At 36.6% G+C, this 72,089-nt stretch overlaps 1 protein-coding gene and 1 long non-coding RNA gene across 5 annotated transcripts; one reads left to right on the plus strand and one right to left on the minus strand.

Moving 5' to 3' along the window:
* Positions 1 to 4,973: 4,973 nt before the first annotated feature.
* PEX2 (peroxisomal biogenesis factor 2) lies at positions 4,974 to 21,971 on the minus strand. Of its 2 annotated transcripts, XM_015145602.3 has the most exons (4): positions 21,883 to 21,971; positions 10,015 to 10,046; positions 7,846 to 7,989; positions 4,974 to 6,239 (listed from the first exon to the last, which is right to left on the minus strand). In XM_015145602.3, exons 3-4 carry the CDS (start codon positions 7,880 to 7,882, stop codon positions 5,305 to 5,307), a joined length of 972 nt encoding a protein of 323 aa, XP_015001088.1. In that variant the 5' UTR covers positions 7,883 to 7,989; positions 10,015 to 10,046; positions 21,883 to 21,971; the 3' UTR covers positions 4,974 to 5,304. The 2 variants fall into 2 exon arrangements, with proteins under 2 accessions (XP_015001088.1, XP_015001087.1); XM_015145601.3 differs by lacking the exon at positions 10,015 to 10,046.
* LOC106999821 (uncharacterized) lies at positions 21,870 to 29,315 on the plus strand. 3 transcript variants are annotated; one of them, XR_013396914.1, is made up of 2 exons: positions 21,870 to 23,591; positions 29,021 to 29,315. It is a non-coding gene; the product is annotated as an uncharacterized LOC106999821 (long non-coding RNA). The 3 variants fall into 3 exon arrangements; XR_013396915.1 differs by having other exon boundaries at positions 21,870 to 22,729; XR_013396916.1 differs by having other exon boundaries at positions 21,870 to 22,591.
* The last annotated feature ends 42,774 nt before the right edge of the window (positions 29,316 to 72,089 follow it).

Below are 72,089 nucleotides of genomic sequence, written 5' to 3' on the forward strand. Positions count from 1 at the left end.
CTTGTTATGGTAAACCATGCTTGCTTTTACCAGTTTTCCTCTTCTCTTTTGTCTGTTATTTTTAATCTGTTGGTGAAAATTGTTTAGAATTATACTCAAAATAAAGCAGCCTCTAACTGGGGACTTGAGAAACTCCCACAAGTATAGTTTTGGTGATAGAATCTATTAAAATGTACTTAGGTTTCTTCAAGCTTTATTTCAGATTGCAGACCATTTCAGTGATACTGTTAATGGGAGTAACAATCATGGCTCATGTTGACTATCAGCTATAGCCTTTGACCTGTTTTCTTGCTTTGACTCATACCTCTGCACAAATTATCCAGAGTGATCCCTTAAAAATGTAAATCTGATCATGTCACATCTCTGCTTAAAATCTTCCTCTGGCCTCCTCAGACCTGGAATAAATTCAGGTATTGTCCCCTTGGCTTGCATGACCTCACCTCGCCTACCTCATTTCCAGTCTCTTTCTGGTTCACTGGGATTTTTTGCGGTTCCTCAAAGAGGTAACAGACTCTCATCTCAGAGATCGGGCGCCAGCCATTTCCTTATCCTAGCACCCCTTTTCTGCTTGGCTTTCTCCCTGTTTCCTTCAGATTTCTTTTTAAATTTCACCTCAGAGAGGCATTCCACAAGCACACAATTCAATACAGCAACCCCTTTCACTCCCCATTTCTCAGCCTATTTTCTTCAGAGTACTGCTAACATTTGAAATTACCTTTATCATCCCTCTAAGAATGTAAACCCCACGACAGCAGGGGTTTTGTGGTATTCATGAAGGCATTCCCTGAGTACAGAAAAAGAATGTTTGCAAGGGCTCAACAGATATTTTTTGAGAGAATGCTTTATTTAATTCCCATTAGAATTCTAAGAGGTAGATATCACTGAATGTCCATTTCATAGGTGAACAAATTGAATCTTAAAGAAGTTAAATAAACTTGTCCCAAATCCAGTCACTAAATACTGAAAGCAGGGGAGCTGAGAGCAAAGTAGTAGGACATACCTTATGTGAGCTCTGATGGATATCTGAGTAATTTAGATATGATCACTGAAGTCGCTTGGGTACTTTAAATACAAAAGTAGCAAGCTTGATTTGAGAGCAAGTGCATGGGAGAGAAAACAAAAATGTTAAGCGTAAATGTTTTTATTTTCCCAAGGAAGAACATTTGTAACCGATGGTTACCTACTTGAGGCTAACATGGAAACATATCATGTTGCTAAATCCCACCCAGTTTTCCTAAAGCTTGAGCCTGGAGGCTGCTGGGGAGTAGAAACAGTTGCACCAGAGGTAGAGCAACTCTTCTGGCAGTGTCCAAAGAGGCAGAGACTGAATAGAGTTCCTGGGGGCTGACATAGCAACTTGGCCAGGAAGTCTGGTATCTGCAGTGGGGCAGAGATACTCAAGAGACACCTGGGTGTGTCAGCCAGTCATAAATCTATTGTTTATAAACTGAACACTACCTGGCATTAGTGTGTTGTTTGTTAAGCGTACTATATGCAAGAAAAAAAAAAAAAAAGGAAACTATAAAGGAAAAAATGGACAGTATTAGATGTGGTACACACCAAGATATGCCACCCAGCTCCTTCTGCAAGGATGGACATAGTGCCCAGCTATGGAGTGTGGTCAGTGGACTGCCTCCAGCTGCTGGATATGCTTCCGCGACAGAGCTGCCATGCTTGAGATCACAACCTTCCCAGAGCTGCCCACACCCAGTGACTGATAGAAGTGTAGGTAAAAAGGCCTATTTACTTTGGCCTAATTTAAACATTCTGACAGATGACACTAGCTCAGAGCTCCCCTCTGGGTTGGCCAACTCTTTTCAGGCCTGCTTTAGAGCACTCCCATTTCTTCTGCCTATTCCTGCTTCTTTGCTCTTTCCCTTCACAGGCATGCATCCCTGAGAGTTATACATAAAAATCTCTTGTACTTCAAACCGCTTTCAGTGCCAGCTTCTGCAGAACCCTATCTGTGACCTTAGGTTTATTCAGCTAATAAAACGTTTCTATTGCTACACTAGAACTAAAAGGCTCTGGCTATCTAGTGATGAACAAAACAGTCATGGTCTCTGAACTCACGGGGATTATCACCTACTAGAGGTAGCAGATGTTAAATAAAAATGAAAAATAATAAAAATCTATTTTCACTAAGTGTCATTAGGGTCTATGGAAAAAAATACCGCCCCCCTAATACTCACAAGTCTATCAGCTAGCATATATGTGAAGTACTGTTTTCATGTTAAGATTTTGACAATATGGATAACAACCACTTAGAAGTTACTCTATCAAAATAATATAACAAAATTGTTGATATAACAAAATTTTGTTGACTTTATTTAATCCTTTCAAATCTGCAATGTTGAGGAATCATCCAGTTACTTATGAATGTCCTTATCAAACTAGATCACTGGTAAAATGAGACTGCATGTGGACTTTTGAAATGAGTAAGGCAAATGTAGACTCTAACTAGTAGAGATCTATCCGCCAGCATCCACTCTTCTAAGAACACCTCAGTTTCCTGTGGTGAACAGCCTCCTCCAGGACTCCTTTAGGTTCATGTGGTATATGGGAGGAGTGTCACCTACATTTAAGTAACCAGGAACAGTATTTTCCATCCCCTAGCTATGGTGGTTGGTTCAGGAATGTGCACATAATCCAAGGCAGACCAGTAACAGTGAGCTCCTGGACTTTAGCGGGAACTATTAGGCAAGAGTATCTCATGCCAGTGGGATCAGAAAACTAGCAGAATATAAGCCTTGAGTTTCTAGCGGCCATCATTCTGTGTGAGAATGAAACTGACTCAGAATAATACTGACAACAGCAAAGGAAAGCACTACTATTATATCCTATTTAGTATGTGTCAGATATTGTTTTAAGAGTTTTATTTACACTAAACATGTAATCCTTACAATGTACAGATGTGCAGAGATGTGGCACATTGCCCTAGGTTATACACAAGTGGGATTTGAATCCTAGCAGGATCTGTGTCCCTCATGCCATGTAGACGCATCATAAAAATGAGAGCCAAGGGCTAAAGCCTGTCTCAAAGAGAACCATCTGAGCACCTACATCCAGACTGGGCCTGCAGTGTGCAGATGGACTCTTCACTTAATGAACTCAGATTCATCATTGCATTATTCACAACAGAAAGTGAAAAGAACCTAAATACTCTATGACGGTGGTTAAATAATAATAGGAATAGGAATACGATGGCATATGCATAGCCTTTTGAAAATATATTATGGCCGGGTGCAGTGGCTCATGCCTATAATCCCACAACTTTGGGAGGCCAGGGTAGCAGGACTGCTTGAGCCCAGAAGTTCAAGACCAGCCTGGGCAACAAAGTGAGACCTCATCTCTAAAAAAAATTAGCCAGGCATGGTGGCATGGGCCTGTGGTCCCAGCAACTTGGGAGGCTTAGATGGGAGGATCACTTGAGGCCCAGGAGGGAAAGGCTGCAGTCAGCCATGATCGCACCACTGCACTCCAACCTGGGTGACTGGGTGAGGCCCTTTCTCACCAAAGAAAAAAAAAAAAAGACGTTTGTATATATTTTTATTTTTTTAGAAACGACCTCAAACTCCTGGGCTCTGCCTCCCTAAATAGGGAGCCTGAGATTACAGGCATGAGCCATTGTGTTCAGCCCTAAAATATTTTTGAAGAATATTTATGCATACGAAAAAATGCTATTTTTCAAAAATAACAAAATTGCATATTCATTGTAATAATTTTGTAGATAAGAAATGTATGTGCAACAAATCTACAAATATAGCAAAATATAGTGATGATCTCTCTCAAAAAATTGTGGGAGAGTTGATTTTATATTTTTTCCTGAATTGTTGATGTTTTCTACAATAATGTTTTAAAATTACAGGAGGCAAAAGAAGGAAAACTCTTAAGATGTAAAATACTCAACTCAAACTACAAAACTTCTTCGGTATCTTACACTAAATTGAATCTAAATCAAACTTACAGTTCATTCAATCACAGAATGTAAACTCCACGAAGGTAACTTTCTTTTTCCTGCTTAATGTAGTGTTGTGCCTCCAATGGCTACGTCAGTACCTGGCACCTGAGTGCTTTTCAATGAAAGATGAAGAGAAAAATGAACTGGCAGTGTATTTCCACCATACTAGCAAGACATTTATTTAAAAACATTTAAAACCTGTTTTTTAAAAAAATTCTAGTTAAGACTTGAAATAATTCAATGTTCAACCTAATAATTCTATACAATTTTAAGAGTCTAAATTTAAGTTAAAAAATGCAGAGAAAAGGAGTGAATGATACAGAATTATCTTGATATGCGCTGCTGTATTATTACCATGCTAAAGGCCTCTTTTGTTTCAATAAAACTATCAATATTTACTGAGAATGAGAGCTCTGAATCAAAGGCAAGAGAAAGAGACCTGTAAATAGTGCTGTTCGTACTAGTTGCCCCCAGTTGTTCCCAGGCCTCACTTCCAAGTTGCCTTAAGTAATTTTTGCTTTCTGAATATAAAGCCAACTGTGGAGGGGTCAGACAGCTGAGGACTGAACTTCTTAAAAACTGGCTTCGGAGAACAGCGTAACATTACAACTGAGGTGGCCGGGCACTGGCTCACGCCTGTAATCCCAACACTTTGGGAGGCCGAGGTGGATAGACCATAAAGTCAGGAGTCGAGACCATCCTGGCTAACACGGTGAAACTAAAAACACAAAAATTAGCTGGGCATCGTGACACGCACCTGTAGTCCCAGCTACTCGGGAGGCTGAGGCAGAAGAATTGCTTGAACCTGGGAGGCGGAGGTTGCAGTGAGCAGAGATTGCGCCACTGCACTCCAGCCTGGGTGATAGAGCGCGACACCGTCTCAAAAAAAAAAAAAAAAAAAAAAAAATTACAACTGAGAACTGAGGCATCAGGTCTTAAGGTTTAAAACAACAGTCTTATAGTTGTCACATTATCATATTATGTCATCTCTGAAAATAAATGCACACTCATCCCAGAGTCTCCAAAATCTTTATCTTTAGAATCCAACCTCGTTTTAAGAAGTAGTAAAATGAAGGAGCATTGTTAGTAGTCACCTGACAAAAGTTGTCCACTATTCTTGACATTAAAAATTGAATGCAATGATTTAAATAACATTTCCATAATATATTTAGAATCACATGGTTTCTAGTGATTAGAATTTAGTCATGACTGGAAAGGAGCAGAAGACAATGGCTAGGCAGCACATTCCTTATAAAGGATACATAAATCGTTTACTTAGGATGACTAACATTCAGAATTTAAACACGGTGCATTTTTTTCCTCAGAGGAAGCAATTTTAGTTTCTAAAGAGCATTTACTTCTGACATCTCAATTCCTGATTTCAGTGGCTGCAGACTGTGCACTTCTGTGCCACACTTAGGACAAGTAAAGTACATGTCAAATAAGAAACTACTCTTAGCACAGAAATAACAGAAAATATGCTCACATCCTATGGTGTGAGGCATGGTGGGCCACTCTCCACAAAGAGAGCATTCTTTGCCACTAGTGGCTAATGTATTGTCACTATTAGGTGCACCAGTAAGAGGGATACACCATGAAGACAGCTTGGCTTTCAACTTCTGGACACTGATAAGTGGTAAGAGAAAAATCAGAAATTCAGCAAAACCATGCCAGAGAAGTTCCCTATTCATGTATTCAAAGCCAACTTCACGTATGTTTTGAGGCTTGCAAAATACAGAATGAATGCCTAGGAGACGTTCTGTCAAAGTTGCAAACTTTCCCCTCTGAAGGAAAATCAAAAAATTAATCAGTCCACCTAATTTCAAAAGTCCAACCACAAAATTCACACACTGCTTGACTTTCCCAAATGATGCTAAATGATGGTTTCGAAACAAATCATAGCATCGTTCTTCTAACCACCTCCCACCAATTGTACAAACAGCATACCAGATTTTTTGATTTTTACTGGGTGGCTGATATCTCAGGTTAGGGGAAAAATCATTTTTGTACTGAATATTCAAAACTGACTGTCCCACTGTGGCATTTTTGGAGTAGATGGTGAATCTCCACAAGAAAAGCCATAAGCACGCTTTCACCTCTGGCTCAAAGCGAGCTAATAGCCCAGGTTTAAATCCATGAAAGCACTGAGTAAACTGGGACCAAACTAGCTGCTCCAGGGCCTTGTTTAGTTCAAGCGCATCCAACTGGCTTATTCTTAGCACTCTGTTTGCACTCTTTGCATTCTCTTTTCTGGAAGCCATGTCTTCTCTGAAGGTCTCTAGGAAAAAATACAATTGAAGAACATTAACAAAGAGTTGCAATCTTGTACAACCCCCTCAACTTATGCCCGGAAACTGTCATACACAAATTACACAGGATACATAAGAGATGAGCCTTTCAGTAGTCTAAAACAGTACAGCGGATAATCACTTCTTACTTGAAACTTCTGTCTCGTCTCTCAGAGCCTTTCTTTCTCCCCCTGCCTTTTTTTATTAATTTCTTTTTCTTTTTTCTTGGCCCTCCTCATCAAAGAAATAACAAAACAAAACAAAACCTGTACCCTCTTTCCACAAATATACTTCTAAGCAATACTCTTTGGTCAGATATTCTAGCAGGGAGATACTAAAATCCTGAAGTTAACAGAAAGGAGGCTGAATAACATGACTAATGAAGAGACATTTGAAGGTAATAAATACAACTACTATATAGAACATTGCAATAGATGGTTAAGACAAGACCTCCGTTTATTTTCCAGCACTTCTACTGACTCCAAAGGTGTTATTTTTCAGCAAGTCATTTAATCTTTCTCAAATACATTTTCTATGTGTAAAGGAAGTTAAAAAGAAAAATAAAAGAACAATACATGGTTACTATTCTATCACACTATTGCAGAAAATAAATAGTACTAAATCTTAGTATGAGGGAACAAGAATGCAGAAATATCATTATTAACGTACTAAAAACGTATACATCATACAGTACTCTAAGAAAGCTATGATATAAAAATATATACCACAATAATGTCATAAATACACTAAGGAAACAAATTGGTGCTAAAGGCAAAAAAACTTAAATGAAATGTAAGAGCTGATTAATGGTTAGCTAGGTACAGCTTACTGATTCGATACACATATATTACTGATTCAATACACATATACGTATTATGTGCAAGCTGATATAATTAAAACACCAAGTCACTGCTATAATCCAGTATACAGACCAGTTCAGATACTTTAAATATTATTAACTGGCAAATCCACCCATGACCAAAAAAAAAATACATCATTACATTGCACACTTTGAATATATACCATTTTTACTTGCCAATTATACTCCAATAAAGCTAGAAAAAAAAAAAAAAAACACAAAAAAATTAAAATGGGCTATCACCACACTGGGCTTGGTTATCATGTCTAGGCCTTTAAAAGGCCAATACACTAACAGAAAGAACAGTTATTGAAGGAGGCATGGATCCTGCCAGAGCTCACTGCCACGCTCTGGTCATGTATTCTTCAACAAGTCATTTCCCCGACCCTGACCTATGCCTTGGTTTCTTCACTGATAAAACAAAGGGCTGGAGATAAAACAACCTTCAAAGTCTTTTCACATTCTATTCTGTTACGATTTTTAGTAAAAAAATGATAAACACAATTTATTAGAAGGTAAAATAAACGTGTACTTCTTGAAATTGGGAGTATCTTTGACAACCGAAGATGTTTTCAAGAGGGAAGTTCTAAATTTACCCATGCATCCTAGAAGACTTAGTGGCAGAAGACTACATGTTTAATAAGTTCAAGTCCAGGAAATAAAAGTGATCATTGAATAACAGGTTGTTTGGTGCTATTTTTCTCTCAAACCAGATACACAACAGGAATGCTTCTCACCATAAATGCCAATGATCTTCTGGGCAGATCTCACCATTTTCCCGTTCCTGCAGCTCCCTCAAGACTGGACAGCCTATAGCTATGGCAGTGGGAATTTTTGCTCCAAGTTCTTCTGTGAAACCCTTGCCTCATACTTGCCAGAAGCTACACACAAAAAAGAATAAAGTTAGAAAGGTAGTTCCCTTTCCTCACTCTACAAATCAAATCCATTGCCAAGGACTGTTGATACGTGGTCCAAAATTTTTCCTAATCCATCTGTCACTCCCTATCCCCCGCAAACCTTTTCCTGAATTCTGGCTGCTCTCCTCTCTCATGGATTCCAACAAACTGGTCTACCTTACCTTCTGCCTCCTTCAGTGCATTCCCCACAATGCCAATGCTCTAAAACACAAACCTCCCCAAATCCACTCCCAGCTTGCTTTCCTTCTTTATGCATCATATCCAGTCAAAAAGTACCCCCTTCTTTTGTTCACCAGTAGACTTCACTGTCCTTTCCCTTTGTTTGGAACAGTCTGTTTCCAATCTTTAACTGAAAACTCATACTAAGTTTTTAAGTACTGGCTCAGACATCACTTCCTTCTGACTCCAAATTTGGGTAGCTGCCCATCGAGTTGTTCCCTTGGCATGCTATTCTTTCTCTTTCTTGGCCTCTATCTACTGTACATAAACTACTTATAAATTGTTTATTTCCTCCACTAGAGGATAAGCACTGTTGTAAAGATTATTTGAGCCTTATTACAGTTGAATCAGAACAACTATCTCAGTTCCTGGTACACAGAAGGCACTCTACAAGCACTAGATAAATGAATAAATGAACAGGATGAAAGTCTGTGATGTGTGAAGGATAGAAAATATAAATTCCCATCCATTACACTTTAAAATTATTTCAAATTACCATATCCAGAAAGATGATTATTACTAATTTCACTAATTTCAACATGTTTATTGTGCATCTGTTATTTACCTGTTAATGTGAGAGCTAGTGATATAATGGTACAACAGACACTGTCTCAACCCTTGTGGAGCCTATAGTCTACTGTGGAAAGAGAGGGAAAAGTAAAGGTGTGCTATATAAAATAAACAGGTGATTACAATAAGGTGCGATCAGTGATCTGCAAGGGAAAATTCAGGGCACTATGGTTACAACTATACTTCAGAAGGTCAGATAAGGCTTCCTGGGAGAGGAAATACCTAAGCAGCCACCTGAAGTATTAGCATGTCAGCCTGGTAAAGGAGGGTAAGATTATTATTGCCAATGGTGGGAAGAGTAGGTACTAAGGACTAGAGGTGCACAGATGAGATAAGGCTGGAAAGAAGCAGGAGACAGGTCCTAAAGGCCCTAGAAGCCAAGCTGAGAAGGCTGTATTTTATGAAGAAGGTAATGGGAAGCCCTCAATAGTTGTACGCAAAGAACTAATAAGATTTACATTTTAGACTGTTTGTTCTAACCAACCTGAGGAAAGAATGGATTCAAGGCTGAGAGAAAAGACTGGAAACATAGAGACTAGTTAACAGGTTGTTAAAATGATCTGGTGAGAAACTAATGATGGCCTAAATTAGAAAAGTATCAGTGGGGACAGAGAGAAAAGGGTATCTTTGAAAGCGATGAGGTGGTAGAAGTGACACTATCTGGAGAGAAATAAGCCAAGACAAACTGACTTAAGTAGTTGAGTGATAGAGATCCAAGTCCCTGAAACAAGAAATCCATGAGGCAATACATGTTTGAACAGAAAGATAATAAATACATGCAATGTTAAAGATCTGAGGCTCCTATGAGACATCTAAGTGGAAAAGTTCAGTAGGCAGTTATACAAATATGACAGAAAAAATCTAGGTAGAATTTTAGAAGTCTGATGCCCCTCTGGTAAAACTAATCTATTTTAAATCTACTTGATCTATGTAAGTGCTAAAATCAAGAAGGCAGTGATTCAAAACAAGATAGATCTTGTCTATTTGTAACACATTCAACTTTCTTTGTAACAACATAATCTTATTCTGTTAGTTTTTAACTGCTAACATATATTTGTCTATGATAAAGATACATATATCTCTGGACTTTTAATCCGTCTAAACTGTGGTCTTCACCATCACAGTCCTGTGGTCTCTGTTCCTCTAGTCTAGTGGTTTTCAAACTTGTGAGTTCATCAGAATCACATAAAGCAAACATACCTCAGAGACACTCTAGGTTAGGTTCCAGACCACTGCAATAAAGTAAATATCACAATAAAGTAAGTTACACAACTTTTTTGGTTTTCCAATGCATATAAAACTTACACTTTCACTATACTGCAATCAATTAAGTGTGCAATAGCACTGTGCCTTAAAAACAATGTACATACCTTAATTAAAAATTACTTGATTGCTAAAAAATGCTAACAACCACCTGAGCCCTCAGTGAGTTATAATCTTTTTGATAGTGGAGGGTCCTGCCTTGATGTTAATGCCTGCTGACTGATCAGGGTGATGACTGCTGAAGGCTGGGGTGGTTGTGGCAATATCTTATGACAACAACAAAGTTTGCTGCATGGATTGACTCATTTCATGAAAGATTTCTCTGTAGCATGCGAAGCTTTCTAAAGGATAGCATTTTACCAAGAGTAAACCTTCTTTCAAAATTGCAGTAAATAGTCTCAAACCCTGTCACTGCTTTATCAATTAAGTTTATGGGATATTCTAAATCCTTTGCTATCTTTTCAACAATGTTTACAGCATTTCCCCAAGTGTAGACTCCATCTTAAGAAACCACTTTCTTTGTTTATCCAGAACAAAGGCCTATAACTCCAGACCTTTGGGAGGCCAAGGGAGGATTGCTGGGCAACATAGGGAGACACTGTCTCTACAAAAATTAAAAAAAAAAAAAAAAAAAAAAAAGCCAGGCATGCTGGCATGCATCTGTAGTCCTAGCTACTAAGGGGAGGCTGAGGCAGGAGAGCTGCTTGAGCCCAGATTGAGAGGCTGCAGTGAGCTGACTGCTATTGTACACCAGCCTGAGTGACAGAGCATGATCTTCGTTTCAAAAAAAAAAAAAAAAAAGAGGGGAAGCAACTCATCGATTCAAGTTCTATTATGAGATTGTAGCAAATCAGTCACATCTTTAGGCTCCACTCTAATTCTAATTCTCTTGCTGTTTCTACCACATCTGTAGTTATTTCCTCCACTGAAGTCTTGAACTCCTCAAAGTCATCCACAATGGTTAGAATCAACTTCTTACAAACTCCTGTTCATGTCGATATGTTGACCTCTCATGAATCATGTTCTTAATGGTACACAGAATGGCGAATCTTTTCCAGAAGGTTTTCAATTTACTTTGCCTAGATCCATCAGAGAAACTGCTATTGGCAACTACAGCCTTATGAAATGTAGTTCTTAAAAAATAATATATAAAAGTCAAAATTACTCCTTGATCCACAGGGTGCAGAATGAATGCTGTAATAGCAGGCATGAAAACATTAATCTCCTTGTACATCTTCGTCAGAGCTCCTGGGTGACTAAGGTGCACATCGATGAGCAGTAATATTTTGAAATACTTTTTTTGAGCAGGTCTCACCTGTGTGCTTAAAATATTCAGTAAACCATGCTGCAAACAGATGTGCTGTCATCCAGGCTTTGGTTTTTTTATTTATAAAGTACAGGCAGAGCAGTTCTAGCGTAATTCTTAAGGGTCTTCGAATTTTTAGAATGGTAAATAAGCACTGGCTTCAACTTAAAAGCCACCAGCTACATTAGCCCCCAACAGGTGAGTCAGTCTGTCCTTTGAAGCTCTGAAGCCACATATTGGCTTCTCCTCTCTAGCTATCAAAGTGTTACATGGCATTTTCTTCCAACATAAGGCCTTTGTCTACCTTGAAAATATATTGTCTAGCCTAGCTACCTTCAGCAATTATTTAGCTAGAGCTTCTGGGTAACTTGCTGCAGCTCTGATGTCAGCATTTGCTGCTTCAGCTTGCATGTTTATATTATAAAAGATGGTTATTTCCTTAAATCTCATGAACCAACCTCTGCTAGCTTCCATCTCTTCTTCTGCAGATTTCTTACCTCTCTGTCTTAAAGAATTGAAGAGAGTTAGGAACTTGCTCTGGATTAGGCTTCGGCTTAAGGGAATTTTGTGGCTGGTTTGATCTTCTATCTAGACCACTAAAACTTTTTCCACATCATCATCAACAAGGCTGTTTACTTTCTTTAATTCATATGTTCCCTAGAGGAGCACTTTTAATTTCCTTCAAGAACTTTTCCTTTGCATTCACAACTTGGCTGTTTGGTATAAGAGGTCTATCTTTTGGCCCCTGTTGGCTTCTGACATGGCTTCCTCACTAAGCTTAATCACTGCTAGATTTTGATTTAAAGTGAGAGATGTACAACCCTTCCTTTCACTTGAACACTTGTTCGAGTGAAAGGGCCATTGTAGGCTTTTGTAGGCTTATTTTAATTGGCCTAATTTCAACACTGTTGTGTCTCAGGGAATAGGCAAGTCGGTCGAACAGTCAGAACACACAATATTTATTAAGTTCACCATCTTATATGGATACCAGTTCTTAGTGTTTAATGAAGGATTCTACCATGTGCCCCAGAATATAAGTTCATCATCTTATATGGAAACAGTTCTTGGTGCCCCAGAATATTTATTAAGTTCACCATCTTATATGGATACCAGTTCTTAGTGTTTAATGAAGGATTCTACCATGTGCCCCAGAATATAAGTTCACCATCTTATATGGAAACAGTTCTTGGTGCCCCAGAACATTTATTAAGTTCACCATCTTATATGGATACAGTTCCTGGTGCCCCAGAACAGTTATAATAGTAATAACAAAGATCACTGATCACAGGTCAACATTACAAATATCATAATAAAAAAAAGTCTGAAATATTGCAAGAATTACAAAAATGTTACACAGAGACACAAAGTTGAGTACATGCTGTTGGAAAAAAATTGTGCAGATAGACTTGATTGACTCAGGTTTGCTACAAAACCTTTAATTTGTAAAAGCAGTATCTGCAAACCAGAAGAAAGCACAGTAAAATATAATGAGGTATGAACTAGGCTATACCAACTAGGCTTGTGTAAGTACACTCTATGATGTTCGCACAATGATGAAATCATCAAACTATGTGTTTCTCAGAATGTACCCTCTTGATAAGTACAGCATAACTGCATCTCTTCCTCAGGTTCCTTAGTGATATTTAGTGAGCAACTGGTCAGAGGGAGTGGTTTCTCAGAAGAATCATATATTTCAAGTCTCTTGTTTTTGGAGGAATCACACTTAAAAACATTCAGTAAAAATAGGAATTTTTAATGACTGCCAGAAAAGGAGACCTAAACAGTCTTTAACCAATACAATATTTAACAATACTTATTATCAAAAAATTCTTTCTTATCCCTTCTGTGACAGTTTAACATTTTTTTCTTTCTTCTTTTTCTCCCCAGGCCTGGCCTCAGTGTAGATTAGGAACAGCTGGGCTTGCTCTCCTCCCTACATAAGACTCTTTAATAGACCAAAAGACTATTATTAAACTGTTCTTCAGCCTTTGCTCCTCCAGATGAATAATTTCTCTATTTTTTGTTTTAGGTTTTATTTTCCAACATTTTAGTCATTTTTGTGACTTCTTTTAGTTGTAAACATAGAACAGACACTGTCTATTACACATCATAGTTCATTAAAGTGGAATACTTCTCCCAGGCTCTACATTCTTCTTTAGGCATCTGTCATAGAGTGGAAAAAGCAGATTTAAAATCAAACAGGCCTGGGCTCAAGTTCTAGCTCTGCCACTTACTTGCTATGTGATCTTAAAAAAATTCATTAGCCTCGGATTCTTCTCCTAAAAGTTGGAAATAACAGCTACCTCACAAAGTTGTTGAGATTAAACCAGATAATGTTATGAAAGTGGTTTGGAAGCCACAAAGCAGTATTATTTATTACATTATTGTTGCTTTGGCTAGGGATGGGCATGAAAAGTAACAGGCCCCAAACTAATTTTGGCAAATCTCATTTCAAAAAACTGAAACCTTCACTATTAGTCATAGTAATGCCTCAAACAACCTGTATCAAAATATTTTTCCAGGAAATATTGACATCGTTAAGACATAAATTGTGGCAGTTAAACCACGAACATGATGTCACCCTTCTGTGTGCATGTGGGAGGGGCCAGGCAGGAGTGGGCAGAGATATGGTTCAGTGAAACTCATTGTCCACTTAACTTCCACCTTGTCTGAAAGGATATGACACACTGTGGATTGAGAAAAGAGATGGGTTCCCACATGACCTGCTCCCGTGATTATTTAGCCCCATCAACACAGTTGTGCCTGTTATCTTAAAATAAAGAAACCTCATGAATGCACACTTATAATACTTGACGCTAGGGTGCTTTGCTGCACAGAACATGGTACAGGCAGTCCAACACAAGCACACAAACTTGTGTTCATCACCAGCATATTACATTCAGTTCTTCCTCATCGCATGAACTCCCACCCCAACCTCTCTTTCTGGTAGGTACAGCTATTCTAGAATACTCTCTAGAAAAGGGCAGCCAAGGAGTAGAAGAAAATGATGAAATCAAAATAACTAGAAATTCAACTAACCCAATTATGGAATCTTCTTCCCTCTACAGCGGTACAACATTTGTTATAATAGGTATGAAGCACAAATGCCGCAAACGACTTTATATCACATAAAATTACTCCCAATATAGTGTAAGCTGTTTGTGTTTTAGTGAATTCTAATTCTCTGACAAATGGTTACTCAATGTAACCAATATATACTGGACACCTACCAAATACAAGGCATTCTCCTAGGTACCAGAGATTCAATCTAAATATTTAACTGTCAGCTAACTTCTTTTTATTCAAGCATTTTAAAAGACACAGAAAATCAGGACTGGCCATTGATCTCTGAAGTGAAGAATGGATCCCAAAACATAAAAACATTATAAAGAATCACAAAACTTCCCAGGCAGAAAAGAGGAAAATGGTATGTAAGGTAAGGGAACAGGTTGTGTGAAAGCCCAGAAATGTGCAAGCTCCTGACCATAGCCTAGCTGGGACATATGGAGACAGGTTGCAGCATGAGCTTCATCCTTGGTTATTTAAGTCCCGTCAGTGTGGCTACATCTGTTATCTGGAAGCAGACAAGTCATCTGCCATGACCAAGCAGGCCAGCAGGAGAGACTGAAGTGTCAACCTAGCCACATTGTAAAAAGAACCGGTGTTAAGGAAATTGTATTGATTCTGTGGGCACGAATAATCATTGAAGAGAAGAGACACAATGGGATATAAATTTCAAAAGATTAATCTGATGGCAGAGTTCAATAAAACTGAAGAAAAGAAAAACTGCCATTCTGGGAGACCTGATTTATAGGATTCCTGCAACAATTCAGGGGCCTACCTATGATGCTAACAACTTCCTGGAAAAGTCAAAGTAATTTAACTTACTTAAGAACCATGGAAATCAAGAGGAAGACTATACTATCCCTTCACATTTTTGGGTCAAAAATTCCCAATGCTTTTGGTAAATTAGTACTTTCCTGACTTCTGTTACAAGGATTGCCAATACCCATGCCCAACTATTGGTAAGTCTATTTTGACTTTACTTTCAAGAATTTAAGTAAGTTTAACAATTTCTATATTATTGGTTATTGCAAATTAGTATTTAGTTTTATAAATGTAAGCTCAAACTTGAATATTTTTAAAAATTACAAGCTAACTCCTTTTTTAAAAAAGTAGGAATTGCTTTCAATTGAAACCACCACCATTAAATTTAATTCTAATTGATTTTTCCAAAATGCCAAAACAAACAATGCTTTTTTCTATTCTATCTTTTCATACACAATCCTACCAGCCACCCACTCCTGCAACTCTCGAACTATACTAACTTTAAGATTCCAAAATGCTAACCCAGGGAAGGGGAGAGATACATTTATTCATTATGCAAAGAGATATATAAAAATATGTAACTATAATTATAATTGGCACTAAATAATTTTAGTGTTTAGGGAAGGATTCTACCATGTTGAGGATATGTGAAAAAGATGTGTAAGGCAAAATCAAGACCAGATAAAAAGTATAGCATCTACTAGAGTTAGTGTGATTAACTTGTCACATAAATATGTTTAAGACAAAATGATCTAGTACTAAAAACTATTAAAAGGGTCTCCTGCTGACATTTTATCACTAAACATGTCACACTGCTTTTCTTTCACAGAAAAAGACAACTAAAAATTATTTACTAAGAGCAGCAATATATAACCTTATCCCTTAAATAACTCATGCTTTCCTTTTATGTTTTTCATACCCCAAAATAAAAACTTTGCCATCTGTATCACATTCCAAAAACTAAACAAATGACTGTATCTCACTGAGGATGAAGGAATTTTTCAGGATGTATTTTATAGTTTTATTGAGTATAGTACAAATTATGAATGAATATATTTTCTTTAAAAACATGTTATCGACAGAAATCTATCAATAATAATGTGGGTATTGTCAAGGGCCTGTCAATATTAACGTAATTATGATTAAGGGGATAACATGGATTTTAGCTATAATACCATGTAGCATCTCCTACATCGCTGCTATCAATACACACATTATTATTGACCTGTTCCAAGACTCTCAGTATTAGATGCATTACCATTAGGCATATTTGTCAATGCATACTGCCTACAAAAATTCTGCATTTAAATTTACAGTCCTGTAAACTTTGTCAGCAGAAACATGTGATTCTCAAGTAATCTCTATGGTGTCATACCCACTCATGCACCCCCTGCCAGGCTACTCTTTTCCATCTCCACAATAATAAACTAAGTTTTAGAATGAAAATGTCACTGCCACACTATCTTAAATGTTCTAGCAATCAAAGTGGATGAGATCACGTTCATTGTTTTCTCTTTCTGAAAATGTTAAACTTAGCATTTCGTATTATGAGGTTATATGAATAAAATTCTATGACTAGACATCTTAAGTTTTGAACCTATAACCTACCATTTTATTTCCTTTGTATAGTCAGATAGATTTACTGTCCACTGTATTGAAATCAATACTAATAAATGGGACATGCATCAAAGAGGGATTTAACTGGACACCGATTCCCAGAACACATTTCAAATATGGGCAAAAGAAAAAAGGCTATGGTTGAAGCCCATTAGAACACTGTGACCTCTGGCACTGTGAACAGGCCTAACAACTCTAAGTTCAAATCCCACTTCTGCCACAGACTTGCTAAGTGCCTTGTCACTACTTTCTTGTTCTTCTCTTTCATCATACATAATCTAAGTTTTAATAGTTTATAGACATCTGATGTTGTAAATCCCAGTTGTGCTCATTTGGGTATAGCCAAGATATGTGAAATTTTAAAACTGTGTTATGTCCAGTAGACCTCTAAATTACTTTTAACTTCAACGAACACTGCCTCATCAAAATCCAAATAGGATTTTTCTTTTTGAAGTGGTAGTGGGTACATGACAAAACACTTCTAAAATGTATCTGAAAGATAAACTTCAAAGTTGCACATATTTCTCAAAAATATGGACAATGGTTAAGTAACCTGCCCCAGAAGAGGGGAAAATACTTTTGTTTTCCCCATTTGGGGAGAAGAGAAAACTCAACACAACTCAAGACTATACTGCGTCTTATACAATCAACTGAGTGCCTTACTTATCTCATATACAATATAGTTATTCAAGTATCTAAAACTAGCACAAAATACTTTTTTAAAACCTTAGAAAAGAATTTCCAATACTTGGGCCTAGCTTTATAAGTATATTTTTAAGATAACAGCATGGCACTCATATTTTTTTTTCCTTTCAGAAACCTGATACTTCTGAGTCTGAGAATGCTTATTGTGAAAATAAAGAACAGATGCTGAAGCGAATATCAGGGAAAGCAGAGTTAAACTGCCTCTGATTAGGTATGTATTCTAGCCCAGGTTCACTAACACATTGTGTGACTCTAGACAAGTCATTTTATTACACTACACTCTTCACTGGTTAAAAAAAAAAAAAAAAAAAGCAACTGTAAATTTACCTACCTATCTAGAATCCTTATATAAACTGTTTTAGGAAATCTTGGAAGGGAAAGGGAAAAAAATAAAAGAATAGCTATTTCTAATTGCAAAAGAGCAATATAGGACATGAGGAATAGAGAAATCAGAGCAGGACACAGGAGACAGAGACAGTATTCATAAAGAGTAACAGTGAACCACTAAGGAAGACAATCCCAATGAACTTGTTTACAACCAGAGAAAACACATAACACTTAGCAGTTACTGAATGCTAACAAGTGACTACTATAACTAATTACTAGGTACAAGTTTAAATATTAAATCATTTAATCCTTATAATACTAACAAAGATGTTCTATTATTAATTCTGTTCTAAAACAAGAAAATTAAGGCACAAAGAGATTAGATGACTTGTGTAAAATCCCATGACCAGAGGGGGCAGAACCAGCTCTAAACCAGTGTCCTATACTGACAACGTGGTGATGGACCCAAAAGTTTAGGATGGTAACACAGGTCACACAGATGGGGCTACCTTAAAGAGGCCAAGTACTAAGAGTATAGGCATAAACTATGGGAAAAATACTAGTGCGAGTATGAACAAACAAGACACACATGAAATGTATGAGCAGCTAGATCTTTAAATACTCTATAAATTTAAAAAACAGGCTTTAGAATCTAATTGCTTAAGAATTCTAAATGACTTGAAAATAACTGAAACAAACATTTAATTGCACATTTTATGGTACAAGAGAATGTGGAAATATCCCCAAAGGAATAAACAGCCATTAGCAATGGAATAGGAGGAACTACCATGTGATATATATCACGTACAAGGCACTATAACTTTTCTTTACATTCTTTATTTCATTTAATCTTACAACACAGTAAGTACATTATCATCATCTCCATTTTAAGAAGACAAAAATTAAGGCTTGAGAAGATTAACAACACTTCTAAAGTCAAGCTGGTAATTAGTAAATTTATGGTAAACATTAGAAAAACTGTAGCACATACAAAATACACTTAGTGGAATGGATATTTGCTAAGCTTGGATCAAATTTAATCCCACAGAACTCAAAAGAAATCTTTTTCCCTTTCAAGATCACATTCAAAAGACCAGACTGCCAGTCAAGTTGTCAGGATTGTAGATGGGGAAAGAAATTAAAGGAATGAGGTACAGTTTTCCTTGCTGCTTGGGATGTATCTTGTCTACATTCCCTCTCCCTGCCTCTCTATACATGTGGTCAAACGACCATTCTAAGGACCATGTCAAATCTGAACAAAGGGAATAGATTAGTGAAAAACCCAAGGTGTGAACATTAACTATTATGAACACATACATGCAAGGTAGAGGCAATGCCAACTCACTCATTTAACACTAAAAGACAAGTCGGCCGAGGTGGGCAGAGAGCCTGAGGTCAGGAGTTCAAGACCAGTCTGGCAAACACGTTGAAATCCTGTCTCTACTAAAAATACAAAAATTAGCCGGGCATGGTGGCACGCGCCTGCAATCCCAGCTACTCGGAAGGCTGAGGCAGAAGAATTGCTTGAACTTGGGAGGTGGAGGCTACAGTGAGCTGAGATCATGCCACTGCACTCCAGCCTGGGCAACAGAGCCAGACTCCGTCTCAAAAAAAAGAAAAGTGGTCAGGAATCATCAAAATAAAATTACACTGAAGTTCTTGATTTTTGTTTTACTAGTAAGAAGAAAGAAAAGATAACTTGGATGGAATTTGATCTCATTTTATTGACAGGCAGTAAGAAGGGAGATCTCTGATAAAAAGAAAATATATTAAATTGAGTAAGAAGCAACAGAGAACAAGGTATTTTTGTTGTATAGATGGGAATATGTTAGGAAGATTAATATCCCACATGGAGAAGGGCAGAGGATACTAGACATCCCTTCCTTGCCTCCACTTCCATGTAAAGAAACCACAGGGCTGGGTTTTAAAGATTATAGGATTATAGACATAGGGCAAATGGAGCAATTTAGGGCTTTTCTCCTGAGGTTTCTTGTATATTCCAAAGGAAGGGAAAAGGAACATGAAACATTTACAAACTGTTATCACTTCACAGAAAACAGGTATAGAGAACATCCAATTTGCTTCTAGGCCGTCCAACTCAGATCATCAAAAGAGGAAAAAAATGAAATAATTCAAGAGAGAACTTCTGGCCAGAAATAAAGATTGTGCATATTCACACATTTTCCTTGTGCTATAGGAACCTGAGCATGTGGACGGTGTGCAAGAGGGAAAGAAACTTACAATTATTTGATGTTGTGAGAAAAACATGGGGCTAGGACTGAGAACTTTTAATCGATGTGATGATGAGCAAGCCTGCTAATACCTTTAACGTTCAGCTACCAAATATATAAAATGGAAAATATTTGTCCTCCCTACGGCAAGAATCATTATGTGCATCAAATATACGCAAAATTTTATGGCTAAAATAAAAGGATATGAGGAAGACAGAATAATAAATTCTAATTTTGATCATAAAGAAAACAATTTCAAATTTGTATTTATAAAATAAATTGAAACAGAGTAGGGACATATTTGTAGCTTTTAGAAATAAATTAGCTGTGAATATATTATTTTTAAAAACTGTAATAAATAAAGGTACATTGAGTACAAATGAATATTCAAAAAAAAAAAAAAACCAGAATTTTACTGCTAGAAGAAAAGGCAGATCATCTCGTTTAAGATACAAATTTAATCTTCTTAACAAGAACCTTGTTATTCAAGCGGAACACATAAATAGCTGCTCTTGTTAAAACAAATCTGAGGGTGGGCTTGCTTTGTCTCTCCCTGCATGGCTCCAGAAAATTTCTACACAAGTTCTCCTATGGAACAGTTTTAAAACCCCAGCTTGAGTACTAACACTAATTTCTAAAAATAAGGAGAATACGGCCAAGAGATAAAACTGTACAAAGGCAATCAGAGTGAGGACTAGAATCCAACTTAGTCTAATACTCTTTAGTCTGATAGTCTAGTATTCACTCCATGTCCTGTTACTTGTATTTTTTTTTTTAAGAAAAAATATGAAGGGTTTTTGTTTGTTTGTTTTTTTAATTCTGTAAATAGTTCTTTCAAATATCTTCCTGGCTCAAGATCACTCAACTGTAATCTTTCTGGAAACAAGTAATTAATAATATAGGTGAGATCAGGTAAGTTAAAAGAGTCAACCCAAGTTCACTCTGTTCAGGATTAAGTAAAGGTAACACTTTAGGGGAAGCTGTTTAGACTACAAGCTGTGGTGTTGAGAGCGCCCCAGTATCATCTAATTGCCCGAAACTTCAAGATAAAATATTTCCGAGGGGCATCATGGAAGTTTAATAGAATGTGTTAGACTTGAACGTTCAAGTCTTGCTCATCTTGCTAAAAGCCCTTTCACTAAATGTGGGAAATGTGGAAAATGGTACTTCAATAAATAAACAACGATTTTTAAGAACCCAGAAAAAAAAGTTAACGTTTCTCACATTCAGACTTATCAAAAGACAATGTGAAATATAACTAATTTATCGCAAGCAATTTTATCAGAAACTTTTCATTATCTCTTCCCCCATAAGAAAATCAAACTGCTTTTACGTGCGCTTTCGACAATGTTAGAAAACTAAGTATACTCAAATTTTTTGTACCACATATAACACTTTACATAAACTTTCAGATATTAAGTAAAGCTTGGATCCTCAATTCTTTATAAAGCCGTTTATAAGAGGTAAATATCCTCACAACCGCCAAGTGAGAGAAAAAGATTTCAAAGTTCGTCTCTTAAGTCACTACGTGGAATGCAGAGGGGCTCAACTGCAGCTGTGTGTTTATTTTTAATGGCGCGATCCTAAAAACATCTTTTGGAATTTAGGTTTGCTTCACTGCCTTTCCCGACATTCAGAAGCTTTGATTTGCCTCTTCCAGGAAGACAGGAAGCCAATAAACAGGGGAAAAAAAGCAAACGGCGACAATTACAAGGTCGTGAAACTCCACGACCTCCCAGCTGAAAACAAGACCTCGGGTTTGCACTCCGGCTCTCTGGGGCAGACACTGACCTTAGGAGTCTGCGAAACGCCCACGCTCCACGTAACTTTCTCTGAAACATTCTCTGGAAAGCTTGTCTTTTCCTAGCAGAATCTGGATTACCAAGGCTTCCGGAACTAGCAGGCTTCCGGAGCGACGCAGGAGCCGGAAGTGGCTAAAAAAAAAAAAAAAAAAAAAAAGAAAAGAAAAAGTTACACCAACGAGCACTGCGCTTTAGCGGCGCTGCTGAAGGCCCGGGATGGCCAAACATCCGCGAACGCCGACAAGCCGAAGAACCGAAGGGACGAAGGGCCGAAAAGCCGAAGCGGACACCCGCGCGCGGTGATTGGTCGGTTGGCCGGATGAACTCTGTCTCTGATTGGCAGGAGAGTCACGAACCGGTCAGCCCCGGGTCAGGGGCCGCAAGTGAGGAGGCTACAAGTGTCAAGGGGCCTAAGGGAAGCCGGGGCTTATGAGGGCCGGGCTTTCTCTGCTTGCGGACACCGCGAACGGCCCCTGGCAAGGGTCGCCGGATGTCGGCGAGACGCCTCCGTGCCTCTGGGGTTCCTCGTTCGCTGTCGGCGGAGGACTGGCTGAGGGATGGCCTGGTGGGGAGGGAACCCTCTGGCAGGTGGCTGCGTCGGGCCTAGGGCAGTTGCGCGGCGCTTGGAGACCTGCCCGCCCTCGGGGCCTGTGTGCACAGGGAGGATAGCTTGTTGATCTGCAGGCTCAGGAAGGAAGGTAGCTGGCCCGTCAGTCATCCGCCCTGCAAAGCGCTCCCCGGAGACCCCGTAGAGCGGACCGGACACGCTCTCGCCTTCGGGGCAGCGCGCGCCTGGCCTCAGGTTTCCCGCCCTCGGAGGCCCTCAGATCTCCCCGGTAACGCTTAGGAATTAGGGCAGCCAGGTCGCTTACCCCTTGGGGAGTCGAGGCAGAGCTTCTGGGAATGGGGTCTGAGGGAAGAGTACTCACCAGGCAGTGACGTGTAGCTGGCGTTGAGGATCGCCACTGCCATCTGGTTCTGCGGTATGAATGGCTGTGTCTCTGGAGAGTTAGTTCTAAGGTTTGAATGATGGTAGGCACTTTAGGATTCCAGCACGTAGCAGGGTTTAAGAACGTCTTAGTTCTTGCCTCCAGTCTCGACTCTCCGTCCCTACAAGGAGCAGGCACTTCTACGAAAGCTCTGTTAGACCATCGAGAAAGAGCGTATACTGTAGAACCACAGTTATTAGGTTTTTTTTTTTTGGGGGGGGGCTTGTATTTTTATTTCAGAAACTACCCATGGAGCAGACTTGCTAAAATAAAAGTTATTAATGAACTCTAATGCTATCCAAATTGTGAAACAATGGTACAAATTGAGACAGAGTAGAAGCTATAAGTTGATAGGGTATGTAGTTCACTTAGGGGTTTGGGAGTGGATTTTCTAGAGCTGCAACTGTCCAGTATAGTAGTCACTGGCCACCTGAAAAGTGGCTAGTCTGAACTGAGGTCTTCTCTAAGTGTAGAACATGCACCAGATTTCTAAAGCATGGTCTGAAAAGAAAAAGAATGTAAAAATATTTCATTAATTTTATATTGATTACATGTCAAAATGAGAATGTTTTGGAAAATTTTAAATTACGTGGTTTCCATTCTATTTCTATGGATGCTGCTGTTCTAGAGAGTAAAAATCTTGCTGAAGAAGAGTAGGCCTTTCGTTTAGCAATTGTGAAGAAAACCAACCACGCTGCACCTCTTTCAGGTAGCCTACACGTATGCTGTGCTTCACTTAATTTTTGAGAGGAACAGGGTAAAGTGCTCACACAAAGACTTGACGTAGAGGACATTTTCATTAAGCAAATTCTGGTTCATAGAGCCTTGTGTATGTCATGTGCACATCACACAGTAGTGAATGAAAATAATAAAGATATCAAGAAACTTGAAACATTTAATCTCATTCAGAATGCGGGGAAACATATAACACTTAACATTCTGTTGAAAATGTTTAAAAGAAGTTCTGGATTTTAATGTTTAACCTGTAGATACAGTATACCTTGTTAGTTTTCCCATGAGCTAGTGAGCTGAGGTTCCAGGGAAGCTTTGTTTCCACTTTTTTAAAGATATATTTATTTTTCATTCATGTATTTAACAAAAGCTTTCTGAGGCCCGGGAGTTTTGCTAGGCAGTGTTGATAAAAATGTGAAGACAGAAAACAGACACAGCTCTTACTCTCTCAGAGCTAATTCATATAAATTCAGAGGCAGTGAATAAGTAAATAATAACCAAGACAGAATATTTTGCTTCTTAGTAAATGCTTACCTCTGTAAATGCAAAACATGAGTTATTTTAAACCTAGAATTTATATATTCCTAGTGACATGTTAAGTGCCTTTATTAGAACTTGGCTGTGGACTTAAAAAATATTAGGAAAAAAAAATCAAAGTTAATTTGTTCATTAACCATGAGAAGTTAAAAAATTAAAATTGAATTTTTTTACCTTTACATAGAAAAGATGAAAATATTTTGTAATAGCATTTTATATCCTCTTTAACCTTTTAGCAACTTTTAGATTCTAAGAATTTAACAATAAAAATGTAAATAAGGTATTGATTTATGTCCCTAATATAGTTTTAAAATGCTGACTTTAAGAAGTTAAATTTATTCTAGAATATTATGTAGTTCCTAAATCAATATGTTTGAGTCTTTTAGGAAAAAGTTAAGTGTGGATCTTTTATTAGTTTACTATTAATACTATTTCTGTAACAAAGTTAGAAACTCGAACCACCACCAGTTTGTTACCTTACGATTCTGTAGATCAGAAGTCCAACATGGTTCTCAATGGCCTAAAATCAAGGTGTCCACAGGACTGTGTTCCTTTCTAGAGAGTTAAGGGAAGAATCTGATTTTTTTTTGCTTATTCATGTTGTTGGACAAATTCAGTCCCTTGCTGTTGTAGCTGTTCTCCCTGTTTCTTTGCTGGCTGTCAGCTGAGAGCTGTTTCCAGCTTCTAGAGGCCACTCACATTCCTTAGTTATGGCTCTCTTCGTCTCCAAAGCCAGCAACAGTGGATTGAGACCCTTTCATCCTTCTAAATCTTCCTTTCCTCTTCTTCCATTGCTGTATCTCTCCAGTTACAGCCTTTTAAGAATCCATTGATTAGACAGAATCTTCCCCCTCTCAAGGTTCGTAACTTTAATTACATCTGCAAAGTCCCTTTTGCGGTAATAGTGTAACATATTCACAGCCTACAGGGATTGGGGAATGGATATATTTAGGAGCCATTATTCTGCCTATCTCAGATCTCAATTGGGGCCATGCAGTATATCCGGTGTTTCATACCACTATTCTCAATACTTTATATTAGAATAATAATATTGATAATAGGTAAATGTTATTGGTTATGTAATATGCTCAAGGTACTTTTCTGAGCCCTTTTACTAAATTTACTCATTTAATCCTCAGAACTACCGTAGGAGGCAAACACTGTTATTGTTCCCACTTACAGATGAGGAAACAGGTACTGAAAGCTGAAGTAACTAGTCGAATTTCTCACAGCCATTAAATGGTGAAATGGAGATCTGAACCTAGGTAGTCTGGTTCCAGAGTCTATGCATGCTCTGAAGCTCAACATAATAAAAATAATTTCTCCATATCTGGATTTAACCAAACATGTGTTAATGATACAGTGGCTATGAATTCAGGTTCTAGCATCACATTTTGGATTCAAATTCCACCTACCCATTACTGAATGACCCTGAGCAAGTTACTTAACCTCTCTGAGACTTAACAATAAACTGAACCAAAGATAATATTTGAGAATTAAACACTATATGTAAGGTAGTTAGAGCACTGCCTCTACATACAGTCATTCATAACAGTAGGGATACATTTTGAGAAGTGTGTCTTTAGGCTATTTTGTTGTGTGAACATCATAGAGTGTACTTACACAAACGTAGATGGTGTAGCCTACTACACACCTAGGCTATGTGGGATAACCTTTTGCTCCAAGCCTACAAACCTGCACAGCGTATTACTGTACTGAGTACTATAGGCAGTTGTAACACAATGGCAAGTATTTGTGTATCTAACCATGTCTAAACATAGAAAAATTGCAGTAAAAATACAGTATTATAATCTTAGGGACCACTGTTATATATGTGGGCCATCATTGACTGAAACATCTTTATGCAGTGCAAGCAATAGCTAGCTGTAATTATTTATGACAATTCAACTTTTAAAAACAGTATTTATTATAAAAAGAATTGTTGCCTTTAGGTATCAGTCTTTCCTGAAAATAAAAACTGAAAATTAAAATTTTAACTTTAATTTTTTATTTTTGAGACGGAGTCTCGCTCTGTCACCCAGGCTGGAGTGCAGTGGCCGGATCTCAGCTCACTGCAAGCTCCGCCTCCCGGGTTTACGCCATTCTCCTGCCTCAGCCTCCCGAGTAGCTGGGACTACAGGCGCCTGCCACCTCGCCCGGCTAAGTTTTTGTATTTTTAGTAGAGACGGGGTTTCACTGTGTTAGCCAGGATGGTCTCGATCTCCTGACCTCGTGATCCGCCCGTCTCGGCCTCCCAGAGTGCTGGGATTACAGGCTTGAGCCACTGTGCCCGGCCTAAAATTTTAACTTTAATACACTACATTACTATCTCCTTTCTCAGACGCTGATTTCTCCTCACTCTAGGCTAGCATCTATCTTTCTAACCATGGTACCTTCACTGTTATCTGGTCATGCATTCTAACTACTTTGTCCAGATCCTAGTATCTGCAGGCTAATGTTCAAACTCTCTAGAAGGGCACCAGGACTTTTCACACATTCCAGAGACTCTCTCTTGCCATTCCTCTGCTGGATATTTACACAGTCATCAATTGTAACTTATCACTGCTCTCATTTGCTATTACTATTCTTTGAGGGAGACTTATGTGTGTGGAGAGGATTCTGGGGAGTATGGACAATGTCATATCCTGGGTCCCTATCCATAATGCCTGCTAATACCACTCCAAATTCACTCTCTCTTTTAATAATCTTTCCTGCAATTGCCTTAATTCAAACCCTCATTATCCTTGCACTTTAAGCCATCTCTTAACAAATTGGTGGCTTCCAGCCTCACTACCCTTCAGGCTTACTATCCTTGCTTGCTGAAATGATCTCTAAACTACAAAACTCTGTATCTCCTCCTTCATACCATTCAGTGTCCCCTCTGCCAGTTCCTACAAATATTTTTCTTTTTTCTGTGCCTCTTGGTACCAGCTACATGCTTCTACCATAACTTAAAAGGTATCACACAGCTGTTTATTTCAATACTTACCTTCCCTTCTAAATGAGGAAGTCATGGAGAATAGGGCCATAAGAGATGGTTTTGCTTTAATTAATTTATATTATTTCATGAAAATATAAATTATTGTATTATTTTGTCATCTGTCTCTTGTCACTAATCTGTGAACTCTCTAAGGGGAGACTCATTGTTTTATTCATTTCTCTTTTTCTTCTATGCCTGTGGCGTAGGAGGTACTTAGTAATTGGTCAACAAACAATTTGGGAAGAATAATCCAGAATATATACAATTTTTTAGTCTGCTTAAGTCTAAATAAATATATGAAACAATGTATTGGGAATATATATGATTTCATTATGATTATTATATACAATTCAGTTATGATTTTAGAAGAAGCACAATTCAGGTACTGTGGAGCCGGAGTGCCTGAATTTGATTTCTAGCTCTGCCACTTACAAGCTTGGGGAAGTTTGCTTGGAAAAGCTCATCAAAATTGTGTTTGTTCTTTGTCTGTAGAAGAAGAATGATAATAGTGACTGTCTTGTAAGTTAATAGAACTAAATGAATAATATTTATAACGTATCTATGACTTTAGACTTTATAATAGTATCTACCACATAGTAAATGTTCAAGTGTTTGTTAAATAAAAACGTAGTAGTTTTTATTCTCATTGCTTTTGATGATAGTTAATGGTCTTGAAATACAATGATTTAGAAAAAATAGTCGCATGCTTTGTAATGGTGTTTTGAACTAAAAGTTTTTTTACTCAATGATTTTTAATATTGTACATTATAGAATGATCATATATATTCCTTCAACATTTAGAGAGTACCTGTGTGTGATATCTCTCAGGACACACTTACATATTTTCTCTTTCTATTATTTTTCTGTTGCCATTATACCAAATTGCCACAAACTTAGTTGCTTTAAACAATGTAAATGTATTATATTCTTGTTCTATAGATCAAAAGTCCAACAATGATCTCACCAACCTAAGATCAAGTTGACAGCAGGGTAGCACTCTTTACTGGAGTGTGCAGGCTAGAATCTGTTTTCTTGCCTTTTCTCATTTTGGAGGCTGTCCACATTCATTGGCTCTTGGCCCCCTTCTTCTACCTTCGAAGCCTGCAATGCTGCATCTCTCTAATCATTCTGGCATAATCACAGGTGTTTCTCTGACCACAGCCAGGAATGGTTCTCTGCTTTTAAAAGATTCTTGTGATAAAATTGAACCCACCTGGATAAACCATGCCAGTCTTCCCATTTCAGGAATCTTAACTTGATTACATGTGTAAAGTTCCTTTTCCTATGTAATTTATTCACAAGTTCTATAGATTGGACTATGGACCTCTTTGGGGGATATTATTCTGCCTACCATGCTCTTGTACTGTAAATGAGTCACTGCGGAAAGGTAATAGGTTGTACCTTCTGAAAATAAAGATAATGTTAGCGAGATTGTGAACAGTAGTGTCAGTATCATTTATGCCTCTACTGGTTGTTGAGAGCAAAGTTGGCTTAGGTACTGCAGGGCTCACTGATTTTGTCTTTGTCTCCTAGGAGTTTTATTCTACTAGAGAGGGAAGAATACATTCATATTTGTTGCATATCTGCTGTGTCCTAGGTAGTCTACAATGAATTACAGATACATTAAGACCATTTAATTTCTATGATAACTTTATGAGGTGTGGTAGGAGACCTTCTAAGATGACCCAATGATCTCCATCACATAGCACCCGCCCCCTTGTATAATCTCCCTCCTTTGAATGTAGGCTTGACCCAGTGACTCTACCAATGAACAGAGTAGGACAATAGTGATATTACATCATTTCTGAGATTGGGTTCCAGAAAACTATGACTTTTCTCTTGCTTACACTGTCTCTCTTTTGCCCTCTTATTTGTTTGCTTTGATGAAGCAAGCTGCAATGTGGTAAACTGCCTTTGAAAGAGACCCACATGTCAAGAAACTGAGCATCTCCTGTGGCCAACAGCCAGCAAGTCATGGAAGCCCCAAGACGAACGGCTTGTGCAAAACTAAATTCTGCCTACAACAAAAGCATGAATTGAGACGCAGATCCTTCCCTAGTTGATCCTTGAAATGCTTGCAGCTCTGTGGACATCTTGATTGCAGCCTTGTGAGAAATTCTGAACCAGAGGACCTTGTATGCCTTACCCATAGGACTTAGAAGACAATAAATGTTTTTCAAAGAAGTAAGTTTGGAGATTATTTCTTATGCAGCAGTAGATAATGAATAATAAAGTAAATATGGTTTTTTGGTATTGACTTCAAAAATGTTTGAAGATTTTACTGTTATATAATTGTACATATTTACGGGGTACATGTGATATTTTGATACATGCATATAATGTGTAATGATCAAACTGGGGTAATTTGAATATCCATCACCTCAAATGTTATTTAGTGGTATTGGGAACATTCCAAATCTGGTAGGTATTTTGAAATGTACAAAAAGTTATTTATATATATAAATATATGTAATATATTTATTAATATATTAATAATATATACCATATATGTGTATGTATATATAAATGCCATATATATACCATATATATTCATTATATATATATATGACATGTTTTCTTTTATACATTTATCCACTGATAAACACTTAGGTTCCTTCCTTACCTTGGCTATTGTGAGTAGTGCTGTAATAAACATGGGAATGTATATAGTATCTTTGATGCACTAATTTTCTTTCTTTGGGATGTATACCTAGCAGTGGGAATGCAGGATCATATGGTGGATATATTTTTAGTTTTTTGAGGAACTTTCATACTGTTTTTTACAGTGGCTGTGCTAATTTACATTTCCCCCAATGGTGTGTGAGTGTTCACATCCTTGCCAGTATTTATTATTTTTTGTCCTTTTGAAAATAGTCATTTTAACTGGAGTGAAGTGATATAATTGTGGCTTTGATTTGCATTTCTTTGATGATTAGTGATGTCGGGCATTTTTTTTTTCATATAGCTGTTGGCCATTTATATGTATTCTTTTGTGAAGCATCTATTTAGATCATTTGTCCATTTGTAAATCAGATTATTTGTTTTTTTGCTATTGAGTTGTTTGAGTTTCTTATATGTTCTGGTTATTAATCCCTTGTTGGATGGATAGTTTGCAAATATTTTCTCCCATTCTGCAGGTTGTCTCTTTATTGATTGTTTCCTTTGCTGTACAGAAGCTTTGCTTTAGTACAGATAAGAAAACAAAAACTTGAAAAGATTAGGCAACTTCCTGGGTCACTTAATTATTAGTAGAAGCTCTTTCCACTGCAAATAATGATGATAATAGTAATAAAATTAAAGTATTGGTAGTTGCTTATGTTTATTGAGCACTTACTAGGTATTAGACACCTTTCAATGCATTTTATATGTTATAATCTTAGATTATTACAACTTTATAAAGTAGGTACTATAATTATCTCATTTGATAAATGATGAAATTGGATTTAAGAGAGGTTAAAATATATTCCCAAGATCCACAGTGAGCCAATAGATTGGCAAGAATTGAACTCCAGTTGTATGGCTCTTGAGTTCTCACTCTTAACACTATAATAAATTGTTCCCTAAAGATCCATGCTAGGAGGCAAAAGGTGATGGTGCAGCAGGAAGATATGAAAGGTTGTAATTTGTCAGGCAGATGAGATTATCCCTGACCAAGTTATTATGAAATGCTGTGGCACTAGGAATGTATCTGACCTGGCTCTAGAAGGCTGGGTAGAATTTAAGATTCTGGCTGTTAGAGGAAAGAGCGTAATCAGCTGAGAAAGATAGCTGGAGAAGCATAAGATGGAAGACACCAGCTCACAGCGTCTAGAGCTGCATCAGGATGAAGAAAAGTGGGAGATAAATTTAGAAAGCTGGTTTGAGGCCTGGAGATAGTTATGTAAAAAGAGAAAATGAATGTATTGTTTATTAAAAAAACTGATTCTTGAGGTTTGTGACTAGTAGTTTAAATCAACTACATCTTAAACAGTTTAGTGACACTATTATAGAGATAATATTTGGGTAAAGTTGAAACACACAGAGAATCAGATTGTATAGATTGTATGAAAGTATGAAATTTAGTTTCAGTACAGTACAAAAGAAAACTATGAATGTACACTGTACATTTTGTGAGGTTAAACTTCTTGACACGTTAAAAAATGTGTTAAATTTATATTTAGTTTCAGCAAAACTGCATGAATCATTATATATCAACATGTGCAGGCATTTTTTTTCTTATAAAAATAGTATTATTGGTGATTACATTCAAAGAACATTAAGCATCCCACTAAAAACAGAGCTTATAGAAATGAAGAAAAAATACCGTTATGATGATGTTTTAGTTACCTGGGAGTAGGCATTAAAAACACAGGTATTTTTTCCTCAAAACATCCAGATTCACTAGATGAAAATTTAATTTTGTAGGATGTCTGTACTGTTCAACTTTGATTATGGTGTGAGCTTTCAATTTAGACAATTTATCATTACATGGAGAGGAATTTTTTCTCTTAAGCCAGATTGAGTTTTCTTTCCAGGGAATAGATGAATCCAGGAGAAATTTTTCCACAGCTTATATCTAGCCAAAAGCAGTGGCCATGGAGGAATGGACAGCTCATTGAATAATGACAAAAGGAAAATATGTAATATCTTTTCCTATAGTCTCTCTTTGACCTTGACATATCTCAAAATTCTCCTCTTCATAGATTAAAGCAGTTTACATTTCGACTCCTAAATTTGGGGGTTGGACTTCTGCTTCAAAACAGTACAAAGCAGGCAGTTGATAATATAAAATATATGCAGAGGCCTGACTGATTTGTCTCTGACAATTGTGTGACCTTTGGAAGGTCTCTTAACTGTCAAGGCCCTCAGTTTCTTAATCTCTCATCTGCTTGACATGTCCTCTAAATTTTTTGTTTTGTTTTAATGGATTAGGATTCTACAGACCAATTTTTTATGGCTGCAGTTTCAACCTGATTGTGCAGTTAAACATGTGGGCTTTTGTGCTGTCTATATGTTTTATTTGAAGTCATCTTTCCTATGTCTGCAGCTTTACAGGAATAACATAATTACATCCATAAGAGAAGCTAAGTCCTAAATTCCTAGCCTAGCCCAAGTTTGGCTCCTATTCTTGCTAATTTTGATCTCAAAATTTAGGAGAGGCTACTCCCTCTACCTCATAGGCAGACAGATTCTGTACCATCCCTAGAGGAATGATCTTGAAGTCCTTTCATTTTAAAATATCTCCCTGTTCTGTATGTATTTAAGTGTTTGTACTGTATATCTTACTGCCATAAAAGAGGAAGCCAGTGAGGTAATGAGGAAAAAATATATGGCAATTATTTGACCTGACATCATTAACCTTAACAGCCTCAGCATCCAATACCTAGCTTCATCCCCAACCCCTATGCTCCCACCCCTGGAAGACTGCAATGACTCTTAGAAACAGGACATTTCTTTGAAAAGAAACCTTTGGAACTCTGGATAGGGTATTTTGAACAAGAGTTCTTCACTCATTACTTCAGTTTCAGGACGAGTCTGAGGTCAATATTCTTATATCACTCAAAAAATATGAGTAGAATAAAGGATTATATACATAACACTAGCATTTCACATGATTTCCAAACAGAAAGTATCCAGAAGTCCTGGTTTTTCTTGAGTTTCTGAATTAATGAATTTTTCCTCCTCATTTTAGAAGGATATAATGATTAAAAATTGTTCCCAATTACTTCTGGGCCATAGAAATTCTCCGACAGTTGGATAAAGAAGATTCTGTAGAGTTACAAGAACTGGGCTTGAAGTTAAGGAGACCTGATAGCTTACATCCACATACTCATTGAGTTGAGTGCCCTTGAGCAAATGATAGAGCATCTGAGGACTTTAGTACCTCATGTGAAAATGAAGAATATGGGCTAGATAAATTTAGTGAACTTTTATAATTCTAAATTTATGTGATTCTTTTTTTTTTTTTTTTTTTTTGAGACGGAGTCTCACTCTGTCACCCAGGCTGGAGTGCAGTGGCGTGATCTCCACTCACTGCAAGCTCCGCCCCCAGGGTTCACGCAATTCTCCTGCCTCAGCCTCCCTAGTAGCTGGGACTACAGGCGCCCGGCACCACGCCCGGCTAATTTTTTGTATTTTTAGTAGAGACGGGGTTTCACGGTGTTAGCCAGGATGGTCTTGATCTCCTGACCTCGCGATCTGCCCATCTTGGCCTCCCAAAGTGCTGGGATTACAGGCGTGAGCCACCGCGCCCAGCCTAAATTTATGTGATTCTAAAAGTAAGTTGCCAAATGTCTGTAGATACTTTGGATTACACTCAGGCACCAAGGCGAATGTCAACAGGTAGTGCTGCTTAGCTAGGCTTTGACATTATCCAGAGTAGTAGAGGTGGAAGTTTAATTCACTTGGTTTCCAAAAACTTCTGAGGGATGGGTTGCCCTGAGAATATAAGACAAGGCTAGTCTTTGCTACACCATCTTGAAGTGTTTTGTTTTATAATCAGTTTACAGATATTTAGTAAATTTAAGGTGACTTTTAGCCATTATTACAGAAAGACAGTATAAAATCTATGATTTCTTTACTTATTCCTTTTAAATCCTATTATTTAAAAATTATCCTTGTTAGAAAATCTTACTAAGGTTTATTAATCCAATGGCAATCAATGAAATAAGATTTCATTGATTGTACTGAATGTATGACACTGTATTAGTCACTTTGGGAGGATATAAACATTTATGGGAACGTGCTTGCCCTTAGTTTGTATGTTAGGAGAAGAGAAAAGTCACAAAGAAATAAAATATGAAGAAGAATGAAAGAATCAAAATGCTCAGGACATTTTGCAGAAGAGTGGAATTATTCTAAAAGAAAGAATGTATCCTTTGGATTTTTAATGAAATAATTTTGGGAGTACTTTTTAAAATTAAAGATTATTTTACTTAGAAGCAGATTGAAATCTTTCTTTTTCCAGCCTGCAGAGCTCTCTTTAAAGATAAATGTTGCAGTGGTATTTTTAATTATTAAGGCTGGGCACTTATTTCCTTCTTACACTCACACACTTCCAGGGGGATTTGGAACATGGAAGAATTTCATAGCTATTTAGAGAAATGAGAACGTAGGTCTTTATAATTGCAAACGTTACTTTCCAGTTCTAAGTTCAGGCTCTATTCTCCATGGTATTGAATCTTCCAAGTTGTGATACATCAATATAATGTATGATCTGTGCCTGAACATCCAAACATTTGTAAGTTTCTAGGATGGATGAAGGCAAGTTTGTTTCAGCTAGCTTTGTTATGGTTTACTTTTTTCTAAGTGCTTAGTAACTTACCAATTAAATATATAATTTGGAAAATAAAATGTGATTTTTTTTTTCTTTCACAAGTAACTGTAGCTCAAACACAAAGCAATACTAATGTAGTCTGGCTGTCTATGGGCAGATTACCTGAAGCAATGTCTGAGCATGTTTAGTCATAAGCTTAAGATAGCCCGAAAATATTCATTTTGGGAAAATAATGATTTCTGCTCACCTATCAGAACCTCAAACTACATATGTGCTTAAGTATCGTTTAGTGAAGGTAAATATATTTTTTTAGACATGGTCATTTTATTTAATAACAATACATATACCATGTTATCACTATAGAATGTAAATTCAGGTTAGACAAGAGAATTTCAGAAGTGTAATAGCATTCTGTAGTATATAAAAGTGTGTATACACTGTCTGACCAAACCAGGTTGCTCATAAAACATTAATCAATTATATTATAGGTAATTTGTTTATTTTAATGTTTACAATTCTTATGGAGAAAATAATCAAAACACGCATTTATTTATTTATTTATTTATTTATTTATTTAGAGACAGGATCTCACTTTGTTGCCCAGTGCAGTGATGTGCAGTGGTGTGATCTCGGCTCACTGCATCCTCTGCTTCCCAGGCTCAAGCAATTCTCCTGCCTCAGCCACCCGAGTAGCTGGGACTACCAGTGTGCGCCACCATCCCTGCCTAATTTTTGTATTCTTAGTAGAGACAGGGTTTAATTATGTTACCCAGACTGGGCTTGACCTCCTACACTCAAGAAATCCACCCACCTTGGTATCCCAAAGTGCTGGGATTACAGGCATAAGTCACCGTGCACAGCCAGCAACGCACACGTTTAGAAAGTATTTACCTTTCCATGAGTGCTTAAAATACAAATTTCTATTTCAAGATGATATTTAAAAATTATTCTAATATAACAGCAGCAAAAATATAATTCTACAATTACAAAAGAACTAAACTAGAATCCATAAGTTATTCTCATTGTTTATAATTATGATTCTTTAATAAATAGTACTAGTATGAAGCTCTATTGTAAGCTTTCTAGATTTGGTTTAAACACATACACATACACACTTTCAGCTGTGGGAGGCTTTACAGATTCTATTCCATGCGCTTTCTAGACAGAGCTCTAAAAGAGCCAGCCAGTCCACAAGACAGATAGATAAAAAGTTAAATTAACTGTTGCACATAGGACTTTTATATAAAATCCAAAACATGTGAGATTCTGCAGCAAACTGGGAGTACTTCAGGGTTGGCCTGCTGTCTTCTTTAGAACTAATTTCACCTCGATAGTTTAAGAAGGTGGACATTTTAACACTATGAAGTACATTTAGGTGACATGTTTCTTTTGTGTTAACTTGACTCCCCTGAATGACCTAGTTGGTAAACTAGTCAGGAATAGTTCGATCACCAGGCAAATCAAGCCTGCAAGAAAGGAAACCAATATTCAAAATGCCGTGTTACCATCTGAACCCACTCAAATAGTTTATTTTTAACATTAATATGTAACTTCAGTAATGAGATGTCTAACTAAAGCAAGCTCCCCCAACAAGACCAAGACAGCTTCACTTCGAAGGCTTGGGATTGCCCAGAATTCCTAATACGTGGAATCGCCCAAGAGTCATTTCTCCTACAACGAAGCCTTGGGCTGCCACACGCATGTGGATCAGATGAAGGGACATTTTAGTATTTCCTCTGCTCTTTGATTTGTATAATCTATATGCAACAATTGCTGCAAAACCTGCCAATCCAATGGGGATGAATGGTATGTCTTTAGCTTTTCTAATAAGTTTGGATCCCTGATCTTTATCATATGAAGAAAGGGAAGCATCTGTGTCTGTTGACATAGTGATTGCTTTAAGAATCTAGAGCGAGCAAACCCCTCACACGCCAGCTGGCTCAAAGCTAAATATTTCTTAAGTATTGTCATATATAATTTTTAAAATAATGCTAATTTATAATAACGTACTATAGGTGACTCAGATTTCTGATTAAAAGTAGGCTATTTCCCTCTATTTTATAAAATAATAGTAATGGTTAATAGTACCAAACATCGGCCACACACTATTCTAAGTGTTTTACATTTATTAATCTTCATGCACTTTACATTTGCAACAGCCCTGTGTAGTAGGCGTTGTTATTACCACATTTCCATTTTACAGATGAAGAAACTGAGACACAGAGAAATTAAATAAATTACCCCAGATCAAAAAGTTTATAGGGCCAGAATGTAATATCAGGCACCCTGCTCCTGGCATTAGTGCTTTAATTACTATACTATTCTTCCTCTCAATATAACAGTCTGCACTTCAGCTCCTTCATTTAGACATGGAGCCACATTCTAAACTTGAGCACCTGCAGCCAAAATCTGTTTTTCAGTTAATCACTCAATACTGAACGAATGAAATGGAAAGAAGTCAAATAACTAGCTTATAGTCAGAACTGGCTACATTATTTGCAGGGCTAAGTCCATAAAGAAACTGCTTGTTCAAAAAGTAGGAAAAAAATGTATAATTAAATATACTAAAATATAAAGCTTTTCCTTTATTTTATAATCTTTCTCCTGTCATGATCGTTTTTGTTTGCCATTTAGTGTCATCTTAAGAAAGGAAAATTAAAATTTAAAATGATTAGCATACCTTTTACCATTCATCTGTGTATTGTGCAATACCTATTTTTAAATGCAAATATGGGAGTATTTAATTTGTATGTGGAATCACCAAAATTCCACTATGGTTTTATTATTTTTTTTTTGTAGTTTGCACATGAATATCTTTTTTTTTCCTTATCCGAACAGTGGAAACTGTATAAACTAACTCAACTGCTTTTATTTTACTTCTTGACATGCATACATTCTACCAACATTCTCTACCTTCAGCTTACTGATGAGTGATGAAAGACAGAAAGAAAATGAAATATGGGTTGTCCTGCTTTTTTCTTTCCTCCTTTGTCATCATTTTCAATGTAAGTAGGTCATTAATACAGGAAACTAATATGCATAAGAAAGTATGATAAGTTTCCTTGGTTGTTCATGTTTCTTAGAACACTATTGTTTTCTTTCTGTGTTTGAAGCAAGCTCTGGTTTGAATAAAAATCATGGCCTTTTGGGGCTATCAGTGCCTTTGCTTCCTCAGTAGTGGACATAAGACACCGACCTTGAATACTTGATTTGATTCTCTGTGAACTTCCACTTAGCATGGGTCCACGAGAATCCTGTGCTCCTGGACATCATGAACACTGTGTGAATTGGGAGCTAAGGAATAGAACAGACCAAGATACTTGCATTTTGCTTTGTATCTCCTCTGTTCCCATGTATATTCCCCTGAAACACTGGACTTCACTATGAATATGTTTAAATATGAAATTGCTGGCAATTTCAACATGGCAATAGCAGATCCTTTTTGAGTGCAAGGCACTGTATGACTACGCAGGTCCTACACCTCTGAACTGGGCCCTGCTCAGGGCCATTAGATGAATTGAAAGCTGGATTGGCCTCACACCATTTTTCCAGTCAACCCTAAACGTGGTACTAAAGATAGAAAGAATTGGCCTAGAAGGGTTAGGTGTGATCACAGGTGATCAAGCCAAGGTGAGATTGACTTCCAAAGAATACTTGCCCTTTGACCAAGAACTCTTAAATATCCAGTCCCTAGTTATATCTGGCAGCCAGTAGAAGTGGTGAGGACTGCTTCTGAACAGGGCGTGGGTTACCTGTGTGGAGAGGTTCTGAAGTATCTTCTAGCATAGTTGAAATGGTAGATCTTTCTACAGAAGGGAAAGGTGGCAACTTCTACACACCAAGAGAATCCAGAGAGGGTTGCAGAGTCAACATCCTCGGGAAAATCCAGATAGCATCGTCACAGTTATCAAAATCTGTAGTTTTCTTTCCTAGGGCTCTGACCTTCACATAGCAAACCTGATTTGACTGAGTTTTGAATCATCTTTGGAACTCTGCAACTCTCACAATTAGTTCTCCTAGCCATTTGATTGTCTCTCTCTCTCTCTCTCTTTTTTTTTTTTTTTTTTTTTTTTTGAGATGAGGTTTCGCTTTTGTTGCTCAGGCTGGAGTGCAATGGCATGATATTGGCTCACTGCAACCTCTGCCTCCTGGGTTCAAGTGATTCTCCTGCCTGAGACTCCCGAGTAGCTGGGATTACAGGCATGTGCCACCACGCCCAGGTAATTTTGTATTTTTAGTAGAGACAGGGTTTTCCATGTGGGTCAGGCTGGTCTCGAACTCCTGACCTCAGGTGATCCACCCACCTCAGCCTCCCAAAGTGCTGGGATTACAGGCGTGAGCCACCGCACCTAGCCGAGTATTCCTCTCTTTTAATATGCTACTGCCATCCAAGCTCTGTGGTTCTCACACTTAGCTATTAATCACATATTAATGTCAGGCAATCTTACGCTATCCTTCTGAAGCACCTAATTTCAACAAGGCAGTAACCAGCCAATTTCACTGTGTTGGCAGGTATGATTCATCCTATATATCTCATATGCCAGCATCATGGTGCCTTCCTCAGCATTCCCTTTCACCAGGACATTTTTACAAGTCATTATCAGCAAAATGATTAGCCACTGAACTTCACCTTGTGCCAGGGGCTATTCGTCTCCTACCTGCCTATCAGGGCAGTGTCCACTTTTCCATTAAGTGGTTGGTAGGCCAGTGCCAAATCTTCATCTTACTCCTATTTTCTTAAACCAAATTTGCTCCCACTTCTTTTAGTTTAGATCCTCCAAAATGCAAATGCTTAGGCAAAATTAAGCATGTAAGGATTTTAGTAGAGCAAACACCTGCAGGCAAAGAAATAGGGAGAGAGTTAGACAAGGGTGGGAAATCCATTAGACTGTGAATGAGGGAGAGCAGGAGAGAGAGTGTGTTGAGGAAAGGTGCCTAAGCTGCTTTACAGAGGAAGGTAGGGTCAGCAAAGCTGCTAAGGTTGGTCTAAAAAGGGGTACCGAGTATCCCAGGAACAATTCTGTTTTAGGATTCCAACTCTCCCTCACACAGTCTTTGGTGAAGAGCAGGACATGACAGGCATGGCCTCTACTCCAAGGCAATGAAGGGTGTATCACTGGAGCCCCTCTAGGTCGAGTGTGCACCCTGTATTAAAACCTGCACACACATTCTCATGGACTTCACAGACCCTCACACTGTTTATCTAGTAGGACTTTACAATTGTTAATAATTGTTGACTGCTCTTCCAGATGGAAAGTTTATTGTGACGATCTTGTTTCCATTCCATCATTGTAGATGTACATCATTGGAGACAGATAAACCTTTTGTTCAAAAGTCTCGTGGGAAAAAGGAACCACATTCAGACCAGTTGCAGAAATCAATCCAAGCTTTAAGGTCTGTGTCAGTTAGCATTTGCTGCATAACAAACAACCACAAAACGTTACCAGTGTGTAATAGATACTTATTTAGCTCAAATGTCTGCAGGTCAGTAACGTTCAGCTGATTTGGGTTGGGCTCTGCTGCACAGCTCTGCTCCAAGCCTTAGTCCAGCTGGATGTGGCTCTTCAATGAAGTTTGGGCTCAGGTCTGTCCACATGTGTTCAATGGAGGCCCAGCCAACAGGGAGCTCTTCTCATGGTGAAGAAAGAGATATAAGACAATGTGCCCAGCTACTAACCACATGTCAATTCCCTGCTTGTGGTCTCTCTTCTAGCGGTCTATTGGCCAAGGCAAATTAACAAAGCTAAGACGAAAGTCAAGGAGAGAGGCATGGCAGGAGGGATGGGAGAGAGGACCTTTAAACAGTAGTCTATCACAATGCTCTTTCCAGCAAAGACAGACTAGCCATATGCATTGGTAGGAAAACCAACTTGGATACCTCCCCTGACACACAGTGTCCATCAGCATAGGCCTTATACCATTCTTTGGCATACAGGAGAGGATGATGCTCCAAAGTGTGGAGGGCATATCAGAACCAACCAGGGGGATATTCTGAAGTGTTTCCTTTTTTATCTCTTGCTGTGTGAGAAACACCTTGTAGTGAGCCACTATTATCCATTCACTCAGCAGATACAGACTAAACAACTACATACGACAGACTCAAGGTGGGGCCCTGAGGAGACAGGGAAGATCCAGCCCCTCCCCTTATGTGATATAGTAAAAGAGACAGACACTAGGAAAAAATAATAATGATTAAGCAAATATTTAATTACAATTGAGGTAAGTGAAATAAGGAAAAAGTAACAGGGAAAACTGAGTTCGCCTGACTGTTGAGGAAAGATTACCTAAGAAAGAGACATCTGAACTGTGATCTGAAGAATGAGCAGAAGATGCCTCAGTTTGATGGGTTAGAAGTTGAGGTAGAAGATTCCGGAATGGGGTTCCAAGAAGAAGGAATAGCAGGAGTGATGGTCCTGGGACCATCTCACTCTGTCACCTATGCTGGAGTGCAATGGTGTGATCTTGGCTTGCTGTAACCTCCGCCTCTCGGGTTCAAGCTATTCTCCTGCCTCAGCCTCCCAAGTAGCTGGGATTACAGGCGGGCACCACCACACCTGGCTAATTTTTATATTTTCAGTAGAGACAGTGTTTTACCATGTCAACCAGCTGGTCTCAAACTCCTGACCTCAGGTGATCTGCCCCCCTCGGCCTCCCAGAGGGCTGGGATTACAGGCGTAAGCCACTGTGTCCCAGCCCATCAGTCAGTTTTCAAGTCTGAAACCCACTGGCTGAAGAGGTGACTGGGTCCCTAAGAGGAAGCCCTCTTGAACTCTCTGACATTTATATACCATGACAATCACCTCATCTTTCCCCAAAAGGAATTACATGGACTTGGGAAATAGCACACTGGGTAGACAGGAATAGCAGAATATTTGAGGAGTATTGGATTCAAGTTCTGAGTTGACATTGAAGCCAGAGACCCAAAGTGTCATCATGGCCTCCTGTTGAGGTGGGGTTATGGAGGACAGGTAGTAAATGAAGACCTAACTAAAATTCATGTCACAGTGAGTCCACTTGTCCCAATGACCCACTCGATCATTTTTCTAGTCCCCAAGTGTATAATCAGAATTGATATACCAGGCAATTGAATTCTTACATTGGCTCTGTGGAGAAAAACCTATTATAATAGGGAAACTAAAGAGAAAACTTTGAAATTCCCTCTCCCTAACCCCCAGCCAAGATAGTAAATCAAAACAATATTTTATCCCAGTGGAGATGGTGGAGATAAGTGGCACTATTAAAGAGCTAGATGATACAGGGGTAATGGTCTCTGTCACATATCCATTTAATGCCATTCTGGCCCCTGCAGCAACCAGATTGATCCAGGAAAACGGCTGTAGACTAATGCAGGCTAAACAAGTAGTAGCCATGATTGCAGCCACTGCGCCAGATTTGGCACTGTTGCTAAAACAGATCAACAAGGCCTCAGGTACATGGATGTAGCCAGTGATTTGGCAAATGTGTTATTTTTCATTCCAATGATAAAAGGAAATCAGAAACAGTTCTCATTTGTATGGGTCAGATGATAAGGAGGAAGAAAAAGTTCAAATTTGAATTATCAGTGGATCGGGTAGGTAATGAGTGTCAGCCAGAAATAGAATATAACTATATTACTGTCTCTCTACAGACAGTAGAGGCAGCAAATCTTACCAATGGAAAAACAAACAAACAAGCAAACAAACGAAAACAAACTAGTGTACTTGGTAATCTACTTTGTGTGGAAGGAGAAATAGCCCGAGGTGAGAATATTCATAGATTCCCAGTCAGTAGAGTGGCCAGCAGCCAGGTGGTCTTCAGGGGTCTGGAAGGAAAATGACTGAAAGGTTGGAGATAAGGAGACCTGGAGGAGAGGCATGTGGATGAATGTATGAGAGTGTTAACAAAGTGCAAATTGTTCTTTATCCTTAATGACCACCAGAAGACAACGATCGCAGAAGAGGCACTAGGAAACCAAGTACATAAAATCACTTGACCAGGGCCGGGCGCGGTGGCTCACACCTGTAATCCCAGCACTTTGGGAGGCCCAGGCAGGCGGATCGCCTGAAGTCAGGAGTGAGACCAGCCTGGCCAACGTGGTGAAACCCTGTCTCTACTAAAACTACAAAAATTAGCCAGAAGTGGTGGCAAGCGCCTGTAATCCCAGCTACTTGGGAGGCTGAGATGGGAGAATCACTTGAACCTGGAAGGTAGTGGTTGCAGTGAGCCGAGATTGTGTCACTGCACTCCAGCCTGGGTGACAGAGCTAGACTCCGCCTCAAAAAAAAATAACTTGACCAGGTGATATGAGTCAATGCCGGCCACCCTAGAACTGACATGGTGGGCACAAGAATGAAGCAGCCACAGAGGGAGAGACAGGCTATTTATGGGACCAACAGTGTGGACTCCCACTTTGGCCCAAGGACAACTCCCCAGTGGGTTAGCTAGTGAATGGCAGTCTAGATTGCTTCCACCTAACCTTCTTTTCTCTTCTTCAGTCAGGGACAGATTTATATCATTGTCTGACAGACTCTCAGAGCCTTATCTGACTCCCTTCCTGTTTCCTTTCACATAGGAATTTTCCCTAATAAAATCATTTCATGTTTGATTCTGTCTTGGAATCTGCTTCTTGCAAGACCTTGTCTCACATAGTTTCCTAACCTAGGAATGCAGAAATGTGCTTTGATTAGGCTCCAGTTCTATTCCCTGAAATTAGCTCCCTTCTCTTCTGTTTTCTGTGACCCTTAACACTGGTTTTCTTCTGCGTCAGGCTCCATGACCACACCTGAAGAGGGCATCGGAGAGTGAGTACTGATATCCCTCTCTTTAGACTTAATTGTTGGTAACTGAAAGGTCCAATCTTCTGTAGTTTACTTTTTTTCTTTTTTTTTTTTTTTTTTTGATATGAAGTCTCACTCTTATCCCCCAGCCTGGAGTGCAATGGCACGATCTTGGCTCACTACAACCTCCGCCTCCCAGGTTCAGGTGATTCTCCTGCCTCAGCCTCCTGAGTAGCTGTGCGTACCACCATGCCCAGCTAATGTTTTGTATTTTAAGTAGAGACGGGGTTTCACCATGTAGGCCAGGCTGGTCTTGAATGCCTGACCTCAGGTGATCTGCCTGCCTTGGCCTCCCAAAGTGCTGGGATTACAGGCGTGAGCCACCGCACCCAGCCCTGAGTAGCTTTCTTAGCACCTGCTTTCTGCTTCTGAATGTTAGGAGCCCAAAGGACATATTAAGTAACAAATGACCACAATCTCTTTTTCTTCAGGTAAGTGATAGTACAATTCTCTCAAACAGTTTTGTATCTGTCTAACTCTGGTTAGCACAATTTTCCAATTGTACACCCATGATTCTTTTTGAAAGATATCCCTCTCTTTAGACTTAATTGTTGGTAACTTAAAGGTCCAATCTTCTGTGGAAGAGCCACTTCTTCAGATATCTTTCATTGAGCTATTTTGACCAATGGAAAAAATTTACTTCATTCTGCTGTAGAATATTTACTCACGTAATACCACACTGACCCTCATCCAGTTTGCCTGTTTGCTCAGTTTTTGTTTTCTAGAATCCTCATGCTTCTTTGAGGCTTCATTTTCCCACTTGAAGTGTTGCTACTTGACCATGTTTTCTATATTAGAAACACCATGTTTCAGACAATGCTGTTAATTGAACCTTCACACACTTCCTGGATTCCAAATCTTCATTTTCCCTCTCATGCTTTTTCAAAATTTCCACAAACCAGAGATCTATATCATTTCCACACTTTTCCCCATTTTCTTTAGTTTACTTTGCTTGAAACTCACTCATTTGTTTTTTCACTTCTACTAAACCAATAGAAAAGAAGAACAAGGACCATAGCTGTAGACACTTTAACACGTAAGTATCAAGGAGAAAAAGAGGAACCAAGTGAAACTGAGAAGGATCAACCAACAAAGGAGGGGAAAAACCAAGAAAGTGGGGTGTCCTAGATGCCAAGTGGAGAAAATAGCAATTGTCCTCAATGTAGTTGAGGACATCTCATTTATCATGAGATGAAGACTGAAAATCGACCATTTGCTTTAGCCACACAGGTCACTAGTGACTTGGAATAGAGTGGTTTGGGTGAAGTGATAAGGTTAGTGCCTAATTGCAATGGGTTTAAAAGGAGATGGAATCTGTGTCTTGTTTCTTCATTAGGTAAATAAATGTCTCCCCCTCTCCCTGTTTTTTCAGTTCTGCATCTCTGCCAATCATCTCAATCAAAACTGAACCATCCCAGTAGCGAGAGCTGCAAAGGATGTTTCCTTAAAAAGTGGGAGAGATGGTTATTATATCCATTTTAATACGTTGTCTTCATCTCATTCATTGGTCTGATATGCTTGTAAAACCCCTGAAACCATGACTGTATTTTACCTCACCACTTAGCATCAAGGTTAACACTAAGTAGTTTTAATTTTGGAGGCAGTTTGCTTACCCTTCTAATTCAGAGTGTTTTTCTTCCTATCTAATCACATGCCAGCTGGAACTAGGATTTAAGGGGCTGAAATTATCAGGTTTTGTTTCAAGGCAGTTGGAAAAAGAATAGAGTTGGTGGGAGTCTTGGGTTCTATCCCTGATTCTAAAATAATTGTGTGATTCAGTCAAGTTCTTAGCTGTAAGAGTATCTGGGCAAATTACTAAGAAAATGTTAGCTCTGAAATGAAAGAGTCTTTCAGGTTTCCCATATCCATAAAAGTCAATACCTTATTGCCCTCAGCTCTTTACACAATTTAAAAAAATCAACATATTCTTCCTAAATGTCTGAGGAGGCACATAATATTATTCATGTTTTAGATATTTGGAAATGGAAACTAAGAGAGTGTAGATGGTTTACCATGTTTTAAAGTTGATAAGAAGGAGAACAATCTATAATTGCAAGCCATGAAGCCAAATGGCCTATGTCTGCAATCATAGCTCTGTAACTTACTAGCTGTGTGACCTTGGACAGCAACCTAAATCCTGAGACTCAGTTACTTTAACGGTGTAATGGGACTAAGGCCAGCATTTACCTATGGACCATTGGGGGCATTAACTGTGATAATCTAGGTAAAATGCTTTAATATTCCTCAGCGTGCAGTATGTCTTCAATAAGTATTAATTCAGAATGAAATGTATTTCCTTTTCTCTTCAGTATCGGTCTGCCACTTGCATCTGAAGTATATACCAATTGCATATCTGGTCTTTTAAACCCCATTTTTATTTTGGAATTCTACTTGTTGGGTTATCTGACAAACTAAAACAGTTTCTAAGGAACAAATTAGTATAAAAGTAAGAGGAATTTTATCATTTTCTATCACTTTCCAATATCAAAACTAACAAATCAAGGCAGCTCAAATTTGAAAATGTGTAGAGAGGAAGATCACCACTAAACCACTTCATTTATTTTCTCTTTCAAAAATATATATTTTTAAAACAGCAAGATAAAAAAAGGAAAATTGCATTAGAAAAAAGGCTGTTACCCTACTACATTTCCCCCAGTGATTGATTGTATTTTCTCCCAGGAATTGAAGAAAAGGAGAAGAGAATATGAGGGTTGATTGCATCAAAAGTGTGACACGAATAAAAGAATCAAGAAATCACATATGTCTGCACAGAAGTCAACTAATAAATCAAAAGCATGTTCTTAGCTAAGTCAGATGTTTCTTTGAAACAGCATATGGTGCAATTCCAATATACTCTATATTCAGCTACCTAACAGGCTGTCTTGTTGCTTTCAACTAGTGAAAAATATGGCAGCACAAATGTTTATAAGGCTGGTAAAACATTTTAACTTTATTTTATGCCCTGATTAGCTATTGCTGGCCTGGCAATTACATTGTAAAACCTAAAATCATAAATGAAGAAAATAACCCGTTGGCAGGAGTGAACACTAATTGTTACAACGTCCTATATTAAACCTGTTCATAGTTTCTTTTTAGTAGTTATTTTGATGTAAAATTTAACAAGTTTTCTTTTATCCTATATCAAGACTGTATTTTTAAAAGTTATGGATTTAAATTTCTGCATCATTTGTAGAATTTAGTCATAAAATTGACATTTTTCATCATAATTTTAACCAAATCAAATCCTCATGATGGAATCATGCCTTCATCAGGAAAGAATGAAGATTATAACCCTTAAAATATTATGATGGTAATATCTTGCTATAAAGAATAAATAAATGTTAGTATAATTGAAGAAAAGTAGTTCACATGGATTTTTACACTTTCAAATACTCAAAAGTTTGTGACTATGTGAAGGTTACTCTTTGAAATACTAAAAAGTTTGTGACTATGTGAAGGTGGCTGTGAGTGAATGTAACTTTGTAACCAAAGGAGAAACTACTATAATTAATTGACAATAGTAGAAGAAATAATTTTCAGTGAATCATCATGCTCTCCATTTTTTTTCAGGATCATCTTTAATTGCCATTATATTATAAGGTTAATGGGAATCAATGTCAAATCTGAAAACTGTATTATACCCCCATACATACCTTGACCCCAAAATGCAACCACTCATATTTTTTGGTCATTGGTAACAAGTGGGACAGTCTTGAACAGTAAATTGTTGAGCCCTGTATTTTATCAGACCCAAAAAAGAAGGAGAGTTGGAGGATATCAGTGAAAGGGTAATTTTGGAATAGAAAAGTGATAATGGAGACATTGGTATAATTTTATATCCAGCTCTTTTACTGTCTCTAAATATGCAAGTTATTATGAATGAATACTCAAGATCACATTCAGCAGCATCCATGGAGCACATGAGGAGTAAGAGTGAACTCTTTCCTACCTGTGTAGATACTTAAGTGTTCTGAGAGGTCCCTACAGGTACTTTGCCAGGATTCTGAAAACCATGTTTTTCTGCTTATTTCTTCTTACCATTAGCCTTACTCATTATTTTCCCAAGGCCACTAATTCTGTATTTAGTGTCTGTTCACAGCATATAGCTAATATTAGTAGCTTATTAGAGTGTGGTGCTGTCAGTAATAGCAAAACAACTAATGGAAATGTTGTGCTAAAACTCTACATGGTCAGATGTTGGTGGGACTGGTTATATGTTGTAGAAGGTATTACTTGTGTGATTTTTCTTCCCCTCAGTTTCCTAAATAATGTAATTGAAAAGAAAAGAAGAAAGAAAATGGTACTAGTGAAGTGTTTCCTCTGTGATAGATACTTGGCACACATTATCATAATCATTTTCCCAGTGATCCAAGCCCAAGACCAATTCTGTTCATCGTTGAAAAATACTAAAAAGCTTTGGCACAATAACTTGCTGACTCAGCATCAGGCCATCCACCTGAATGGCCTTGCCCATTGCTTGTGCTCCACTTGTAATAAATAACTGGTGTTGTCAAGCCTTTGACTAAAAATGTGACCTTTCCCTGGCTCCTACTTAATTTCTCCATAACTTATCCTTGTCCTTGAATCTTATCCAGCTTTACCTAATACCAAACTCCTGAATGCCTTTGCAATTTCTTCTGTTTGCATGTACAGACTTCTTGTTGCTTGCAGCTGCTTTCTACTGGTAGTTGGGTTCCATCTTCAGGAGCTGCTGCTCCAGGCTGGATTGCCTGACTGCTTACATTTCTTTGCTTGCTGTAATTCCCTAACATGCCACATGTGGATTCAGAATTACTCTGCCTACTTTGGGATCCATCCCTAGTTGCCTCTTCTTTTTATTCTTGTCAGCCTAACTTTACTGTCTGACCTTTGCTGTATGCTATGGTTCTTTGATTATAAGAGCAAGGAAGGACAGTATGTGTCGAGGGACTGGAAACATGGCAGTGGTGAAAAATCTGAACTTTGAAGATTTCTCTGCTTTGGAACTGTCCTGGATAGATTCTTCCATTTATTTATTTATTTATTTCCATTCTAATTGTATGGAGATGGGATTAGTGAAGTCTTGATTAATTTGAAGCTAGTGGGTATGTCATCTCACAGGTAGTGATTTTGGCAACTATATTGAGTTTATCCATGTCAGTAGCTATAATTGCAAGCTTCTTTCTTGTTAATTCCTGGAGTTGCCTATCTTCTTCCCCTGCTGTAAAATTTTGTCCCTCTCTGAAACAGAACACATTTTTTTTCCTGATATGCAAAGCACACTCATTAATTTCTCACTTAGTGATGATTCATTAATCATAGAAGGGCATGTAAGCTGCAGTAAAAGCAACTCCTTTAATTTAATTTAATTTAACAAACATTTATTGAGTGTTTAATGTGCAAAGCAACGCGCAAAGCATGAGACCCAAAGAGACCTAGTTTGGGTGATATGCAAATTATTTTTCATCAGGATAAGTGTTTAATAAACTTTTCTGAATAAAATCTAATTGGCAGAGACTTTATTAGGGCTTTCAGTTCAGATAATACGTTCTAAGATAAACTGTTTAGTAATACACTTTAAGAAACATACTTAGAATGTTTCCATAGAGAATTAAATAACTATTTTGGGAGGTAACTAATCTGCAGTTCATATTCCGCTAAAAACGGTGTCTAGTCAATATTAAAACCTGCAAAAAACCACTGGTTTTTTTCCTTGTGTGCTCTATTTCTTCTTTGTAGATTCCATTATGTAGGAATAATACAGGGCTATAATCAGAAAAACAGAGAAGAAATTATATTTAAGCAAAACTAAGACACAGTGTGAAGTGGTTATTTTAATTAAAGTAATTATATGTTAAATTGCAGAATCGTGAAACATTAGGAAAGATGACAACCTGGGGATCAATCCAATTTCAATCGTTTTACAGGTAAGGAGGCTCAAATCCAGGGAGAAGATGTGATTTGCCTACGGTTGCACAACTAGCTGAAATTAGAAACCAGCTTGTGGTTTATATCTGAAGTAGTTAATCATGACTCTTTGGATGGTAAGAAATGGAAAACAGTTCAAGCTAACTTTTGGAAGATTTTGGGTCGTGCCATTAAGAAGTCAGTGGATTGCAGTCATGGCTTGATCTAGGGGTATCAATGCTTGTAGTTTCAATCACCTCTCTCTTTCTCTCCATCTCCAGAACTGGCTTCATTCTCTAGTGGCCTCATTTACTTCTCCTGGGGACAGGCTTCACTGAAAACAACAAAAACAATGGTTTCGTAGCCTACTAAATTAGAAAAAATGTTAATTTTTTTAAGTTTCATGTAATTAAAAATAATATATTTGAAACTTGACTTAATAACTTAATACTTCTGGAATGTTGCAAAAAAAGTGGGAGATATTGATGAGGAAATTGTTTGCTATATTGTATCTTACTGCAAACATTGAGTAATTTTTGTCAGCATACTATACTCTTCTCTTTCCATAAACTTGCCCCAATGTTTCAAACATATCCACTAATAATTAGCAAACTCACCTTTCATACTCTGTCTTCACTCCTCTTATTCTCAACTGTAAAAATCCAGGTAAACAGCATAAAAATCATATATATATAGGTTTTTGGGACATGGGAGGTATTTGGTTACATATGTTTTTTAGTGGTTATTTGTGAGATTTTGGTGCACTCATCACCCAAGCAGTATACGCTGAACATGATTTGTAGCCTTTTATCACTCAACCCCTTCCTAACCCTTTCTTCTGAGTCCAAATTCCATTATATCATTCTTATGCCTTTGCATCCTCGTAGCTTAGCTCCCACTTATGAGTGAGAGCATATGCTGTTTGTTTGATTTTTCATTCCTAAGTTACTTCACTTAGAGTAATCGTCTCCAGTCCCATCTAGGTTGCTGTAAATGCTGTTAACTCATTACTTTTTATTGCTGACTAGTATTCCATCTCATTCATATATATATATATATATATATATATATATATATATATCTCCATCATATATATGATGTAATGATATATATGAGATATATGATTTGTGATATGTATGTGTGTATATATATACACATATGTGTGTGTATATATATGCATATATATACATATCTCACAGTTTATCCACTTGATTGATAGGCATTTCAGCTGTTTTCATATTTTTGCAATTGTAAATCGTGCTGCTATAAACATGCGTGCACAAGTATCTTTTTCTTATAATGACATATTTTCCTCTGGGTAGATACCCAGTACTGGGATTGCTGGATCAAATGGTATTTGTACTTTTCATTCTTTAAGGAATCTCCATACTGTTTTCCATACTGGTTGTACTAGTTTACATTCCCACCATCAGTGTAGAAGTGTTCCCTTTTCACTGCATCCACACCAACATCTATTATTTTTATGATTTTTTGATTACGGCTCTTCTTTTGGGAGTAAGGTGGTATCGCATGATCATCTCAATAGATGCAGAAAAAGCACTTGACAAAATTCAACATCCCTTTATGATTAAAACCCTCAGCAAAATTTGCATACAGGGGACATACATCAATGTAATAAAAGCCATCTATGAGAAACTTACACCAACCTAATACTGCATGGGGAAAAGTTGAAAGCATTCACTCTGAGAACCGGAACAAGACAAGGATGCCCACTCTCACCACTTCTATTCAATATAGTACTGGAATTCCTAGCCAGAGCAGTCAGACAAGAGAAAGAAATAAAGGGCATCCAAATTGGAAAAGAGGGAGAGAAACAGTCGCCATTTGACGATATGATTATATGCTGAGAAAACCTTCAAGACTCCCCTGAAAAGCTCCTAGAACTGATAAATAAATTCAGCAAAGTTTCAGGATACAAAATTAATTTACACAAATCAGTTGCTCTACTATACAACAATAGCGACCAAGCTGAGAATGAAATTAAGAACACAACCCCTTTTACAATAGCTGCAAAAAAATAAAAATATAAGAATACTTAGGAATATACCTAACCAAGAAGGTGAAAGACCTCTACAAGGAAAACTACAAAACACTTCCAAAAGAAATCATAGACTACACAAACAAATAGAAACACCTCCCATGGTCATGGATGGGTAGAATCAATATTGTGAAAATGACTATACTGCTAAAAGCAATCTCCAAATTCAATGCAATTCCCATCACAATACCACAGTTATTCTTCACAGAACTAGAAAAACAATCCTAAAATTCATTTGGAACCAAAAAAGAGCTCCCATAGCAGAAGCAAGACTAAGCAAAAAGAACAAATCTGGAGGCATCACATTATGTAATTTCAAACTATACTATAAGGCTGTAGTCACCAAAACAGCATGGTACCAATATAAAAAAAAGGCACATAGAGCAGTGGAACAGCATAGAGAACCCAGAATACAGCCAAATACTTACAGCCAACTGATCTTTGACAAAGTAAACAAAAATATAAAGTTGGGAAAGAACACCCTATTCAACAAATGGTGCTGGGATAATTGGCAAGCCATGTGTAGGAGAATGAAACTGGATCCTCATCTCTTACTTTATACTAAAATCAACTCAAGATGGATCAAGGACTTAAATCTAAGACCTGGAACTATAAAAATTCTAGAAGATAACATCAGAAAAACCCTTGTAGACATTGACAGGTAAAGATCTCATGACCAAGAACCCAAAAGCAAATGCAACAAAAGCAAAGATAAATAAGTAGGACTTAATTAAACTAAATCGTTTTTGCATGGTAAAAGGAGAGTACACAGACAACCCACAGAGTGGGAGAAATCTTCACGATCTATACATCTGGCAAAGGACTAATATCCAGAATGTACAAAGGAATCAAATAAATTAATGAGAAAATAATAAACTATCCCTTCAAAAAGTGGGCTAAGGACATTAATGGACAATTCTCAAAAGAAGATATACTAATGACCAACAAACATAAGAAAAAAATGCTCAACGGCTCTAATGATCAGTGAAATGCAAAGAAAAATATCTTATTAAAAAAAGTTCATTACCAAGACAATCCTAAGCCAAAAGAACAAAGCTGGAGGCATCACACTACCTGACTTCAAACTATACTACAAGGCTAAAGTAACCAAAACAGCATGGTACTGGTACCAAAACAGAGATATAGACCAATGGAAAAGAACAGAGCCCTCAGAAATAATACCACACATCTACAGCCATCTGACCTTTGACAAACCTGGCAAAAACAAGAAACGGGGAAAGGATTCCCTATTTAATAAATGGTGCTGGGAAAATTGACTAGCCATAAGTAGAAAGCTGAAACTGGATCCTTTCCTTACTCCTTATACGAAAATTAATTCAAGATGGATTAGAGACTTAAATGTTAGACCTAAAACCATAAAAACCCTAGAAGAAAACCTAGGTAATACCATTCAGGACATAGGCATGGGCAAGGACTTCATGTCTAAAACACCAAAAGCAACGGCAACAAAAGCCAACATTGACAAATGGGATCTAATTAAACTAAAGAGCTTCTGCACAGCAAAAGAAACTACCATCAGAGTGAACAGGCAACCTACAGAATGGGGGAAAATTTTTGCAATCTACTCATCTGACAAAGGGCTAATATCCAGAACTCAATCAAATTTACAAGAAAGAAACAAACAACCCCATCAAAAAGTGGGCAAAGGATATGAACAGACACTTCTCAAAGGAAGACATTCATACAGCCAACAGACACATGAAAAAATGCTCATCATCACTTGCCATCAGAGAAATGCAAATCAAAACCACAATGAGATACCATCTCACACCAGTTAGAATGACAATCATTAAAAAATTAGGAAACAACAGGTGCTGGAGAGGATGTGGAGAAATAGGAACACTTTTACACTGTTGGTGGGACTGTAAACTAGTTCAACCATTGTGGAAAACAGTATGGCGATTCCTCAAGGATCTAGAACTAGAAATACCATTTGACCCAGCCATCTCATTACTGGGGATATACCCAAAGGATTATAAGTCATGCTGCTATAAAGACACATGCACACGTATGTTTATTGTGGCACTATTCACAATAGCAAAGACTTGGAATCAACCCAAATGTCCATCAGTGACAGACTGGGTTAAGAAAATGTGGCATATATACACCACAGAATACTATGCAGCCATAAAAAAGGACGAGTTTGTGTCCTTTGTAGGGACATGGATGCAGCTGGAAACCGTCGTTTGCAGCAAACTATCGCAAGAACAGAAAACCAAACACCGCATGTTCTCACTCATAGGTGGGAACTGAACAATGAGATCACTTGGACACAGGAAGGGAAACATCACACACTGGGTCCTATTTTGGGGAGGGGCAGGGGGGAGGGATAGCATTAGGAGATATACCTAATGTAAATGACGAGTTAGTGGGTGCAGCACACCAACATGTCACATGTATACATAGGTAACAAACCTGCATGTTGTGCACATGTACCCTAGAACTTACAGTATAATAATAAAAAAAAATTAAAAAAACAAAAGTTCACAGCTTGGGCAACATAGTGAGACCCTGTCTCTTAAAAAAAAAAAAAAAAAAATAGCCAGGCATGGTGACACATGCCTGTAGTCTCAGCTAGTCTCGAAATTGAGGTGGGAGGATCACTTGAACGTGGGAGGAAGAAGCTGCAGTGACTTGTGATAGCATCACCGCACCCCAGCTTGGGTGACAGAGAAAGAAACAATGTCCAAAAAAAGTAGTTTAGGTGCCTTTATATTTGTTTGATTCTTGTTTATGTTCATGCTAATTATATTGTAATAAATATTATTGAGTTAATAAAGTAATGGGTAATTTGCTTAGAACTTCCCTACATACATTAAAAGCACTATTAGTTTTTTAAAATAAAGAAGTAAAAACATTTTGAAAGTTCATCTTCTTTAATATAATTATTTTGTGCCTGTGTATGATCAAATTCAGTCATTATAGTTCAAGGCGTTACATACTCATTGAACACTTATAAAGTGCTTTTTAGAATGAGTTGTCAAATAAATGGGAACATACAAATATATGTTGACTCACACATTTATAAACAAACAAACATCTGACCTGGAGACAAAGAAAACTAACGGTTCTCAACCACTTCTAGCCTTTATTGCTAATATTAATTCTACCTTTATAATGTAGATGTTATTCCAAGGTAAATCATTAAGTAATTAGCCAACTATAATGTTAAGGGGGGAAGCTTGGTATGATAGTACAGACTTTGGTTCTAGCTCTGCCTCTTATTTAAACTTTTCTAAGTCTCCATCCTCATTGGAAAACTAGTGATAGTAATAGGATCTAAATATGTGCCAGACAGAAAGCAAACACCCACATTTGATTGCAAATCCCAACCTGCTTTCTTTCATTCTTATTTTGTATACCTCAAGCTGGAGCATGCAAACCACTCTATTTCTCCCCCCTCGCACATACATTTATGCACAAGGGAACGTGGCAGTTTGTCATAAGTGACAAGTCAAAAGATAAATAAAGCAAATCATCCTCCAGCACCATTTACATGCAAAAGTTTCTGAAGAAAGTTAAATAATTTAACTACTGAATAATTTACAGTGTTTTAAAGATCACAAGAAGCATAGATATATTATAGCTTCCCACTTCCCTAGTTCCTATGATTAATTTGAGTATTCTAGCCAGACCTTAGAAGCTCAATTCTGTGAGTTCCTCATTTTCAGTTATCTTCACCCCTATTACCATGGTCATCTCACTCCATAGAAATTCTCTGGATCTGAAGGAATTTTGAATTCCTTTGCCTCTGAAAGACTAAGTTATAATATTTTATTCTTACCACAATCTCTTAGTTTCCTAACTCATTCTTTGAGAGCTCTGTGTCTAGAAATCTGTTCTTTCTTCCTATTAGTCTCTTTTCTTTCTAGCCTCTGGGTGAGGCTTATGTTTTCTCAGAGTAGACTCTGTCAATGTCTCCAGTTCTCTTCACCTGTTATCTGCTACTGTCTGTGTGCTGTGACTTTCAATCTTTCTCCATCTACCCAAATTCTATATTCCACTAGAACTAAAAGTACTGGAAGTTCCATGAATGTGCCCTGCTGCTATGAGTTTTTGTTCCTTTGCTTGTGCCACTCTGTACTTGAAATGCCTGTCATACAAAGGTACATTTAATTTTAAAGTCTTTTGGTGACACATTTCTATGAAAACTTCCCCCTAGATTAAATATATTACTAATTTATTTGGTGCTCCACAGTGATCTGTGTCCATTACAGCACAGCACACGTTACACTTGTTTCTGTTTTTTTGATGTTTATATCTGCCTTCCATGGCTGTTTAATTTCTGTGGGCTCAGCGTCAGTGTAGTGCCTAACATGTAGTAGTCAGTTAATAAGTATTTATTGGATACATTCTTTAAATGAATTAAGCAACGAGAAATGCTATTTCCCTGGAAAAACTACAGGTTTTATTTTTCCAATAGTAAGGCATATGCAACGTTCACCCTCCCTACCCTGTTTCCTCTGGCAACTAGGAAGGAAGGGGCACGTGTGAGAACAAAAGTTATTAGCTCTGTTACCCTCATTGTTGGTAATTTGAATTCCCTATTTTCTCCTATGGAGAGTTTTGCATTATTAATTTTAGATTATGTGATTTTTAAAAACAAGTTATGCACAAGTGTGTGTTTGTGTGTGTGCATGTGTGATAAAGAATTTCAATAGGTACTATTTCAGAAAATAATATTTTCTTGACACTTCCTGATGCTTTTAAATGTACTAGATTATTAAAGCTTTTCAATATGCTATAAAATACATTTCTAGGATTACTATTTTACATGGAAGAAGATTTTCATATTAAAAAAGAGTATTGCAGCACCAATAAGGTAATTTTTTTTCTGTTTTAAAATGTATGATTAAAATAAATGCACTGAAATGTAAATATCTTAAATAAATATAATATTAATTCTATAAACTTTAATTTTCTTGCTGTAAACATGACCTATGGCTCCTGAAAATGTGCAGTCAAATATTTGGAATGAAATGCACAAATAGTTTTTTAAGAGAAACTGAAGCTCAAGGTCTATGATGTAGATTTTGGGAAAATTTAGGGAAAAACGTTGAAATATGTGAATTCACTTTCATGTAGAAAAAATAAGTAGAAAATCATACCAAACCAATCACTTAAGTCTGAAACTTTAGTAAATTTGGTTTTCACATCAGAGATAGCTAGCTAATTATGTCAAATGTTGGTATGTATTTTAAAGTTTTATGAATAGTAATGAAACAGGTCTATGATCTAATCCATTGTAATGAAGGCATATCAATTGTATAATTTACACTATGTTAAACTAATAACATATGTTGTATGTATGTGTAAATTTTGGAAACTCTTAGAATGATTGAGTTCATGGCTTATTATATAATTCACATTTACTCTAAACAGAGCATAATTGATATTGTTATTAATACTATTGATATATTTTGGAGAGTTAGCAGTGGGGTGCTGGTAAATGTTTAATAACTTGCTCTCTGAAGGAAAAATTCCTAATTTGTAATATTTGCCAATTTCTCTGTTGTAAATGCTTCTACCCCAGCCAATTTCAAGTACTAATGTGGGGTTGCTGAATGCAGAATTAGGAACTGAAGCACAGGAGTCATCTCTTGCGAGCTCCGTAAGCCAACTCCAGAATACTGCCAAATTCTTATGCTTCTGGAGATATCTATTAGCAGCTCACTGTTTTGATTTAGATACTTCACGTAATAAAAAGTGATAAAAGAAGCCATTGTGTATGTGGGATAGATTACCCTGAAAAGCTGTACTCAAGGATACATTTTCTTGCTCTGAATTTCCTCAAGCATTTATAGTCAATGAAATTTAAGTTTATCTATCTATCTATCTATCTATCTATCTATCTATCTATCTATCTATCTATCTATCATTTTGCTAATTAGGTATGAAGCAATAGTAATTTTCTAAGAAATATGTAGAAATTTTCGAATGTGAGAAGGCTTTTTGTACATCCATTGTGTTGTCTGGGCTGCTTGAGCATAGCTTTTTAACTGGCACCTATCTTTTGTTTGCTTCAATAGGTCTCAGAAAATGAGAAAATATTAATTCCTAAGCATGTTCTGTTTGAGTGCACACTATCATTGATAAGATATAGTCACACATTACTACTCACTTTTCTTTATTCAGATTTTTAAAATTTTTCCAGATGCCATTATAGGTTAGTTCTGGAGACTCAAGTCTCTAAAGAGTTCTACAAAGGTTTTGCTTAGATGGAATATGAAATTTCTTTATCTGTGTAAGTTGTAGAAAGCATTATATTGTGGAAGACAAAAATCTTGATTTTATAGTAGATAGCTATAATATATAATATGCCCTCTGCTTAAATAAACAATATTTTAGGTGACGTAAGTAAAAATTATACAAAGTCCTTAGTTCTAAAGCCAAAGTTTGAATGTCTGAATGTTTATTTTTAAATTTCCAGATGGTTCTAGCTTCATGTTTTACATACCAGTTAAAGTCTTTGGAATTTATCAGAATTATATACAAACAACATAAAAAATATTTGAATCTAATAAAACCAGTTTCTGAGCTTTTGAAGTTTATGCATTTTTTCTTGTTGTGACAGGTGTTCTAGAAGGATTTGTCTTCCAGAAATCCTATCTCATCAGTCCTGAAAATATTTCTGCAAAACTAACCTTGATCTTCAAATTTCTTTAGACCTCTTTCCTAAAGTGTACCAGAGTATAAAAATCCCATGAGATGCTCACTAGAAATGGGGAATATGCAGTAAAATATAAACTTTAAAGAGATAGGATGCACATAAGAATGTTAAGGACTCTGACAAATCCCACAGAAAGTAAATCTTCAATATTTGTTTTAAAGCATTTCCCAGTGGTATTGAGTATGGATCCTATTTTTATGTTATCCTGATAACACCCATGAAACATACGTCTGGGAATATCTTCTTTACACATCTTTTTGAAAAATATTGAATTTCCACTTTTTAGATTAATATTTTCCAAAGCATAACCAACTTAAAAAATCAGGAATAAGTTTATACTTTTTTAAAGAAATTGAAAATAACTGACATTAATTCAAGAGATATAGATAGCTAAATAGAAGAATGATCATGGAATGAATTCATTCTGATGTTAAATTAGTGCATTGCCTATAAATATACCAAAGAATTTCATGGATGAATGTTTTCAAACCTTCAAAGAGCAGGTAATTCCTGTGCAATTTAACTTGTTCCAGGAATATAAAATAAAGGAAGTATTCCGATTCTTAAAAAAAAAAAAAAAAAAAAAACTAATATGACATTGACTCCAAAATCTGACAAATAAACCACAAAAAAGAGAATGATAAGCCATCTTACTTATGAATATTAATGCAAACTAGTTAACAAAATCTAGAAAATAAAATCCAGCATGACATTAAAAGAATAATATGCCAAGACCATGTAGGGTTTATTTTAGGTTGCATGAAGGCTTAACAATATTAAATCTTCTAGTACCACTGACTGCAGGTAAAACAAGAAAAGTCCTTTGTAAAAAAGGAAGAGAATGATAACTTACGGTAAAATTATATGCATATCTCAGACCATTTACAAACGTCATTCTTGGATGAAACAATCCAAGAATTCTTATTGAAGTCAGAAACAAGGCAGGCATTCCTAGTTTCCCCACTGTTCTTTAATATTTTCCTGGAAATGTTATAGACAATGAAATTAGCCAAAGATGTATAATGATGATTATACATATCAGGAAAGAAGGGACAATATTATCATTATTGATAAATGATATGATTATATATTTTTAAAATCTAAGAGAATGGGTAAAAATACTAGTAGAAAGAACAAAATAGTTTAATAATGTGACTGGTCACAAAATACATAGCGTGACTAATAAAACTGTAAGCAAGAAAATCATATAAGGAAAGGTATACCCAGCATAATTGCAACAAATAAATAAATTAAAACCCCAGACACCTCAGAATAAACCTAATTTAAAAATACACAGTTCCTAAGTAAAGACTGATATTCAAATTATTTTGTCATATTTGTAGTAGGACTAAATATTGTTATCAATAAGATATATATTAATAAGATATATATGGATAATAATATATAGTATTGTTATAATACCAAGCATTGTCATAAAAAAATACTAAACATAATACTATATAATTTTATCATATTTATAATATTATATATTCCTATCCAAATAAGGTATGTACCTTATAAATATGACAAGATAATATTGATTAACATTGCCATTCATTGCAATCCCAGTTAGAATCCAAACATCATAATTCTGAGGCTCATCTAGAATAACGAATATGTAAAAGTAGGTGATACATTTTTGTATTTTCACATTTCTACCATAAATAACATGATAGAAAATAACACTAGCAGAGTAACAGATTATTCTTAAAACCTCACTGGCTTGACATAATAGAAATGTATAACTCATTAAAGTCACAGTCCAATGTGGGTTTTTCCAATTGTATGTGCCTCTAGTGGTATTTTAGGAATCCCTGCTTCTGACATCATGTGGCTCTATCTTCCTTTAAGTCCTCTGAGACCTACCCATTAGAACTGTTTCTTAACCAGTTTGTCCTATATGCATTACACATCATCTTCAGGCCAGATCCCAGGCACAGTCTCACTTAACTGCTCTTGGAACTAGAAAATAAAATTTAGCTGTATACACTAGAAGAAAATGAAATATATTTTGACAAACCGAACAATCTGGCAACACTTTTATAATTAGAAACAAAAAAGCAGATTCCAAAATATATGATGTACATCACTATATCTGTCTAAAAGAAAAATTAACAATACAATTAACCAAGAAATATCATGCCCTTTAAAACTTAAATAGATTTTCTCTACTGGATTGAATAAAACTATCTTGCAAAAAGAAACAAATTCTTTTTCACATAATGGTGTGTGGAAGCATGCCTTAGCATTCACGAACAGCTGGGCTAGTTGGAGGAGCTAAGTGGGTGGATTTTCTAGTAGTTCTCAGTTCTTCATACTGTTTATTAAACAAAGCTTTCCTAAAAGTTTGTGTGGGCATGGTGCTTGCTTCTACATCTGGAACATACAATGAACACGGCAGATGGAACTCAATCTGGCAAGTGTACAGTACTGAAGACATCTTGAGAACACAAGTGTCTTTCAACGACTATTACAATCTGTGAACACAGATTTTATGTTGTATGAACTATGAGCTTGGGAAAGTATAGGAAGATGTTTTCAAGACATATTTTCTTTCTTTCTTTCTTTCTTTCTTTCTTTCTTTCTTTCTTTCTTTCTTTCTTTCTTTCTTTCTTTCATCTTTCTCTTTCTTTTTCTTTTTTTTTTTTTTTTACGAAGTTTCACTCTGTCACCCAGGCTGGAGTGCAATGGTGTGATCTTGGCTCACTGCAACCTCTGCCTCCCGGGTTCAAGCAATTCTCCTGCCTCAGCCTCCCGGGTAGCTGAGATTACAGGCATGCACCACCACACCCCGTTAATTTTTGTATTTTTAGTAGAGACAGGGTTTCACCATGTTGGCCAGGCTGGTCTCGAACTCCTGACCTCGTCGTCTGCCCGCCTCGGTCTCCCAAAGTGCTGGGATTACAGGCGTGAGCAACCGCGCCCAGCCTTCTAGACATATTTTCTAACTGTAAGTATTTTATAGTATTTTTCTGAGAATCAATTGCAATAATATATTCAGAATTACTATTTAGTATGAAATTGTGCAAAATGAGGTAAACCTTTATCCCTTCCATCAACAGAGATTGTGCACCTACAGCACCTAGATGCTGTTCAAGGCACTGGGGATGTGGTATTGATGAGAATGGCCACACTCCCTGTCTCAAAGAGCTCACATTCTACTTGAGGGGGAATGGTGGGCAGTGGACAGAAAACAAACATATAGACAAGTAGATAAGATAATTTCAAATAGTGGTAAGTGCTATGAATGACATAAAACAGGGTATTGAGCTAAAAAGAGACTGGAAGGGGGCAAGGGCTGAGTACATTAGCTAGACTGGCATGATCTTTCTGGGAAGGCAACACTGAAGCTGAGCCCTGAAAGATGAGAAGGGCAAATGATACAAAGGACACTCAGTACATGTTTGCTGAATGAATGCATTTACTTATTTGTTTTTTTGTTTTTTCTTTGAATTCATTTTACATCATGAAGTAAAAATAAAATGTTTTCAACAGCTCAGCTCAAATAACTTTAAATTCATATATAAAGGTTTTGCTGTATAAATGAGCTAAATCAAATTATATATTTTGACATCAGGTAGAATAGTAGCTCAATCTGTCAGCTTTTCTTTTCTTTCTCTCTCTTTTCTTTCTTTCTTTCTCTCTCTTTCTTTCTTTCTTTCTTTCTTTCTTTCTTTCTTTCTTTCTTTCTTTCTTTCTCTTTTTCTCCTTCCTTCCTTCCTTCCTTCCTTCCTTCCTTCCTTCCTTCCTTCCTTCCTTCCTTCCTTCCTTCCTTCTTTCTTTCTCCAGACATTTTAAAAGAACTAGGCCTTTATTGTAAATGTATCACTTACAAGTAGTCACAGATGTAAATGTTGTGGCTTCTGCCCTCTGACCACTCCCACCATCTCTGATTTCTTTGGCATCTTTCCTGATTCTTTTCCTCTCCAACACTATTTGTGTCATCATTCTTGGTGATTTCATCCTCATTGCTCACCCATTCACACTAATGATAAAGCTACTATACCTGTTTCCTCATCTATGAATTTGGACTAATAGTTGATTCCTACCCAGAAGACTGAAGTAAGAATAAGTTGCCATGATTTATGTGAAAATACTGTTATCATAAAGCATTACTTTTTTTTTTATTGTTCTTTTTCTAGTTTTGTAGAGCCTTTTCATATAATAGAGTCATAATTTTTAGATGGGTAGGTTGTTGACATTCTTCACAAGAAAAATATTGCTCTTCTGGTTAATTAAATGCATATCTAAACATTACATAAAAACAATTTTCTAGCATTCCTTTAAAATGTAGCTTGTAACAGGGTGTGGATGATAATTCTCAGAAGATTTGTGTCTCCTCGGCTAACTGTCATCACTTTGGCTGGCTGTGTCTTCAGTGAATGTTTCTGAAGACTTTGATGATCATCATCCATTTTGTGAACGTAAGTTCTTAGGTTCAGAAAGATCACAGGACAAATAAAAAAAAGAAAAAAACTGCACCACCTATCCTTGTGTTCCGAATATTCCAAAAGGAGAGAGTAAGCTGATCAAAGAGTGCCCTGAAATATTTTTGCATAATTGGCTTATATAACTTGATTTCAGAGATAGAGCATTCCACAAGCTAAATGATAAGAATCTTGGCTACTTTCAATAGGCCTTTTAAAGATGTTATCAGTTTAGTGCTTAATATACTGGGCAGTGCAATGTGGTCAGGTAATGTGAAGTTACTTTTGTAAAGTCTTTCCTTTTCGCAGAGTTAATGGCAACTTTATTAGGCAAAGCGAATGAATTCCTCAATTCCACTTTCAATTATACCAGAAATTCCTGTGATTTTCCATCAAAAGCTATTTAAGGACCATTGGTGGAAGGAAGATTTTAGTACAAATAGAAAACTCTTATCCAATATTAAGCCTTGTGTCAAGACATTATTATGGATTTTTTCAAAAACTGAAGTTCTTATTTCCTAGGAAATGGGGCTGTGTTCATTTCTATTCTTTCCAAGTGGGTGTCAATTTTGGACCTGTAAGCATAAATTCAGGCCAGTTCCTGGATGTGCTGTCGGTAAAGTACCTAAAATGTGTCAACAGACCCCTGGAATAGTGGTTCAGTTTCCCCAGAAGAAGCATTCTTTTTAGGGAGAAAATTTATGTTGATGATTTTCAAATTATTGCAACTCCTCAGGCAATTTTCCAGCTGGCCAGCCCCTATACACTGACTTGAGAACAAGGGCCAATTTTGGATTTTTGGCAGTCACTAGCATGACCTGGTCAACTTGAAGAGGCAGCTCAGGGAGAGATTTCAGCATCCACATTTTAACACAATTACCAGTTTGCTTCTGGATGAAATCCAGCACTTTATTTCTAATATATGAGGCTCAATATCTCTTTAAAATCACTTTCTCCTTATGTTCTGTTTGTGAGAAACTGAAGAAGCTGTAAGTTAGTAAAATCTAAAACAAAGTGTCCTTTAATTTATGAATTCTAAAAATGAAAATGTCTCTGATTGAATTGTCTAATACTTTTTTTACTTTTGGAGAGTCAAGTACTCTTTATTCATGCTATTGTGTGCATGTGTATTTGGGATGTTAATATTCAATATCTAGAATATTGAAGATGAGGATTATTCTTGCAAAATTTATAGAAAATGTGGAATAAGTGTTACATATCTACTAATTAAAAAAGATCATTTATATTAAATGGTTGCATTCATTATCTATCTATCTTCTGTTTATAGTAGAATTAGTTTATTACAGACTTACAGAAAAATAATAATGATTATGTGCGTAAACCATTGAGCTGCCTATAAATACTATTATAAAGGAATGATACTATGATTTCCTGGGCTTTCGCCATATTTTAGCCATACAGGGAACCATGATGCCTAGCTTTGAAACACACTCACATGCACGCACGTGCACACACACAAACACATCAGATTTTCACAGTGCATATCCAACTTCTAAAGGTGGCAAATGTTTATAACTAACAATGATAACATGTAAGTGGGCTTGAAAAATTGAAAATTGCTGAGGAATAGCTTACTAATGTCAAAGAAAAGGGAGACATAAATATCTTTTGGAAGTGTGACCATGAACAAGTTACCTAAATCATCTAAGCCTCAGTTTTCTCATCTGCAAAATAGGATAATAATACCCAATCAACATTTTTGCTGCATTAAGCAAGTGCAGTGCCTAGTATGTAGTAAATATTTAACAAATGGTAGCTCTCGTGAAAATCAGTTGAGCTTTGGCGTTACATTGTCTGGGTTTGATTTCTATCACTTACGATCTGTGTGACTATTGGGTAAATTAATGAATTGGGTTTCATTTTCTATTTAGTATTGTTAGATAGTAAATAAGGTAAAATATATAAAGTGTTTAACCCAGATGTCAATAAATGTTGCTATTATGATTAATATAACATTACCAGTTTGAGGGTTCCCAAATGTTAGCATTGGGCAGCACCAGCTGGTTTAGTGGTTTTCAATTTGCCCCCCACGGTGCCTGATCTTGGATGAACACATACTCTCTCTCTGATTTATTTGTTTTGGGGCATGTAAAATATATTATGTTTCCACATGAATTTTCCTTTGAAGAAACTTCAGTTGCTAAGAGAAGTTTGAAAAACATCCACTTGGTCCAAACTCATTAAAAATGCAGTAATTGAAGCTAAGGAAACCTAATAATGAAGCAGTCAGGACTGGAATTCAGGTCAGCAGAATTCTGACTCTAAGTTATATGATATTTCCACTATTTCATTCTTAGTTGCACTTCAGTTTTCATTTTAATTAAGTGACTTCAGAAATTGAGACAACATCTGCAATTTTTTTTTGAATTACACACTAATCAAAGAGGACTGTTTCTGAAAATATTTTAAAAGAATTACTAAAAAAATTAGAGAAAATACATATTTTTATCACCAACTCCAAGTATACATTTTAATATGTGTATATATTCTCCAACATCAATATGCACTCATTCTCAATAAATATTGATTTTCTTGCATACAGAAATGTTCAATTTTTCAAGTCTAAAATAAATTCTTTTTCTTAGTCTATGTGGTTCCCCCCACATATAATACTCATATAGCATTATTTGCATTTTTCTGTTTTATGACAATTAATTCATTAAATAACTTGTCTATCAGTTTGCTCAGGGGTTGGCCATGATCTTATTACGTTTAGAATTTCTGTTATTTTAATATTTGATATAATATTTGAGCAAAGTTTACCTCTTAATTTTAAATGTATTTTCCTTAAAGTCTTAGATATCATTACTACTTAAGGTCATATTCTTCTAAATTTATAAAGAACATATCCTTAGCTAAGAACAATGCAAAAAGAACCTTCTTGATATATATGAATATTCTGAAGTAAATAGATCAAGTAACCCAAATGGACTTACTTTGAAGAGGAGAAGAATAATATCAGGACAGTTTTTAGAAATACAATGATGGGAAGAATTTTTTTGTGGCCATTCATACATGGCAAACTGAAAATTGTGAATTAATCAGATCATCTGTCTACACTATCTAATGTCTTCAGATTATTATACTGTCCCTGGGCAGAGGAATGAGGAAAAAGCAATACTTTCTTTTTTCTATTCTTCGATATTTGATGCTTTGTGTAATTATAAAGACAATTAGGAAACATGTCACTTCAATTTTACATTAATGAATTTTGATAGGATCATATATCCATCCCATAGCTGATATATTCTGACATCTATTTATTAAGATACATACTAAATTGTCAAAAAAAAATTGAAGGGTAGCATGTTAACAGATGTATTTTTTTTTCCTTTAAAATACCAGTTTTAGTAAGTGTCTAAATATTGAAATTGTTGCTCAATTAAAACTCTACTGAAGTTATGCTCTTTTTCTATTTGAACGAATTATCATTAATTTCTACTTCGTTAATTCAACATTTTTTATTATTTGACCAGGACTTAGATGAGGTTTATAAAAGGTTTGTGAGCAGCATGAAACAGCATCATAATAGGAACATTAAGCCAACTAATAGAACAAATTTGAAACAATTTGGAAGGACTCTTGTATATATAATTTTGCTTAGAAAAATATCAGAAGATCGTCAAAGTATCTTCTTTTTTTACTTTATGTATTTAGCACTATTAAATATCCTCTCTTCAATGTTCACCTCTTCTAGTTTCTATGGTTCCACCTTGCTGTCTGGCAATTGTTAAAAATTCGCGACCACTGCTCGTGGGTAATAAACATAACCAAGCCTAAAGACTGACATCGAATCTTGGTTCATCAGGTTATCTCTTAAATGACTGATTTTGCATACTAATTGATTTCTAGGTTGGTCTCAGAAGCTTTAATATAAAGTGCCCTACGTCTGCTGCCTAGCAATCTCAGTCCTTCCTCTGCTCATGCTCTGGCTTGTAAGGGATTGATATGATACATTTCTTCTGGTTGTGTTTCTTCTTTGGGGTGTTTTGCCGCCTCCATTGGCTTTAACTCCCTGTTTTCCAAGGTTAGCCTAATGTACTTCGTGTTATTTATTTTCCTCCTTTATGGCTCGTAGCTTCAGATGCTTCTTTATGGCTGAATCCATATCAACTTTGGTCCCCCTCCTGAGTTTTAGCTCATATTACAAAGCTCTTGCCAGATAATTTTGGATGTTTTACTCTTACCTCAAATTAGCATGTTTTATCCACTTCTCCTTCTTCTCTATCATTGCCAGTAACAACAGTACTACCTTTGTAATCTCTATAGACATTCTCGTTCTTGCTCCACATTAAGGCTATTACCAGATTGCTATTTTTGTATTTTTTTTTTTCTCAGATAGACGTTTTTTAACAGTCCTTGGTTATTTCACCTCATTCATTAATGGTTAATTCTAATTCGCCAACTAATTCACCAGCTGAATCCTCTTGTCTAGAATCTGTTTCATATACTTCAACTAGATTACCCCCGCTAAAACACTGATGTATGCATATCATTGTCTGGATCAAAGCTACCAATGACTATCTCTGTCCAGTTGATTGGAGTTTAAACTTCTCATTCATCATTTAAAACCTCATATATTCTGGCCTCATCCTATGTGTGTTAGTCCATTCTTGCATTTTATATATAAAGAAATAGCTGAGACTGGGCAATTTATAAATAAAAGAGGCTTAATTGGCCCATGGTTCTACAGGCTGCCAGGAAGCTGGCATCTGCTCAGCTTCTGGTGAAGCTTCAGGGAGTTTTCAATCATGGTGGAAGGTGAATGGGGAAGCCATGGTGGGAGCAGGAGCTAGAGAGAGAGTAAGGGGGAAGGTGCCACACATTTTTAAATGACCAAAGCTCACAAGAACTCACTCACTATTGCAAAGACAGCACCAAGCCATAAGGGATCCACCTCCATGACTCAAGCACCTTCCACCAGGCCTCAACTTCAATATTGAGGATTACAATTCAACGTGAGATTTGGGCAGGACATGCAAACCATATCACCACCTTTCCCCACTTATTTTGTAAGACTTCCTTTTCTCCAAATATAATAATTTACTTGTAATGACCAAATATGCCTTATGTATTATTCTCTTGACCTTTTTGCACAACATTTGTGTCACCTAGAATGCTAAATTTAATCCTCTCCATTGATCTGAATTTGAGTCATTTTTTTTTAGTTCAGCTGATGTCCTATCTTTTTCATAAAATTTTTTGATAGTGAGTCTTCTTTATTGAACCTCTACACATCTCTTTTCTTTCCTTTAGCAAAACTGCCAATGCAAAATTTCAATGTAACTTTAATATATATTTATGTGTATATATCGTTTCCTCTTAGAAATAATGTAAGGTCCTTGAAGAAAATGTTTAGGCATGTTGTACTCTCATTGTCTATATTAATTTGCACATATTATATAGAATTCATTTTTTGGCTTGATGTAATAGATAACTCTATTGTTTTTTAGTCTCATATCAATTTCACATCTTATTTCAGATCCAGGTTTTATCTGAAAAATTTGTTTAAAAAGTTTTAATCACTTTTTTCTGAAGTACTACAGAATGATTTTGGAATTGGTGTTGGTGCATCCTGTCCAGGTCATGACAGGTCAGGTTTCAAAACATCTGGCCTTCCTCAATTTTTTATTTGTAAAACCTATATTAGCCTCGTATGGTGGCATACACCTGTAGTCCCAGCAAATCGGAAAGCTGAGAAAAGAGGATTGTTTGAGCCTAGGAGTTTGAAGCCAGCTTGGGCAACATTATGAGACTCCTTTTTTTAAATTTAAAAAAAAGTGCCTGTATTAGAATTTTTTTAACCAAGAACTCAGAAAACTCAACTATATGATCTATCTAACTAGAAGTGATGTTGTAATTTTTGTTGCATTTTTAGAAATATAGTATTTAGGGTAATTCTGTCAGCTTCAACACTTTTGTAATCTCAGGAACATGACTTTTAGGAAGAGTGAAAGAAGAACATAATAGAGTTAGAGGGGAGTACCCAGTATGATGAGAGAAGTCAAAGCCATATCTTTGAGAAATGACTAAATAATTTGAGTGAAGTAGTTAGTTCTGTAGGAATATGGTACATATTTTGAAGGGCTGCGCTGTGGTTCAAATATCAACTTGGTTTGTGTGGTGTTCAAAGGTAGAACCAGAAACAGCGAGAGTTGAGGAAGCATATTTTAGCTAAGTATCAAAAATCATATTCTATTGAAGTTTCTGAATCATGGAATGGGCTGAAATATGCTGTATAGATGTTCCCAGGTTGTTGGAAGTGTTTAGAAAATGATTACTTCTTTATCTTTATTCATGTTTCTCTTGCACATAATTCGTTCTTCTCTTATGGAACTTAACACTGTCTGTCTTGCTTAATAATGTAACCAAATATGGAAAATAAGTGTGTGTGTGTGTGTGTGTGTGTGTGTGTGTGTGTGTGTGTGTGTGTTGTCTTGGAACTCATTCTTTCTCAGTATAAGCTGAGGCTCCTGAGGTTAAGAATCTTAGGTTATATAATTCTTGCCAACTATCCTCAGCTATCTTGGACAAACTGATAATTTGGAAAAATGGTTCTGCTGATGTTAATAATAAGTCACTTCTAGTCTACTAAATAGGAACTGAAGGATTGACAGAGAGGATACCTGTAGAGAGAGTTTTCCTTTAGTAGGAAAAGAGAGTAAGATGTTTTGCCTTCACTTTACATGTAGCCAGTGAGAAGAGTTTCAAAGTTTATTTGCATCCCTGAAGTTTAGGGAACTTGTATCTGATTCTCAACAAAATAATTCTAAAGCCAAGAGACCACAGGTAGAGCACCCACTTGGCAGCAAAGACAAAGGGAAAGAAAGCTATCTTGCAAGCAAACTGTGCCTTCACAGTTGGAGAAAGTATGTATAAGTCTTCTTGTGAGTCAAGTAGATCCATGGGAAAGAGATAATCAGGGAAATCCTTGAAATGGATTTCATTCACAAAGGTTACCCAGAGAGATGAAGTCACTGGGAAGAGTAACATATCAGTGGAGCCCCAGCAACTGAAGTTTAAGCTGCTTGAGGGAACATGGTCATGATGTCTGTGTCATGGAAATTGCAACTTGAGATATCTCACGGGATAACCTCAGAGAAATCCGCTCAACACTCCAGAAGGAGTCATCTTTGAGTATCCAAAACCCAAAGTACATCAATGCTATAATGATGTACTTTGATGATGAGAGTTCCAGGCAGTCACATAAGCCTGGAGATAGGGGATCATTTCCCTTGTCCTTTTTTCCCTGGGCCTCATCTTAGAAGGGTGGGATACTGTGACTTGGGAATGAGGGTGTAGCTGGCTCAGTAATAACCTCTCAGTACTGCAAACTTTCAACCTGAGATAGTGCTATGCTAGATGAGGGAAGAATTCTATCATCAACAGTTCTGAATTGTGATTGTTACACTGACCTGGACATTTTCATTACCAAAACAAGACTGTTTTTATGAATAAACTGATGAGAGGACTATTAATTACCTAAGAACAAAAGCTATAGTAATTGTTTGATGTGTCATCAGAGGAATATAAAGAATTACCCCATAGAATTATTTACTTATAATAAATAAGCCTGGAATCTATGGATTTATGAGGCATGCCTCTGTGAAGAAGGTGATGTAAACTATATCACCTTCTGGAGTATAAAATAACAACATTTCATAATTTAATATTTCCCTGTTGCATGTTTTCAACCTCTTTTGTTATTCTAGGCCAGACGTGAATGTTTGACACAGGAAAAAAGAACTTGGGGAGATGTCTTCACTCTTCAGGCCTTGCTGTGCCTTTCAGCTGTTTATCTCCTTGAAATTATTTATAGAGTGTGAAAAGGTAAGATCTCTGATTTATGTACATCTAATTTCATAACAAGTTTCTATGTGTTATTTCAGAACTTACATAATAAGACTAAACTGACTTTTATTTATCTGAACATGAGTGAATAAACTATGAAACTGCCCAGAATTTCATACAATTCTAAGAAAACAAGTTAGGAAAGCTGATTTGAAAACATATTATGGGGGAAGAATAAAGTTGTTTTCTACTTGTGTCCTTATGAGTCCAGAATGTTTAATAAATCATTCGTAATATTTATTTTTGTATGTGTTTTTTGTTATCTTTCAGACTATATGCTCCTTGATTGCAATAGGCATGCCTTCATTTTTATATTCTTCTTAATTTCTATTATAGAACAAACTAAATCATGCATTGCATAGGGATTGAAGTGGATTCATTCCAACCTTTATAATAGGAAATTCAACTCAATATTTAAAAATTCAGTGTTTCAGTATTAACATTTGAGTCTATAGTTAAAAATATCAATTTAACAAATACCATTTTCTTGAATAAACTTTTTATAATGAAAGATTTCCAAGATCTAGAAGTGAATTATTTCAAAGAATACTGTTTTTAACACAATATCATGTAAGTATTTCTGTAACTCCATGCAGTGAGTTACTTGCAACTGAATTTGAATTGTGCAGGTAATATGTATGGAAACATCATTTTATTATAGAATTATTTGAATTCTGGTACAGTTACAATTTATTAGCCTGTGACCTACCAAGAGAGTTCATTGTTGACTAATTCTGTGGCTCTCTGAATCTCAGTATCTTAATCTTAATCTATAAAATATGAGAAATAGTCGTTGCCTTGCTTTCTGCTGTGTGCAATAAATCCATTGAGTACATATTTATCAAGTGTCTAATATGTAGTAGAAGGTAATTCTGTCAATTCTGACCAACTATTCCTATTCCTCTTCTTAGTTACTTTCCTTTGTTGAATTTTAAAATCAACTTAAGGCATAACTTATATACCAAAAATTCACTCAATTTAAGCATATAGTTTGATATGTTTTTATCAAATGCATGCATAGCATATTTATACTAGTATAATAAACATCACAGTCAAGATACTGAACATTTCTCTCTTCCCCAATCCTTCCCTTATAACACTTCACCATTAATTCCCAGTCCCCGTTACCACTCCAGGCAACCATTGATTTCTGTTGCTAAAGATGAGCTTTTCCTGTCCTAGAACTTCAAATAAATGGAGCAGAAAAGTATATACTCTTTTGCATCTAGCTATTTTGTTCAGCATAGTACTTTTGTGATTCACTCATGTTGTTCCTTTTATCAGTAGTTCATTTCTTTTAATGACTGAGTTGTATTCCACTGAATGGACATTTTCACTGTTTTACTTTTTGGAGTAATGTAATAGAAGATTTGTAACAGTGAAGTCAATAAGTGGAAGCATAGAGGACTTAACTCTTATTGATAACCAAAATATAAAGTATACATAGACAATGGCAATATGTAACTTCCTGTACAAGTCACATTAACTTTTGGTAAGAAAATGGTAGAAATAGTAGGTTTTTTTTGGGCTTTGTGTTAGATACCTTTTTAATGCTTATATAGATATTATTTGAAGTGGGTGATAGTGAAGTCTGCTTGTATACCTTTTTGCATAGTTGTTACACAAATGCTTGCTAATTTTTGTGGACTATGCATAAAATGCTTTCAATGTATTTCATATTTTCAAGAACTCTTATAAGAATAACTGCTGGAATAATAATTCTAGACTACATATGTATTAAAGATAGTTTCTAGAACACACAATAAAACACTGTGTAGTAATTGGGAATAATTCCAAAAGCAATATAAAAACACATTACTTTCCCCCATATTTACAAGCACTAATATAGGAAAATATATTAAACTAAATCTTTGGGGAATTAAGTAATGTTGTGTGTCATATACTCGATGTTTGAATAAGTGTTTACAGATTTTTCTGTAGTAGATTTTGAT

The sequence above is a fragment of the Macaca mulatta genome, chromosome 8, assembly GCF_049350105.2.
Source record: "Macaca mulatta isolate MMU2019108-1 chromosome 8, T2T-MMU8v2.0, whole genome shotgun sequence".
NCBI classification, from domain to species: domain Eukaryota; kingdom Metazoa; phylum Chordata; class Mammalia; order Primates; family Cercopithecidae; genus Macaca; species Macaca mulatta.

Excerpts from the sequence above, each read along its gene's own strand:
- PEX2 (XM_015145601.3), bottom strand. The coding sequence starts at position 7,882 with ATGGTGAGATCTGCCCAGAAGATCATTGGCATTTATG. Across the intron at positions 6,240-7,845 it reads GAAGATCATTGGCATTTATG|AGACCTTCAGAGAAGACATG; the intron begins GTGAGAAGCATT and ends ATTTTTTCCTAG.